This window comes from Salvelinus sp. IW2-2015, linkage group LG19, assembly GCF_002910315.2.
Source record: "Salvelinus sp. IW2-2015 linkage group LG19, ASM291031v2, whole genome shotgun sequence".
NCBI lineage: Eukaryota > Metazoa > Chordata > Actinopteri > Salmoniformes > Salmonidae > Salvelinus > Salvelinus sp. IW2-2015.
Window position 1 is genome coordinate 5,502,207 of NC_036859.1, and position 67,870 is coordinate 5,570,076.

A 67,870-nucleotide genomic window follows, 5' to 3' on the forward strand; every position below is an offset into this window, starting at 1 on the left:
GTTGTTTCCTGTTTAGTGTTTGTTTCACCTTTCAGGACTGTTCGTTTGTCGTTTTGTCAAGTGTTTCATATTTTAATTAAATAATATGAACACTTACCACGCTGCACCTTGGTCCTCTTCTCCTTCTCTCGACGACGTTCGTTGCAGCCAGTCTACACATCACATGAGGGACAGAGTTTTACTGTGTGTGTTTTACAAATGTATTTCTTGCAGTTGATGCATGTGTACTGTGTCTTCTTGTCCTTCTTGGGTCCACACACATCGCAGCGCTTCTTCTTGTGCTACCCAGATGCAATCTAGAATGACGAAAACACTCATATATAGTTACAGCAGACCAAGGTAGGAGAGTCAGACACACACATGCAACAACATCACTCAGACTTACTTCCTGTATTGGAGTTGTTGGTTCTGTGGGTCGGGTGGTTGAGGCACCAGCATCCTCCTCCTTAATCTTCCTCACGATGGCTGCAGAAGCTGGGGTCCTTGGGATATGTTGCCTCCTCTGGAATTGAGGTTTTACCAATGCTCGAGAAAGAGCTGTCTTGTCTGGAGCTTCCCTCTGTTCCAATCTGGGTTCAACGGCATCCAGATGACAAACGTGTTGTACGCCAAGATGTCCAAGATGTTGAAGAATGTCACAAGTGGCCAGTCCTTCTTTTGCAGCTGTAGCCTAAAGGTGTTGACTAAATTGTCCACCCTTCCTTTTGTGGCATTGTAATCCATGATGATTTCTGTTTTTTCATGTTCCTGGTCACAGATTCTCCCATCCCTATGCAGCGTACGCATGAGTACCACATTTTTGTCTTCCTTTGGCACGTAGAACACAATGTAGGTGTCGGCCCTGAACACAAACTCAGGAATTTATAGGCCTGTTCTGTGTATTCAACAGCTAAGGTGGGAGCTCTGGCTTGTTTTTCGTACTGTTCCTACCATCGTCAACTTCCTCTTGAGGGGCTTCTGTCCCAGCTTGTGCGAAGTAAAAACGTTTTTGCATGTGAGTCCCTTTGTCACATCCAGGACAACCCCCATCCCTTGGTTCATCTCAGGGGCTCCTCCATCTGGCTTCCCTGTATACACTTGCAAGTTCCACGCATATGATGAAGCAGCATCACAGGCAGCCCAGATCTTGATTTCATATTTTGCTGGTTTAGACGGTGTATACTACCTGAAGGGGCAGCAAATGGCATAAGCTGCTCATCAACAGTAACGTTGGGCCCAGGGTTGTAAAACAGTCCACCCGCTTGTCCCACACATACCTGATTGCAGCTAGCTTATCTCTCCGCCGTCGAGCTGGTCCGGTGTCTCAGTTATCGAAGCGGATAATCCTGGAAATATTGTTGCCAGTTTCTTCTTCCAACTGGGATTCTGTGTATTCCAGTTGACGCTCCTTCCACACTAGCTTCTCTCTCTGAAAAAAATATTTCTAAGGCCCTCTGAGCACAGATTATTTTTGCCATAATGATTGATTGTGATAAGGAGCCACACATGCAAAGTTATTTATACATGCACACACATGCAAAGTTATCCCCCAATTTGCACCTGGCTGAGGTAGAGTGTGGTAAAATACTGCATTTCTTTTTACAATGTATCGAAATAATGTATCGACATATTGTATTGTAATAACATTGTGCAGGTTGAAACAACAGGCGGAGGAATTTTTACTTGTTTTCACCTACACACACACACTTTCCCATGCTTTTTTTTACCCTCGGGCCAGTGGACCCAAACACCACATACTGTATGTAATATAAATGTGTAGTGTGCACTCAATCAAATTGTTTTATTTTTCTTCACAGAAAATGAGCTAAGGCCAATGAGTCTCTTGTTGAAAAAATAATGAATTGTATTATTTTTATTTTAGTAAACATTGAAAATGGGTCCCACAGACCCGAACTATAAGGGCACAAGGCGAGACCCAGATACAGACACAGGAGGCAGATGGTAGAGTCCAAGATGTTTATTAACAATCCAAAAGGGATTGGCAAGAGAATGGTCGTGGACAGGCAAAAGGTCAAAACCAGTTCAGAGTTCCAGAGGTACAGAATGGCAGGCAGGCTCAAGGTCAGGGCAGGCAGAACGATCAGGCAGGCAGGAATGGAGTCCAGAAAAAACAAGCAAAGTTCAAAATCGGGAGGACTAGTAAAAGAGAATAGAAAAGCAGGAGCAGGGGAAAAAACACAGTGGTTGACTTGTACATACAACACGAACTGGCACAGACAGACAGGAAACACATGGATAAATACACCAGGGACACCTGGAGGGGGTGGAGACAATCACAAGGACAGGTGAAACAGATCAGGGCTGACGGGCTGGTCCTGGGGACCAGTGTTGTAGCCGAGCAAGGGAGAGTGTTCCTGGCATATTCCACCCAGACCAGTTGCTGACTCCAGGTGGTGGGGTTACTGGCAACCAGACACCGGAGTGCCGTCTCCATATCTTGATTGGCTCGCGCCGACTGGCCATTAGATTGGGGATGAAACCCAGAGGACAGGCTGGCTGACAACCCAATAAGGGTGCAGAACGCCTTCCAGAATTGGGATGAGAACTGAGGACCCCAGTCCGAGACAACGTCAACCGGGAGTCCATGTATCTGGAAGGACGTGCTGCACCATAAGCTGGGCCGTCTCCTTGGCGGAAGGTAACTTAGGAAGAGGGATGAAATTGGCGGCCTTGGAGAATCTGTCCACCATCGTCAGGATGGTGGTGTTGCCATCTGACGGAGGAAGCCCAGCAACGAAATCCAGAGAAATATGGGACCAGGGGTGATGAGGGACATGAAGTGGCTGTAGGGGGCCAGACAGAGCTTGCTGTGAAATCTTGCTTTGTGCGTATACCATGCATGCGGCGACGAAGGCCGAGACATCAGGAAACATGGTGGGCCACCAGAAGCATTGACGGAGGAAAGCCAGGGTCCGAGTACCAGTATGACAGGTAAGCCTGGAGGAGTGAGCCCATTCCAGGACCTGAGACCGGACCGCATCAGGCACAAACAGACGGTTATATCAGGCACAAACAGGCAGAAACAGACGGCGATAATCTAGCTCTGCCCAGTTGCATAGGTTCCGGAGTATCTGACTCACCCGTCGCTGATGATTCTTGAGGGAGCTCGGGTGGCTTCGGATTCTTTCAGAAAAATATCCTTGAACGAGTGTGACGCAGGCCAGACCTCCTCTCACTCCTGCATTTCCTTAGCCGCCCATCTATTTTAATGGTGAAGGCGATGAGGGAATCGAGGTCCACCAGCAATTCCCGAGCGGCTAGCTCATCCTTTATCTCCTCAGATAGTCGTGAACGAAGGTATCAAAAAGGGACTCCGGATTCCAGGCACTCTCGGCGGCCAGCGTGTGAAAGTCAATAGCGCAGTCTGCCACGCTACGAGAATTTTGAAGTAAATCCAGCAGTTTTTGTGCCGCCGCTCTGCCGGATACCGGAGAATCGAAAACCTTTCTCACCTCTGCCATAAAATCCTCCAGATGATGACAAATGGCTGATTGGTGCTCCCAAACAGCCATCGCCCAGGAGATCCCCCTTCCCGACATTAGCGTAACAATATATGCTATCTTAGATCGGTCCGAAGGAAACAAAGATGGCTGTAGCTCAAAAATAAGGGAGCATTGAGAGAGAAAACCCGGCAGGTAGCAGGATCCCCAGAGTATCGCTCCGGAGGAGGTAAGCGAGGTTCTCGGGGAAAAGGTTCACAGGTTCACAGGGAAAAGGTTTCTGAGTTGTTGGGGGTTCTCAGAGGTGGTAGGCTGCCTATGACCTAACTCCCTGATTTGCTCCATAAGAGCATTAAACCCTTGGTCGTAGCGTTCCGTCAGGGAATGAAGCCCTTCCAGAAGGTCCTGAAGTAGCTCCTCATGCCTCCCAGTGGTGGCTCCCTGCAGGGAGACAGCGTGGCGGAGCTGGTCCAGGTCTGCTGGGTCTGTCATGGCCACTCCGTACTATAAGGGCACAAGGCGAGACCCAGATGCAGATACAGAAGGCAGATGGTCCAAGATGTTTATTAACAGTCCAAAAGGGGTGATTCAGATCAGGGCGTGACATGAACACCACACAAGAGTTAAGAACGATGGAGGCCACTGTGTTCTTGGGGACCTTCAATGCTGCAGAAATGTTTTGGTATTCTTCCCCAGATCTGTGCCCTGACACAATCCTGTCTCGGCGCTCTACGGACAATTCCTTCAACCTCATGGCGTGGCTTTTGCTCTGCCATGCACTGTCAACTGTGGGACCTTACATAGACAGGTGTATGCCTTTCCAAATCATGTCCAATCAATTGAATTTACCACAGGTGGACTCCAATCAAGTTGTAGAAACAAGGGTGATCAATGGAAACAGGATGTATCTGAGCTCAATGTCGAGTCTCATTGCAAAGGGTCTGAATACTTACGTAAATCAGCATTTCTGATTTGTATTTATTTCTAAATCCTAGAAACCAGCCCTAGCCACCACGAGCCAGAATAGTTTTAAAACCTCTCTGGGTATGTGGGACGCTTGCGTCCCACTTGGCCAAAAGCCAGGGAAAATGTAGAGCTCCAAATTCCCAAAAATTATATAAAATCAAACTTTCATTAAATCACAGATATAAGATACCAAATTAAAGCTACACTCGTTGTGAATCCAGCCAACATGTCAGATTTCAAAATGGCTTTTCGGCGAAAGCATAAGATGCTATTATCTGATGATAGCACAACAGTAAACAAAGAGAGTGTAGCATATTTCAACCCTGCAGGCGCAACACAAAACGCAGAAATAAATTGTCCTTTTGTTCGATTAATTCCGTCCATATATGTCCAAAATGTCCATTTATTTGGCGCGTTTGATCCAGAATAAAACAGCTTCCAATTTGCGCAACATCACTACAAAATATCTCAAAAATTACCTCTAAACTTTGACCAAAACATTTCGAACTACTTTTGTAATACAACTTAAGGTAATTGTAAACGTTAATAATCGATCAAATTGAAGACGGGTCTATCTGTTTTCAATACAGGATGACAACAAACTAACGATACTTTTCTAGTCTTGCACAACTCTCAAACAGTACACATAACGTTACACTGATTCCAGATGGCCGTTCTTCTTCATTGCACAAAGGAATAACCTCAACCGATTTCCAAAGACTGGTGACATCCAGTGGAAGCGGTAGGAACTGCAAACAGGTTGATTAGAAATCTAGTATCCCAATGAAACCTCATTGAACAGACGGTGACCTCAAAAAAAAGAAGAAATCTGAATGGTTAGTCCTCTGGGTTTTGCCTGCTACATAAGTTCTGTGGTACTCACAGACATGATTCAAACAGTTTTAGAAACTTCAGAGTGTTTTCTACTAATAATATGCACATCTTATATTCTGGGGATGAGTAGAAGGAAGTTGAAATTGGGCATGCTATTTATCCAAAAGTGAAAATGCTGCCCCCTATCCTAGAGAAGTTAATGTACCTTGGCATAGATTCTACAAGAGTCTGATACTCTATTGGAGGGATGTGACAACATAACTCAGTCAATGTCTCTATACCAGTCAATATAACTCAGCCAATGTCTCTGTACAAAGCTGAGAGTCTCATCTTTTAGATGCACTTGGAACTGATTCGATTTCCCATAGCGTTCCAAAGTTATAGCTAAAAGTGTGACGGCACCGGCTCCCATGTTGTCGTTAACGCCCTTATCGGTGGCTATCTTAGGTTGTACCAGTACGTCAGATTAGCTCAATCGCCAATTTCTCAACCTCTGAGTATCACAGAAACACACCACTTTGATTGAATAACAGAAACATTTTCATGACACGTTTCTATGGATGAAATGTATCTAAATAACTGTTAAAAACATAAAAAAACTGCCCAAATCTTCTATTTCTAATAATAAAATGTGACTATAAATGTGTGAAAATGTTCTAATATATGTTTATTTGGGGGAAATAAAACCAATAACTTGTGTTACAAAAACGTAATTAAAGGAAAAGTCTTACTGCTTGACAGACAGCCTCTCTTTGCAATCATTACCAATTTGGGGTAAAAAATTACTCCTGTGGCGCTTTTAAGACAAAGTACAGTAGGTTGGCACTTTTAGAGTTAAAATACAGGCTCCCAATCCAACACACTCACACACAAACACGCACGCTTCCTTGCACACACACACACACACACACACACACACACACACACACACACACACACAACACAACACACAACAACACACAACACACACTACACACTACATCACACACACACAACACACACACACACACACAAACACAAACACACACAGGCACAGTCGTTTTGGTCCGATAGCTTACAGCCAGCTCTTTGCCCAGCATGGCGAGGGGATAGAGGTACACAGCTTGGCTCTGTCCTTGGATAATAGGAGACATTGCTTGGGTGTTTCAGCGCACTGGGGAGCTGTATAATGAGGTATGGAATATGGATGAGATGATGGCTGTGTTTGTGTGTGAATGTTTTGCGGTTGGGGAGGTGGTGGTGGTCTGGTAATCAAAGCCAGATGCTGAGTAGACTATCGTCCTCCCGGAGAGAGAAGGGCTGTACGTGTTTCTGTGTCTCTGTGTGAGTGTGAGTGTGGAAGTGTGTGTGTGTGTGTCTAAAATCTAATCTAATCTCATATTTTTCCAAACCATAATGGCAGACCAGGGATGTCATGCAAGCTGGAATGAGCTCATGCCTCGTATGGTTTGATCCATAAATCATAAGGATTACATAGAAAAACTCTCCCGACAAGTACAGCTTCGCAAAAAACATACATCTATTGATCAATGACTTGTTATTCAGACCTCATATATGCATTAAATCTATTTAGACATGTTAAGTTAAAAAGTGACCTGGATTTATTTAATCTTTTGGCCCATTTAGATGTAATTTAATTTAGAGCTGTCCATTTAGATTTTTGGAAAGGGATTTTATTTTTGTACAAATGGTTTTGTGTACCTTTCTTTGTTTACAATGCCATCAGTGTTGCATAGACTGACCTGGAAATCCCCATATAATTTTGTTCGGTATTTAAACTACACTGTAAACCCCAAGGCATTTTTAACTCAAATATTTCAAGTAAGTTGAACTCAAAGTCAGTGAAACTGAACTGAAAATAAAAATACAACTACATGAAAAGTCATCATTATTTTTAAAGTAGATATTTTTTTTTTAAATTGTTTTTAATATCTGTGTTTTTGCATGTACATTGAGTGATTGATTGATCATTTTACGCTACACAATGATAAATAACATATATTTATCATATACATACGTATACTAACCATTACTGAAACTGACTTCTCATTTAGTTCTGAATAAATAATGACTTTTCATTGACTTCAAGCTCAACTTACTACTCGTATTTGAGTTAAAAATGCCTTAGGGTTTACACACTGGGGTTTACAGTGTATGATGAATCTGAAAGTTCTGACAAAAAAAAGTGAATACATTACTAAATCTAATCAACCTATAAATTCTATCCGAAGAGGACATTGTGTTGATCTACAAAATGTAACAAAGTCCCTCCTGTGTGTGTGTGTGTGTGTGTGTGTGTGTGTGTGCCTGCCATGAGGCCATCTGACATGGAAAAACCTGAACAGTGTCCCAAATCCAGGCAAAGTGATGTCAGTTCTACTAACACAATCACATTCACAGGTGGGAAAGATTAAATATGAAGTAATCTAAGAAATGGAAAGCATTCCACTGCATGGTGCTACCAAGATCTCTTCAGCTATTAAACAACTAAGACTCTCCCCAACAGTTCTTTAAAACCAGACGCCTCTGGTGTAGCGTACACACACACTTCAGAGAGAGATAGTGAGAGAGAGGGAGGAAGGGAGTGACAGACTGGAGTCTGGGGATATCGCTGACATTCTGGAGCTCACACTAGAACTCCTTTTCATTCGAGACCTCTTGTCAGTCTTTGCTTCTTCCCCCTTGGTTACAACTGGGTGCCTCTGTCTCACCTCACCCCTCTGTAACGATGTCCTCCCCCTCCTCCTGTGCCCCCTCACCACTATACCCTCCTCACCTTCTACCCCAAACCTGAGAGGGTGAGTAGTCATACATACCTGAGAGAAGGACTCTAGAACCACACGAGGGAATGTGTAGGTTGAACTAACAAAAGAGGAGAAGAAAAAGTGAGTGTTGGGTATTGGGACTATATACTGTATAGTGAAATGTTCTTCCATTCCCACACCTATTTCTTTATGAGTTCATACTCCTGGTCTTAATGTGAGACAAGATACAGTAGCTGATTTCATCACAGGGAGCCCACCTGTGACCCGAATTAAGCGTCTTTGTCCCTATATCTCAGGGTGGCTATAGGGGTAGTCTATAGGGGTGATAGGTCCTCTGTGAGTTTGCACACTGTATGACACACTCACACATGCACTTGTGTATGGGGGAAAATACTTTGTGACGTTTTTTAAATGGATCTGTAACAATGTGCTCTACTCATGGGGGACAATGGAAGTTTAGACTTCATCAAGGTGCTTCTCCTCCACCCCATGTGAAAGCCCACTAACCCACCGCTCACCAACCAGCCATTACCATGTATTTCCCCTCTCTCTGTGGAGATCACCAGTGAGCCTCTCCTACCAGTTGTGTGTATATCGGGGGTTCATTTATCGCTGTCCATGGTCAGCGGTTAAAGATGGGGGTCTGATTTTGTATGTGTGTGAGTGTTAACGGCCAGATGTTAACGGCCAGGATTTATAGTATAAGTGAGTGAGGGACCCTTCTTTTCAATTCCAGCCTAAAATGACATACCCAAATCTAACTGCCTGTAGCTCAGGCCCTAAAGCAAGGATATGACTATTCTTGATACTATTTGAAAGGAAACACTTTGTAGCTTGTGGAAATGTGAAATTAATGTAGGAGAATATAACACATTAGATCTGGTAAAATATAAAACAAACCAAAAAACATGCGTTTTCTATTTTCATCTTTGAAATGCAAGAGAAAGGCTATACAGTGACCTAGGATTCTAGGTATAATTTATATGTTGTCCACAAGATGGAAGCAGTGTGTATGCAAAGTGTCAGACGGATCCATTGAAGAATGACATGCCTACATAATATTTTGTGTCAAGTCTCCCAGGTGTCCTTCACGAGTATGCCCACATGTACCCAAGTGGCTGAATTGTTCCATTGATTCATTTTCAAGTACAGACATGCTCAAATTTGTTGGTACCCCTCCACAAAAAACGAAGAATGCACAATCTTCTCTGAAATAACTTGAAACTGACAAAAGTAATTGGCATCCACCATTGTTTATTCCATATTTAATAGAAATCACATTTTGCTTTTGATTTTTTATTCAAAATAATATAGTAAATAATAAAACAAATAAATGGCATGGACAAAAATTATGAGAGCCTTAACCTAATATTTTGTTGCACAACCTTTAGAGGCAATCACTGCAATCAACCGTTTTCTGCAGCTCTTAATGAGACTTTTGCACCTGTTAACAGGTAGTTTGGCCCACTCTTCCTGAGCAAACTGCACCTTCTCCAGACTGCAAGTTTCAGCTCTTTCCATAGATGTTCGATAGGATTCAGATCAGGACTCATAGAAGGCCACCAGAATAGTCCAATGTTTTGTTCTTATCCATTCTTGGGTGCTTTTAGCTGTGTGTATATTGAGTCATTATCCTGCTGGAGGACACATGACCTGCGACTGAGACAGAGCTTTCTGACACTGGACAGTACGTTTTGCTCCAGAATGCCTTGATAGTCTTGAGATTTCATTGTGCCCTGCACAGATTCAAGGCACCCTGTGCCAGGCGCGGCAAAGCAGCCCCAAAACAACTGAGCCTCCTCCATGTTTCACTGTAGGTATGGTGGTCTTTCCTTTGAAAGCTTCCTTTTTTCGTCTGTGAACATAGAGCTGATGTGACTTGCCAAAAAGCTCTAGTTTTGACTCATCTGTCCAAAGGACATTCTCCCAGAAGGATTGTCAATATGCATTTTTGCAAATTCCAGTCTGGCTTTTTTATGTTTTTCTTTCGAAAGTTGTGTCCTCCTGGGTCTTCTTCGTTCGCTCAAAAAGCGACGGATGGTACGATCGGAAACCGACATACCTTCACCTTGGAGTTCAGCTTGTGTCTCTTTGGCAGTTGGTTCTTTTTCTACCATTCACACTATCCTTCTGTTCAATCTGGGGTATATTTTCCTCTTGTGGCCGCGCCCAGGGAGGTTGGCTACAGTTCCATGGACCTTAAACTTCTTAATAATATTTGCAACTGTTGTCACAGGAACATCAAGCTGCTTGGAGGTGGTCTTGTAGCCTTTACCTTTACCACGCTTGTCTATTATTTTCTTTCTGATCTCCTCAGACAAATCTCTCCTTTGCTTTTCTCTGGTCCGTGGTCAGTGTGGTGCACACAATGATACCAAACAGCACAGTGACTACTTTACTCCATTTAAATAGGCTGAATGACTGATTACAAGATTGGAGATGTGTGATACTAATTAAATAAAAAATGTTGTTTGAAATATCACCATAATCCAATTATTTATTATCTTTTCTAAGGGGTACCAACAAATGTGTCCAGGCCATTTTAGAATATCTTTGTAGAATTAGCAATAATTCATTTCTTTTCACAGCTTCTTTGCTTTACTCTATGACATATACAAGGCATACATTATAAAATAGCTTTTAATTTCATCACTTTTCAGGAGGAATGAAGCATTATTTCACTGAGCTGTGAGGGCACCAACCGATTTGAGCACGTCTGTACATAACTATAGAGAACACCATAATTTGCAAATAAATTCATTAAAAATCCTACAATGGGATTTTCTGGATTTTTTTTCTCATTTTATCTGTCATAGTTGAAGTGTACCTATGATGAAAATTACAGGCCTCTCTCATCTTTTTAAGTGGGAGAACATGCACAATTGGTGGCTGACTAAAGTGGCTTTTACTTATACAAAGGACCATCACATACTCATGCAAAGCCCTTTTGGCTATCGAGCTAGCTATGTTTCAAAATGATAGGTGGTCATTGGACCAAGATACAGTCAACAAAGTGAACACCGCCCGTCTCATTGGTGCGTAATGATTTCTGTCCTTCGTGGGCTAAGAAAGGTGTTGTGTAGCCAATACATAATGTAGAATGATGCAGCACATTTTGGTTGCCTTCTAGAGTGTCTAAGGATTGCACAGAAACCAAACTTGACTGGGTGAAACAAGGTTTAAGGTTTATATTACATCGATTGTTTTGTGGCAAGTTGAAAGTGATGGAATTCAAGAGAAATGCTGTATACAACATGGATCATGTTAGGATATAAAAATTGATTTTATTAAACAAATCTATGCTACATTTTATCTCTGGGACCTTCTGGATGACAAATCAGAGCAAGATTACTGAATATAAGCAAATTATTTACCTTCAGAGGTGAATGTATCATACCAGTTGCCATGATAAAAATGTTTTGTTGTTGTGCACTATCCTCAAACAATAGCATGGCATTTTTCCGCTGTAATACCTACTGTAAATTCGACACTGCAATTAGATGAACAATAATTTAAACTTTCTGCCCATATAAGACATGTCTATGTCCCGGAAAGTTGGCTTTTGTTTCCAACGTCATTCTAGTCACATTATCGCATATTGAGCAACAACTGTCCTGATTTCAGGACACCGATCCTTAATGCATTTATTGTGGTCGTTGATACAAGATTAATGAAAACTAACTTTAGGCTACATGAAAACTAACAATCACATGTGCACACACACGCATACAGTATGAACGCAAGAGCAAACACCCTCCTTCTCCTCCCTTACACACCATGAGGCGTCAATGGCCCATATCCATTGGCAAAAGCATGGCGAAGGTAACTCAACATACTGTGTCTCCCTCTAATAGAGCTGATTGTGTACACACGTAACCCAGGCCAATTGCTTTCCTCTGGCAGCAGCTGCTAAACTGGAAAGAAATCCACATGCATATGAAATCCACAATAAGTGAAAGAAATACTTCCTTTTCCATCTCCCTCTCTTTATAGAGAGCGGGTAATTTCCCAGGTCACTACTTTGAGAATGGATCAGGTGTCTTAACTCTGGGATAAGTGGCTGATGTCACAACCCAGGAATCTAAACTCTCTCTCTCTCTCTCGCTCTCTCTAGTAGCTTTATGGCTGCATCTAATAAGATAATGTCCAGTTAAAGTGCCTTAGAAAGAGGGTTCAAGTAATGAAACTAACTGAGTGGTATGCTGTTTTGCTAAAGTGCTTTCATTAAGTCAGTCTCTGGTGGCTCTATCAGCAAAGGACTGCAGTGTGGGTCACATAGCCTACTGTATTGTGGGACCATAGCTGACAGTTGGGCTCAGGGAGTTCTCTAGGCTGAGAAGTCTTAAGTCTGGAATGCATTTCACATCTTCACATTAACAATACAGTAGAAGGCAATACATGGATACAATCGTTTTGTTTTTTTCTCTCCCCAGTTCTCTTGGATGTACAGTATGAAAACTATTTGGCGAGATAGATAAGCTGTAAAACTGGATAAAGAGTTACCTGTCTAACAGAACACAGAGGGTGTTTAATGGAAGCCTCTCCAACATGATTCAGGAATTCCCCAGGACAGCTGTCTTGGCCACTTATTTTTTCCAAACTTTACTAATGACATGAAACTGGCTTTGAGTAAAGCCAATGTGTCAAATCAAATCAATTCAAATTGTATTAGTCACATGCGCCGAATACAAGAGGTGTAGACCTTGCAGTGAAATGCTTACTTTCGACCCCCTAACCGACGGTGCAGTTAAAAAAAATACAGATAAGAATAAGAGATAAAAGTAACAAGTAATTAAAGAGCAGCAGTAAAAATAACAATATATACAGGGAGATGACGGTACAGAGTCAATGTGCGGGGGCAGCGGTTAGTTGAGGTAGTATGTACATGTAGGTAGGTAATTAAAGTGACTGCATAGATGACAACAGAGAGTTGCAGTGGTGTGGAGGAGGGGGGGGGATGCGAAGAGTCTGGGTAGCCATTTGACTAGATGTTCAGGAGTCTTATGGCTTGGGAGTAGAAGCTGTTTAGAAGCCTCTTGGACCAAGACTTGGCGCTCCGGTACCGCTTGCCATGTGTTAGCAGGGAGAACAGTCTATGACTAGGGTGGCTGGAGTCTTTGACCATTTTTAGGGCTTTCCTCTGACACCGCCTGGTATAGAGGTCCTGGATGGCAGGAGGCTTGGCCCCAGTAATGTACTGGGCCGTTCTCACCAACCTCTGAAGTGCCTTGTGGTCAGAGGCCGAGCAGTTGCCATACCAGGCAGTGATGCAACCAGTCAGCATGCTATCAATGGTGCAGCTGTAGAACCTTTTGAGGATCTGAGGACCCATGCCAAATCTTTTCAGTCTCTTGAGGGGGGAATAGGTTTTGTTGTGCCCGCTTCATGACTGTCATGGTGTGCTTGGACCATGTTAGTTTGTTGGTGATGTGGACACCAAGGAACTTGAAGCTCTCAACCTGCTCCACTGCAGCCCCAGTCGATGAGAATGGGGGCATGCTCGGGCATCTTTTTCCTGTAGTCCACAATCATCTCCTTTGTCTTGATCACGTTGAGGGAGAAGTTGTTGTCCTGGCACCACACGGCCAGGTCTCTGACCTCCTCCCTATAGGCTGTCTTGTTTTTGTCAATGATCAGGCATTTTCCGATGACACCAATGTTGTGTCATCGGAAAATGTAATAATGGTGTTGGAGTTGTGCCTGGCCGTGCAGTCATGAGTGAACAGGGAGTACAGGAGGGAGCTGAGCACGCACCCCTGAGGGGCCCCTGTGTTGGGGATCAGCGTTACCTACCCTCACCACCTGGGGGCGCCCCGTCAGGAAGTTCAGGAACACCTTGAAGAGGGAGGTGTTTAGTCCTAGGGTCCTTAGCTTATTGATACGCTTTGAGGGCACTATGGTGTTGAACACAGAGATGTAGTCAATGAATAGCATTCTCACATAGGTGTTCCTTTTGTCCAGATGTGAAAGGACAGTGTAGAGTGCAATAGAGACTGCATCATCTGTGGATCTGTTGGGGCAGTATGCAAATTGGAGTGGTTCTAGGGTTTCTGGGATAATAGCGTTAATGTGAGCCATGACCAGCCTTTCAATGCACTTCATGGCTACAGACGTGAATGCTACAGGTCGGTTGACATTTAGGCAGGTTACCTTAGTGTTCTTGGGTACAGGCACGATGGTGGTCTGCTTAAAACATGTTGGTATTACAGACACGGACAGGGAGAGGTTGAAAATGTCTGTGAAGATACTTACTAGTTGGTCAGCGCATGCTCGCAGTACACGTCCTGGTAATCCGTCTGGCTGGTGCTCTCATGCCAGTTTCAGTGTTATTTGCCTCAAAGCGAGCATAGAAGTAGTTAGCTTGTCCAGTAGGCTCGTGTCACTGGGCAGCTCTCGGCTGTTTTTCCCTTTGTAGTCTGTAATGGTTTGCAGGCCCTGCCACATCCGACGAGCATCAGAGCTGGTGTAATATGACTCGATCTTAGTCATGTATTGTTGCTTTGCCTGTTTGATGGTTCATCGGAGGGCATAGCAGGATTTCTTATAAGCTTCCGGGTTAGAGTCCCGCTCCTTGAAAGCGGCAGCTCTAGCCTTTAGCTCATTGCGGATGCTGCCTGTAATCCATGTCTTCTGGTTGGGGTACGTATGTACGGTCACTGTGGGGACGATGTCATTGATGCACTTATTGATGAAGCCAATGACATATGTGGTGTACTCCTCAATTGTATTTCATTTTTTTATTTTACTTTTATTTAACTAGTCACGTCAGTGAATAACAAATTCTTATTGTCAATGACGGCCTAGGAACATTGCCATTGGAGGAATCCCGGAACATATTCCAGTCTGTGCTAGCAAAACAGTCCTGTAGCTTAGCATCTGCTTCATCTGACCACTTTTTTTATCTAGTCACTGGTGCTTCCTGCTTTAATTGTTGCTTGTAAGCAAAAATCAGGAGGATGGAATTATGGTCAGATTTGCCAAATGGAGGTCGAGAGAGAGCTTTGTATGCATCTCTGTGTGTGGAGTAAAGGTGTTCGATAGTTATTTTCCCTCTGGTTGCACATTTAACATGCTAATAGAAATTTGGTAAAACTGACTTAAGTTCCCCTGCATTAAAGTCCCTGGCTACGAGGAGCGCCACCTCTGGGTGAGCGTTTTCTTTTTTGCTTATGGCAGAATACAGCTCATTCAATGCTGTCTTAGTGCCAGCCTCTGACTGTGGTGGTATGTAAACAGCTACAAAGAATATAGATGAAAACTCTCTCGGTAGGTATTGTGGTCTGCAGCATATCATGAGAAACTCTAGTTTGTTTACAAATATACGCAGACTGCCGCCCCTTGTCTTACCAGACGCTGCTGTTCTATCCTGCTGGTACATCATATAACCAGCCAGCTGTATGTTGATATTGTCGCCGTTCAGCCACGACTCGGTGAAACATAAGATGTTACAGTTTTTAATGTCCCGTTGGTAGTTTAATCTTCCCAATAACTCGTCCATTTTATTTTCCAAAGATTGCATGTTTGCTAGCAGAATTGAGGGGAGTGGGGGTTTACTCGATCGCCTCCGACTCCTCAGAAGGCAGCCCGCCGTCCAGCCTCTCTTTCTCCACCTCCTCATCACGCAGATCACTGGGATCGGGGCCTGATCCCGCGTAAGCGGTATGTCCTCAGCCTCGGGGTCGTCAGAGTTGTGAAAGAAGAAAAATACTTCTGCTAGTCCGTGGTGAGTAATCGTAGTCCCGATGTCTAAAAGTTATTTTCTTCATAAGAGACGGTAGCGTCAACATTATGTACAAAAATAGTATAAAAATAAGTTCCAAACAACGCAGATAAACAAACAAAAAAAACTATCGGTTGGGGCCACGTAAAAACGTCTGCCTTCTGCTCCGACGCCATCTTGCGTCTACCTATGTATGTGGATGACTCAACACTATACTTGTCACTATACTTACAGTGAGTGAAATAACTGCTGCAGTTAGTTTCAGTATGGGTGACAAGGAATAAGTTATTTCTAAATATTGACAGAACTTAAAGCATTGTATTTGGGACAAATCATTCACTAAACCCTAAACCTTAACTAAATCTTATAATGAATCATGTGGAAATTGAGCAAGTTAAGGTGAATAAACTGCTTGGAATAACCCTGGATTTTTAACTGTCATGGTCAAAACATGTTGATACAACAGTATGGAGAAGTCCATAATAAAGCGCTGCTCTGCCTTCTTAACAACACTATCAACAAGGCAGGTCCTACAGGCCCTGGTTTTGTCGCTCCTGGACTACTGTTCAGTCGTGTGGTCAGGTGCCACACAGAGACCTCAATTACAATAGGCTCAGAACAGGGCAGCACGGCTGGCCCTTAAATGTACACGGAGTGCTAACATTAACAATATGCATGTAAATATCTCATGGCTCAGAGTGAAGGAGAGATTGGTTTTATCACTACAAGTGTTGACATACTGAATGCACCGAGGTGTCTGTTAAAACTACTAGCAGACAGCTCGGACACCCATGCTACACTATTCCACATCAGGTAACCCATGCATACCATACACCCATGCATACCCTACAAGATATGCCACCAGAGGTCTCTTCACAGTCCCCAAGTCAAGAACAGACTATGGGAGGCGCACAGTACTACATAGAGCCATGACTACATGGAACTCTATTCTACATCAGGTAACTGATGCAAGCAATAGAATCAGATTTAAAAATACAGCTTATGGAACAGCAGGGACTGTGAAGCAACACAAACATAGGCTCAGACACATTCATGCATACACACATGATAACATACGCACTATACACACACGTACACATGGATTTTGTGTTGTAGATATGTGGTAGTGGAGTAGGGCACACACTTAGTGTGTGCTGAAATCTGTTATGCATGTATTGTAATGTTTTTTAAATTGTATAACTGCCTTAATTTTGACAGACCACAGGAATAGTAGCTGCTGCCAAGGGGATCCATAATAAAAACAAAATGATCACGTTTCAGGTAAGACCCAGATGTAGACAACATCGAATTAACAAGTTTATTAAAAGGCTAGGCATCCCGCTAGCGGGACAACTTCCGTGAAACTGGAGGGTGCGCAATTTAAATAAATAATCATAAAAATGTGGGATATTAAACATTTATGAACGTACAAGTGTCTTATATCGATTAAAATATTAAATTCTTGTTAATCTAACTGCACTGTCCGATTTACAGCAAGCTTTACAGTGAAAGCATGCCATGCGGTTGTTTGAGGACGGCGCCCCACATCAAAATATTTTTACTTCAGCACAGGTTTCATAAATTCACAAATAGCGATTAAATATTAACTTACTTTTTGAAAATCATCCTCTGATTTTTCATCCAAAGGGTCCCAGCTATAACATGTAGTGTCGTTTTGTTAGATAAAATCCTTCTTTATATCCCAAAAAGTCAGTTTAGTTGGCGCAATCGATTTGAGTAATACACTCTTTCAACATGCCAAGATAGGAATCCGAAAATCTTCCCCTAAACTTTGTTTCAACAAGTCAAAATATGTTTCTATTAAATCCTCAGATACCCTAAAATGTTTTTAAACTAAAATATTTCATACGGAAAGAAGTATGTTCAATAGGAAAACGATATTAGCAGGTGCGTGTCCTCTTCCTAGCGCTCACATACAGAAATTTCCAAGTCTGTGTCTCTGTGGTAAAACTCATTATTCTTACCCGTTTTGGAAGAAACAAGCCTGAAACCTTGAATTTTGAGTGCTGACACCCAGTGGAAGCCATAGGGATTGCATCCTGAGAGCTAGATTTCAGAATGTCCGTCTACTTTCCATTGTAAAACCTCATTCAGGTTGGATTTTCTTTGGATTTTTTCCTACTTTATCTATTGTGTTATAGTCTCCTACATTATTTTAACATTCATACAAACTTCAAAGTGTTGTCTTTCCAATGGTACCAATTACATGCATATCCTGGCTTTAATTTGGGCACGTCAGTCAGGCGGAAATTGAGAAAAAAGCACCCTAGCCCTATTAATCCAACAGGGGAAGGCATATATATTATGTCCCCCACTTCTACAACCAAAGTTGCACATCAAGGAATACATCAAATAACATACACTTATCCACACACACCCTTATGCACACGCGCACACTCACGCACACTACTGACAAATGCATGCATTCCATATATAATATCGTTGTATCTCATTGAACCTATTTAATGTTGTTACACAATGATCTCACTGTACCAATATACGTCTTCATTTTTATGTTTTGTTTACTTATCAAAATGCTTTTTAGATCATCACATTATTATAAATAATAGAACATTTAAATTATTTTATTTATATTCATAAAAATATATACAGTACCAGTCAACAGTTTGGACACCCACTCAATCAAGTGTTTTTCTTTATTTGTACTGTTTTCTTCATTGTAGAATAATAGTGAAGACATCAAAACTATGAAATACCACTTATGGAATCAGGTAGTAAGCAAAAAAGGGTTAAACAAATCAAAATATATTTCATATTTCATATTCTTCAAAGTAGCCACCCTTTGCCTTGATGACAGCTTTGCACGCTCTTGGCATTCTCTCAACCAGCTTCATGAGGTTGTCACCTGGAATGCATTTCAATTAACAGGTGTGGCATGTTAAAAGTGAATTTCTTGAAATTCTCTACTTCCTCATTTGCTTGAGCCAATCAGTTGTGTTGTGACAAGGTAGGGATGGTATACAGAAATACTAAATAGGGCTATCTTCTGTATACCATCCCTACCTTGTCACAACACAACTGATTGGCTCAAGCAAATGAGGGGGTAAAGAATTTCAAGAAATTCACTTTTAACATGCCACACCTGTTAATTGAAACAAATTGAAAAATAAAGAAAAACCCTTGAATGAGCAGGTGGGTCGAAAATTTGGACTGGTACTGTATATTGTATTATTTATACGTGTGTATATATCTATATATATATTCCCCTTTCTCTAATCACCAATTTTATTATTCATTTTTTACTGTTATTGTTGATGTCATATAGCTTTAGCAACAGTGGCCTTGTCATTCATGCTAATAAAGCTTATCTGAATCTGAGAGAAAGTATGGGGTTGTTCCCCTGTGTCTGGGCTGGGTAGCATTTCAGGGCAGGGCTAAGGGTAGGGGTAGTGGCTGGGGCTGGGGTTGGGGGGCAGGCCTGTCAGCCTGCCCCCTCATAGTCAGTAGTACAGCACGCTGCTCCACACACACACCCTCACACACACACAGAGCACAGAAGACGGAGGAAGCTGAATCAGAAAAGTCGCCCCTTTCACACACACACTCGCATGTGTATATGGATATGTGGCATTCCTAGACACCCTCTCTATCTCTATCTCTCTCTCTCTCTTTTACTTTACCTTTGGTTGTGCTCTCTCCCTCCCTCTTTCCCTCTTCCCTTCTCCTTCTCTAGTTTTCCTTCTGCTCTGCCTGTCGCTGGCAGTTGTCTGAGAGAGTGTGTGTTGAAGAAAACAGAAGAGAAGAGGTGCAGGACGGGTCAGGATGCTGTGCACTCTGCAGATGTACGCGTCTACAGGTTTCCCTCAGGGCTGACTGAAGACAAGACAAAAACCCTCGAGGCACCAGGATCCTAACACACAGCTTGTCTATTTTTTTTGTCTTTGGTTCTCAATCTGTCCATCAGTTGTTCATCTTTGTCCTCCTTTTTGGTGCTTTTCCACGGGTGCTATTTTGGAAGCCACCGAGAAGAGAATATGAGGTCCAGGTTACCTCAAGCCGCTTTGCCGCCCTTTCTTCTAGGACTGTTGCTGTCACTGGTAGACGCCAAAGGAACCTTCTATGGAACAGGCCATGGGAACCCGTTCTATGGAGGAGGCCATGGCAACAGATACAACCTGTACAAGTCTGGAGTCAACTCACACTACACCCCGGGCAAACCCATGGGCCGCCACAAGTAAGTGCACCTCCTGAAACGGTCTCTAGCCTCACCTGTACAGGGAATACTTTGTAATGACTTGGATTAATACAGCATCTCTCCAAGTGCTCAGTCGCTCTGGATAAGAGCGTCTGCTAAATGACTTAAATGTAAATGTAAATGTAATGCTCAAAGTGATTTACATGGCAATAGGGATTTCCATTGCAAATAGAAATATGGACTTATAGATCTTATCCAAAACAATTTACAATACTACAGGGGAACCCACCTTCAGCTGTATTTTCACTTGAGCAACACATTGCGAATGGGTAATATTAGTATGGTTAGTGTATCGCTTCAATAACACTGTCTGAATTGACTATCATACACTGTCAGCCTCTCTATCATACACTGTCAGCCTTTCTCTACGGTTCACATTTAAAAGCGTCTGTGACTGAGGATAAACATCATGGAGAAACAATGACACGCTGCATTATGGAGACAAAGAGCTCATTATAAGGTTTATGGTACGGTGGAGGGGAGAGCTGAGCTGATGACAGGGGTATCGATCTTCTGAGCTCTGTGTGTGCCAGTGTGTGCGTGTGCGTGCATGCCTTTTTGTGTGTGTATGCGTATATAGAGGGGGGGGGGGTGCTCAATTAGAGGCAGAACTAGGAAGGCTAAACTAGTCCCAGGGCTTGTTGCTTTACGATCCTGTTTTAGTCGGGTAGTAATTATCAATTCAATCAAACCCATATTTTTTGGTCATCAATTGTTTTTATTGATAATGTTTAGACAAGTACACGTGAACAAAGAAACATGCATGGTCTGAGAGTCTTTAGGTGCCTTTTGGCAAACTCCAAGTGTGCTGTCATGTGCCTTTTACTGAGGAGTGGCTTCCGTCTGTCCTCTCTACCATAATGGACAGATTGGTGGACTGCTGCAGAGATGGTTGTCCTTCTGGAAGGTTCTCCCATCTCCACAGTGATACTCTGGTGCTCTGTCAGAGTGACCAACGTCTTCGTGGTCAACTCCCTGCCCAAGGCCCTTCTCCCCCGATTGCTCAGTGTGGTCTTCTTCCACTTAAGAATAATGGAGTCCACTGTGTTCTTGGGGACCTTCAGTGATGCAGACATTTTTGGTACCCTTCCCCAGATCTGTGCCTCGACACAGACCTGTCTCGGAGCTCTACGGACAATTGCTTCAAGCTCATGGCTTGGTTTTTGCTCTGACATGCATTCTGACACGCAGTCTCATAGCAAAGGGTCTGAATACTTATGTAAATAAGGTATTTCTGTTATTTTTATTTCATTTGCAAAAAAATCTAAAAACCTGTTTTCACTTTGTCATTATGGGTTATTGTGTGTAGATTGATGAGGAAAACAATATATTTAATCAATTTTAGAATAAGGCTGTAACGTAACAAAACGTCAAGGGGTCTGAACATTTTCTGAATGCACTGTAAAGCAGGCAGACAGGCATCGAGGGGTTCAGTTACTGTTAATGTCAGAATGGGCAAAACGAGTGACCTTAAGCGACTGTGAGCTTGGTATGATCGTCGGTGCCTGGTGCACCGGTTTCAGTATCTCAGAAACGTCCGGACTCTTGGGCTTTTCACGCCGATCAGTGTATACGGTTTACAGAGAATGCTGCGACAAACAAAAAACATCCATTCAGCGGCAGTCCTGTGGGTCGAAAACACCTCGTTGATGAGAGGTCAAAGGAGAATGGCAAGAATCGTGCGAACTAACAGGCAGACCACCAACAGGCATATAACGGCGCAGTACGACAGTGGTGTGCAGAACAGCATCTCGGAATGCATAACTCGTCGGTCCTTGTCACGGATGGGCTACTGCAGCAGACGACCACACCGGGTTCCACTTATATCAGCTAAAAACAACAAGAAGCGGCTCCAGTGGGCACGCCATCACCAACACTGATACATTTTGGAGTGGAAAAACATTGGCGGTTCCTGTTACGTCATGCAGAGTCAGGATTTGGCGTAAGCAACATAAGTCAATGGTGCTGTCTGGTGTCAACAGTATAGGCTGGTGGCAGTGGCGTAGTGGTGTGGGGTATGATTTCCTGGCACACGTTAGGTCCCTTGATACCAATTGAGCGACGTTTCCATGCCCAGAAGAATTTACGCTGTTCTGGAGGCAAAGAGGGGTCTGACCAGGTACTAGATGGGTGTAACTAATAAACTGACCACTGATTGTATTTTGGGTACGTTAAAACCTTCCCACTACCAGGCAGGATCTCCTCAATGTCAGGCGTGAGGCTTGTGACAAAATGACAACCCACTGGGCAAACTGTGTCATTTCAAATGTGGATAATTGGGTAATATTTGGTTGAGACATTGATCGATGAGATTACAACATGGGAGACCAAAGGGTAGCTGTAGATAAATCAATTCTCCACTAGGCATTGCTGCCCAGCCTATTGTATTTTTTTCTAATAGTGGATATAAGGCTGAAGATCTGACCTGATCTGTCTTAATTTGTCGGGGCATGGACTCTACAAGGTGTCGAAAGCGTTCCACAGGGATGCTGGCCCATGTTGACTCCATTCCTTCCTACAGTTGTGTCAAGTTGGCTGGATGTCCATTGGGTGGTGGACCAAAGGACACACATGGGAAACTACTGAGTGTTAAAAACCCAGCAGCACTGCAGTTCTTTTCACAAACCGGTTTACGTGGCCCCTACTACCATACCCCGTTCAAAGGATTTTATATCGTATTTTCTTGCCTATTGACCCTCTGAATGGCACAGATACACACACACACATGTCTCAATTGTCTCAAGGCTTTAGAAATCCTTCTTTATTCTGTCTCCTCCCCTTCATCTGCACTGATTGAAGTGGAATTAAGAGGTGACGTCAATAACGGACCATAGCTTTCACCTGGATTCACCTGGTCAGTCTATGTCATGGAAAGAGCAGGTGTCCTTAATGTTTTGTATTTTCAGTGTATTTTATAGGCTTGTCTATGTTGACATTTGGTTACCATGATGACATAATCCTGTGGTTGAAATGTCACCCTCAAAACAGCACATTATGTTGATTCCACGTCACAATACGTTGAACATTACGTTGAAACGAGTTTGTGCCCAGTGGGAAGTGTGTGTGTGACTTAAGTTTGTCAATGAAGACATGACTATGGTCAACTTGACTGGAATTCCAGCCTCAGAGTAATTCAACAGTGCAGTAGATCTACGGCAAGGGGCCAGAATGTGGCTACATTCTTTGTGCTCTAATGCTAGTAACGCTTTTAATATTTTCTTGTCACCACCAAATACTTACTCAAGTGATAACATACAGTAGCTGGATCTGGGTTTTTTTCTCCCTTTTCCTCATTTGATCATAAAACTTAAAAGGATTGTCATTGCAAATCAATTATTACATACAAGAAGAACATAGGAATTGTTAGGAGTGACCCATGCTGAAAGATGAAAGGACTGTGAAGAACATCCCGATGTTCTGCATTGAGAGAAAGAGAGTTCCACATGGCAGGTTGTTGTTTGGCCCTGGGGGTTTTCAGTTCGGTCATTTTCCCCGTTCTGTTGCTTGGCTTCCCCTGAGAGCTGTACCACTCTGGACAGCAGCCCAGCTACCTGCTGCTTTCCTCTACCAGCCCCAGCAGACAGACCTTGACCTGGCCCTACTTAGTCTTTACCCTCCCCCTCCCTCCCCACCCCTCATCACCCTAATTCTCCAGGGAGACAAACCTGACCCGGCCCAACGTAGCCTTTACCCCGTTTTACCCGCCTCACCCTTACTTCTCCTCATCTTAATTCACTCAGAGAGAGGGTCTGATTTAACAGTTTTCATCCCGACCCTCACCTACACTATATACTCACCATACCATTGCTCACTATATCTCACGCACCCAATCTCCCCTTCCTCAGTCACTCTCTCCCCTCAACCTCTCCTTCCCCCATCACTCGATCTCACCCTCAACCTCCCCCTTCCTCCATATCCCTCCGTCTCAACCTCCCCCTTCCTCTCTATCCCTTCATCTCACCCTCAACCTCCCCCTTCATCTCACCCTTAAGTCTCCACTACTCCATCTCACCCTCAACCGCCCCCTTCCTCTCTATCCTCCATCTCACCTCAACCTCCCCTTCATCCACCTTAAGCTCCCCACTACCTCCATCTCACCCTCAACCTCCCTTCCTCTCTATCCCTCCATCTCAACCTCAACCTCCCCCTTCATCTACCCATAAGCTCCCCACCTCCTCCATCTCACCCTCAACCTCCCCCTTATCTCACCTTAAGCTCCCCCGCCCCTCCATCTCACCCTCATCTCCTCCTCCTTCCCTATCTCCGTCCACCCTCAACCTCTCCCCCTCCATCTCACCCTTAAGCTCCCCCCTCTCCCATCTCCCCCTCCCCCTTCCTGCATATCCTCCTTCTCACCCTCAACCTCCCCCTTCATCTCACCCTTAAGTTTCTCCATCCCCTCATCTCACCTCAAACACGCCCTTCCTCCCTATCCCTCTGTCTCAACCTCCCCTTCCTCCTATCCCTCCATCTCACTCTCATCCTCCCCCTTCATCTCACCCTTGCTCCCCACCCCCTCATCTCACCCTCAACCTCGCCCTTCCTCCATATCCCTCGTCTCACCTCAACCTCCCCTCCATCTCACCTCAACCTCCCCCTTCCTCCTATCCTCCATCTCACACTCAACCTCCCCTTTATCTCACCTTTGCTCCCCCACTACCTCCATCTCACCCTTAACCTCCCCCTTCATCTCAGTTTAATAACAAAAAAACACCAGAACAACAGAACAATCAAATAATGGATACATAACCCGACGCACACCAGGACAGACATGCACAAGCACTTATAATAAACAATCACCGACAAGGACATGAGGGGGAACAGAGGGTTAAATACACAACATGGGATTGGAACCAGATGTGATGGAAGACAAGACAAAACCAAAGGAAAATGAAAAGAGGATCAGCGATGGCTATAAGGTCAGTGACTTCAACCGCCGAACGCCGCCCGAACAAGGAGAGTGACCAACTTGGGCGGAAGTTGTGATAGTACCCCCCCCKCCCCCCCCACCTGACGCGCGGCTCCAGCAGGGACAACCCGGGGGGAGAGGCGCAGAGCGATCCGGATGAAGACGGTGGAACTCCTGCAGCATCGATGGGTCCAACACGTCCTCGACCGGAACCCAGCACCTCTCCTCCGGGCCGTACCCCTCCCACTCTACGAGATACGGAAGGCCCCACGCCCGACGCCTCGAATCCAGTATTGAGCGAACGGAGTACGCCGGGGCCCCCACGATGTCCAGAGGGGGCGGAGGTACCTCCCGCACCTCAGACTCCTGGAGCGGGCCAGCCACCACCGGCCTGAGGAGAGACACATGGAACGAGGGGTTAATACGGTAATTGGGTGGAAGCTGTAACCTATAACAAACCTTGTTCACTCTCCTCAGGACTTTAAATGGCCCCACAAACCACGGACCCAGCTTCCGGCAGGGCAGGCAGAGGGGCAGGTTTCGGGTCGAGAGCCAGACCCGGTGACTCACTGCAGTGGCGATCTGTATTCCAGTCGCCCAGCGCAGGAACCTCGGTCTGACCCTGATGCCAAGGCGCCAGAACCGGCTGGTACCCCAGTACGCACTGGAAGGGAGATAGGTTAGTGGAGGAGCAAGTTCTGTGCCATCTCGGCCCAGGGCACGAACGCCGCCCACTCCCGCAGCCGGTCCTGGCAATAGGACCGCAGAAACCTACCCACATCCTGGTTTACTCTCTCCACCTGCCCATTACTCTCAGGGTGAAACCCTGAAGTAAGACTGATCGAGACCCCCAGACGTTCCATGAACGCCTTCCAGACCCTAGATGTGAACTGGGGACCCCGATCAGACACTATATCCTCAGGCACCCCGTAGTGCCGGAAGACGTGTGTAAACAAGGCCTCCACAGTCTGTAGGGCCATAGGGAGACTGGGCAGAGGGAGGAGATGACAGGACTTAGAGAAACGATCCACAACGACCAGGATCGCGGTAATACCCTGTGAGAGTGGAAGATCAGTCAGAAAATCCACCGACAGGTGCGACCAAGGCCGCTGTGGAACGGGTAAGGGGTGTAGCTTACCTCTGGGTAGGTGCCTCGGAACCTTACACTGGGCGCACACCGAGCAGGAGGAAACATAAACCCTCACGTCCTTAGCCATGGTAGGCCACCAGTACCTCCCGCTCAAACAGCGCACTGTCCGATCGATCCCAGGATGACCCGAGGAGGGTGATGTGTGGGCCCAATAGATCAACCGTTCACGAACAGCAGACAGGACATACAGATGCCCAGCGGGACACTGGACGGGAGCGGGCTTTGCACGTAACGCCTGCTCAATGTCCGTATCCAGCTCCCACACTACCGGCGCCACCAGGCAGGAGGCGGGGAGTATGGGAGTGGGATCCATGGACCGCTCCTCTGTGTCATACAGCCGGGACAATGATTATGCCTTAACGTTCTGGGAGCCTGGTCTGTAGGAAAGGGTAAACACAAAACGGGTGAAAAACATGGCCCACCTTCCCTGGCGAGGGTTCAGTCTCCTCGCTGCCCGGATGTACTCCAGGTTGCGGTTGTCAGTCCAGATGAGAAAAGGGTGTCTAGCCCCCTCAAACCAATGTCTCCACGCCTTCAACGCCTTGACGACAGCCAACAGCCAACAGCCTCCGGTCCCCCACATCATAGTTCCGCTCCTGAGAGAGCACAGCTCCTTTCCCAGCCTCGGACGCATCCACCTCCACTTTGAACTTCAAAGAGGGATCCGGATGGGCCAACACGGGAGCCGAGGTAAACAGAGCCCTCAGGTGACTAAAGGCCCTGTCCGCCTCAGCTGACCACTGCAAGCGTACCGGGCCCTCCTTCAGCAGTGAGGTAATGGGAGCCGCTACCTGACCAAAACCCCGGATAAACCTCCGGTAGTAGATGGCAAACCCTAAGAACCGCTGCACCTCATTTACCGTGGTGGGAGTCGGCAAATTACGCACGGCTGAAATGCGGTCACTCTACATCTCCACCCCTGAGGTGGAAATGCGATACCCTAGGAAGGAGACGGACTGTTGGAAGAACAGGCACTTCTCAGCCTTGACGTACAGGTCATGCTCCAACAGGCGACCAAGCACCCTGCGCACCAGGGACACATGCTCGGCGCATGTAGCACCACACCCTGCCCGTACAGGTCCCTGAAAATCTTGTCTACAAAGGCTTGGAAGACCGATGGCGCATTCATCAACCCGTACGGTATGACGAGGTACTCATAGTGCCCTGAGGTGGTACTGAAAGCCATCTTCCACTCGTCTCCCTCCCGGATACGCACCAGGTTGGTAGCGCTCCTGAGATCTAGTTTGGTGAAGAAGCGCACCCCGTGCATTGACACAATCACTGTGGCTATGAGCGGTAGCAGGTAACTATACCTCACAGTGATCTGATTCAGACCCCGATAGTCAATACACGGGTGCAGACCTTCCTCCTTCTTCTTAACAAAAAATAAACTCGAGGAGGCGGGTGAAGTGGAGGACCGAATGTACCCCTGACGCAGGGATTCGGTTTCCATAGCCTCCGTCTCCGCCTGTGAGAGGGGATACACGTGAATCCTGGGAAGTGCAGCGTCTACCATATTCAGGGGGAATGCGCACGGTGGAGACCTGGTCTGGACTCTGCAATGTAGTAGCACCAACGGAAACCCCTAAACACCTACCTGAGCACTCTCGCAGTTTGTGAGTGTTTTCGGTGACAAGCCAAATTTCTTCAGCCTTCTAAGGTTGAAGAGGCGCTGGTGCGCCTTCTTCACCACGCTGTCTGTGTGGGTGGACCATTTCAGTTTGTCCGTGATGTGTACGCCAAGGAACTTAAAACTTTCCACCATCTCCACTACTGTCCCGTCGATGTGGATAAGGGGGTGCTCCCTCTGCTGTTTCCTATAGTCCACGATCATCTCCTTTGTTTTGTTGACATTGAGTGTGAGGTTATTTTCCTGACACCACACTCAGAGGGCCCTCACCTCCTCCCTGTAGGCCGTCTCGTCGTTCTTTGGTAATCAAGCGTACCATTGTAGTGTCGTCTGCAAACTTGATGATTGAGTTGGAGGCGTGCATGGCCACACAGTCATGGGTGAACAGGGAGTACAGGAGAGGGCTGAAAACGCACCCTTGTGGGGCCCCAGTGTTGAGGATCAGCGGGGTGGCCCGTCACCTGGGGGCGGGCCATCAGAAAGTCCAGGACTCAGTTGCACAGGGAGGGGTCCCTTTGTATCTCTGTTCTTTACTGACCAGATCAGTCACTTAATACAGTCTTCGTTCACAGTCGCTGCTGTCCTTGTTTGTTCCTAAGGCAAGAACTGAGATGGGGAAACAATATTTTTCCCATAATGCCCCTTCATTCTGGAACATGCTTAAAAAAAATTCAGTTAGGAGAGTTAGTGTCCTTGCCTGTTTTTAAGACTCTGATCGACAACACTGTTTGTGACAGCTGCAGTTGTTTCTAATCTTCAGTTATATCTATCTATAACTTGTGACACTTTGTCTTTTGTGTGTATTTTGTATTTTTTGGTAATATTTTATGGACACGCTGCTATTTCCCTGTTTGGCCTTCTTGCCAGGTTGCCCTCGCAAAATAGGTTTTTAACCTCAATGGGTTTTACCTTTTTAAAAACTCCTCAACCTCCCACTTCCTCCACATCCCTCCATCTCACCCTCAACCTCCCACTTCCTCCATATCCCTCCGTCTCACCCTCAACCTCCCACTTCCTCCATATCCCTCCGTCTCACCCTCAACCTCCCCCTTCCTCCATATCCCTCTGTCTCAAACTCCCACTTCCTCCATATCCCGTCGTCTCACCCTCAACCTCCATATCCCTCCATCTCAAACTCCCACTTCCTCCATATCCCTCCGTCTCACCCTCAACCTCCATATCCCTCCATCTCAAACTCCCACTTCCTCCATATCCCCCCGTCTCACCCTCAACCTACCCCTTCCTCCATATCCATCCGTCTCACCCTCAACCTCCCCCTTCCTCCCTATCCCTTTTAACCTACTTCACCTATATACTCACCACACCTCACTATTTCTCACTCACTCTCTCTCCCCTTCCTCAGTCACGCTCTCCGCTCACCCCCCTCCCCCTTCCACCCTATCCATCCATTTCACCCTCAACCTCCCCCTTTCTCCCTATCCCTCCATTCCAACCRCAACCTCCCCCTTCKTCTCACCCTRAKTCTCCCCCTCCKTCTCKWCCTRCCCCTTCCTCCCTATCCCTCCATTTCACCCTCAACCWCCCCCTTCCTCCCTATCCCTCCATTTCACCCTCTACCTCCCTCTTCATTCCTAGCCCTTGCTCTCACCCTTGCCTTACATCTCCATAGAGATAGTAGGATTTATTGTGAATGGCTTACTACACTGTCATGAGACTGGGCTTACCAACACACTGCCTAGTGCCCATTTATAGTGCCAGATTGTTTGGTTTATTACAGTGGCACTGACACCATTTTGTTTATACACACACACACAGTTCATGGTGGCATAGAAGTATAAAAGGCACGTGAACCCCTGCATCCAATGAGTCTATACAGAGTTGAGCATGGCAATCTTTAATTCTACTATGCCTTTAGCAGCAGTGGAGCCTGACAGAGTTCAAGGTACGCAGACAGAGACATCTATTCTCCAGGTAATAACAGGCCTCCTAACTTACCCAGGTCACACAGGACCCTGGGGATATGTCACAGGCAGACCACCACAGCAGATATATGACTTGTGTTAGCTGTTTCCAGGGCAGTGGAAATATAGGGGGGGGGGGGTTCTTCTATCCTTTTGGGGACTTAAAATCCCCTAATGTCCCCACAAAGATAGTAAAACAAGGAAAACCATAACCCCTAAGCTTATGGGACATGGGAAAGGTCCCCACGAGGACAAAGGCTATAAGCTAAGGGGTTAGGGTTAGAATTAGTGTTAGGTTACAATTAGGGTTAGGGTAAAGGGTTAGTGGTTAGGTTTAGGGTTAGGAGTTAGGGGTAGGGTTAGGATTATGGTTAGGTATGGTTAGGATTTTGAATGGAAATCAATTTTAGGTCCACACAAGGATAGAACAAAACATGTGTGTATGTGTGTGATTATCTGGAATTTCTAACACATACAAACACAACCAAGAACACAACACACATGTACAAAGCTAGGTAACAAAATATGTAGCCGAATAATCACCACATAGAATTAACAGATCACAGCATTCTCTGTCAAGTCTTCAGCTGTGGGTCTGTTGGTGTTATTTTCTCATTTGCTTTTTTCATTATCGTTGCAATGGAACATGTGATTCAACAGACGTTCAGCCCCATTCATGCAGACTATTTCGTGGTGGGAGGGAATGTGCCCGCTCCTCATTGTTAGTGACAAGGCAGACAATGATCACATTGGCTACAACTCAACTGCATGTGACTTGCACGAACCACAGAGGGCTACAGGGGGGAGTATTGGTGAAAGGTTGTGTTTTTCACTACGACCCTGCTCATTTGGATGTTGTCGGAGTCAAACAGACAGGCCTGGGTGAGATCTTTAAAGATCTCACAAAATAATTTTAGATCCAAGCCACCCCCTGTACTCACTTTGAACTACTCCCCTCTGGGCGCAGATTTTAGGCACCCCTCGGCAGGAAAAACAGAACTAGACATTAATTTGTGCCAGGTGTGATATCCCTCCTAAAAAGCTCAGGCTATTGTTCCTATCAACCCAGTAAGGCCAGCAGGCTAGTCTCTTTTTATTGGTATTTGCAGTTGAAGTCGGAAGTTTACATACACCTCAGACAAATACATTTGAACTCAGTTTTTCACAATTCCTGACATTTAATCCTAGTAAAAATTAACTGACCCCTGTCGTAGGTCAGTTAGGATCACCACTTTATTTTAAGAATGTGAAATGTCAGAATAATAGTAGAGAGAATTATTTATTTCAGATTTTATTTCTATCATTCCATTCCCAGTGGGTCAGAAGTTTACATACACTCAATTAGTATTTGGTAGCATTGCCTTTAAATTGTTTAACATGGGTCAAACGTTTCGGGTAGCCTTACACAAGCTTCCCACAATAAGTTGGGTGAATTTTGTCCCATTCCTCCTGACAGAGCTGGTGTAACTGAGTCAGGTTTGTAGGCCTCCTTGCTCGCCTACGCTTTTTCAGTTCTGCCCACAAATTTTCTAAAGGATTGAGGTCAGGGCTTTGTGATGGCCACTCCAATACCTTGACTTTGTTGTCCTTAAGCCATTTTGCAACAACTTTGGAAGTACGCTTGGGGTCATTGTCCATTTGGATGACCATTTTGCGACCAAGCTTTAACTTCTAGACTGATACCTTGAGATGTTGCTTCAATATATCCACATAATATTCCTCCCTCATGATGCCATCTATTTTGTGAAGTGCACCAGTCCCTCCTGCAGCAAAGCACACACAACATGATGCAGCCACGCCCGTGCTTCACGGTTGGGATGGTGTTCTTTTGGCTTGCAAGCCTCCCCCATTTCCTCCAAACATAACGATGGTCATTATGACCAAACAGTTCTACATTTCTTTAAAAAGTACGATTTTTGTCCCCATGTGCAGTTGCAAACCGTAGTCTGGCTTTTTTATGGCGGTTTTGGAGCGGCTTCTTCCTTCCTGATTGGCCGTTCAGGTTATGTCGATATAGGACTCGTTTTACTGTGGATATATATACTTTTGTAGCTGTTTCCTCCAGCATCTTCATAAGGCGATTTGCTGTTGTTCTGGGACTGATTTGCACTTTCTGCACCAAAGTACTTTCTTCTCCAGGAGACAGAACGCGTCTCCTTCCTGAGTGGTATGACGGCTGCGTGATCCCATGGTGTTCATACTTGCGTACTATTGTTTGTACAGATGAACGTGGTACCTTCAGGCGTTTGGAAATTGCTCCCAAGGATGAACCAGACTGTGGAGGACTACAATTGTTTTGCTGAGGTCTTTGCTGATTTCTTTTGATTTTCCCATGATGTCAAGCAAAGAGGCACTGAGTTTGAAGGTAGGCTTTGAAATACATCCACAGGTACACCTCCAATTGACTCAAATGATGTCAATTAGCCTATCAGAAGCTTCTAAAGTCATGACATCATTTTCTGGAATTTTCCAAGCTGTTTTAACCTCTAACGAGCCTCTACCCCGGGTCCGGGAGCACCCCCCATCCCCCCACACACTGATTAGCATAGCTAGCATAGCTTCACAAGTAGATAGTAGCATCTAAATATCATTAACTCAAAGTCCAAGACACCAGATGAAAGATACAGATCTTGTGAATAAAGCCACCATTTCAGATTTTTAAAATGTTTTACAGGGAAGACAAAATATGTAAATCTATTAGCTAACACGTTAGCAAAATACACCACTATTCTAACTCCATCAGTTTCTTACTCCTTCAGGTGCTATCACAATTCGGCTCAACTAAGATATTGATATCCACTAACCAAGAAAAAACCTCTTCAGATGACAGTCTGATAACATATTCATGGTATAGGATAGTTTTTGTTAGAAAAAAGTGCATATTTCAGGTAGAAATCACAGTTTACAATTGCACCGACCATCGAAATCGACTAGAATTACTAGATAGAGCAACGTGTATGACCAATTTACTCATCATAAAACATTTCATAAAAATAGACAAAGCATAGCAATGGAAAGACCCAGTTCTTGTGATTTCAGACCATATTTTCAGATTTTCTAAGCGTTTTTAGCGAAAACACAATAAATCGATAGTTAGCATACCACATGTGCAAACGTTACCAGAGCATCGATTCCAGCCAAAGAGCGTATAACGTAATCACCGCCAAATATATAATTTTTTCACTAACCTTCTCAGAATTCTTCCGATGACACTCCTGTAACATCATTTTACAATATACATATTGTATTTGTTCGAAAAGGTGCATATTTAGCCATACAAAACCGTGGTTACACAATAAAAATACTAGGAAATCAAGCCTCAATATGTCTGACGTCATCTATCAGAGTGATCTAGTTTATTGAAAGCTAATCATATACTTGACTAAAAAATACAGGGTTGACAGCAATCGAAAGACAAATTAGTTCTTAATGCAACCGCTGATTTACATTTTTAAAATTATCCTTACTTTTCAATACAGGGTGGCCAAGTGAAGCTATACAAACAAAATGGCGAAATATGCGTTTAAAATATTTCGACAGAAACACGATTATCATATTAAATATTGCTTACTTTGAGCTGTTCTTCCATCAGATTCTTGGGCAATGTATCCTTTTATGTTATAAACGTCTTTTGGTCGATAGATGTCCTTGTCCTTCGAAATGTCCACCACCAACGACCGACACCCCAAAACGTGTCCAAAGTTTCAGAGTGCACAACAAAATAAATTCCTCAAAATCGCACTAAACGGATATAAATTGCTATAAAACGGTTCAAATTACTACATTATGATGTTTTTTAACAACTATAACGACTGAAAACATGACCGGAGAAATATTGCTGGTTAGACAACGATTTGGAACGAGGCAAGTCCGATGGCCTTCACGCTTCAGGCGCACGACGAGAAAGGACGGTCTCTATACATTTTGGTCTTTTATAATGGCTGTGAATGTCCCATCGATTCATTGAAAACGTGATGACGTACAGACACCCAGAGGAAGACGTAGGCAGTGTCGGTTTCTTCATAGCATTCACTGTCGCCTTAAAAACAGACTCCAGATCAGAGGTAAAAATTTCTGAAATCTGAACCCTGTCATGAAAGTGCTGTAGAAATTGTTCTGTACCACTCAGAGACAAAATTCCAACTTCTATAGAACTAGAAGGTGTTTTCTATCCAATAATAACAATAATATGCATATTGTACGATCAAGAATTTAGCACGAGGCAGTTTAATTTGGAGACACAAATATGCTAATGCGGAACAGCACCCCCTATAGTTCCAAGAAGTTAAAGACAGTTTTGCACACTCTTGGCGTTCTCTCAACCAGCTTCATGAGGTAGTCACATGCATTTCAATTAACAGGTATGCCTTCTTAAAAGTTAATTTTGTCACACCCTGATATATTTCACCTGTCTTTGTGCTTGTCTCCACCCCCTCCAGGTGTTGCCCATCTTCCCATTATCCCCTGTATATTTATTCCTGTGTTCTCTATTTGTCTCTTGCCAGTTCGTCTTGTGTTGTCAGGTCTTACCAGCATGCTTTCCTGTCTTCCTTTTTCTCAAGTCTGTTTTCCTAGTTTTCCCGGGTTCTGAGTATTCTGCCTGCCCTGACCCCGAGCCTGTCTGCCGTCCTGTACCTGTCTGACTCTGACCTGATCACGAACCCCTGACTGTCCTTGACCTGCCCTTTGCCTGCCCCGTGTTTTAAATAAATCATCTGAGAACTGTACTATCCGCCTACTTTGTCTGCATCTGGGTCATATCCTGAGTTGTGTTAAATTTGTGGAATTTCTATCCTTCTTAATACATTTGAGCCAATCAGTTGCGTTGTGACAAGGTGGGGGGGGGTATACAGAAGACAGTCCTGTCTGGTTTGCTGTTATGTAAAATACCAAGTCCATATGAAGGCAAGAATCACTCAAATAAGCAAAGAGAAATGGCAGTCCATCATTACTTTAAGACATGAAGGTCAGTCAATATTGAACATTTCAAGAACTTTCTAAGTTTCTTCAGGTGCAGTCGCAAATACCATCAAGCTCTGTGATGAAACTGGCTCTCATGAGGAACGCCACAGGAATGGAAGACCCCTCTGCTGCAGAGGATTAGTTCATTGGAGTTACCAGCCTCAGAAATTGCAGCCCAAATAAATGCTTCACAGAGTTCAAATAACAGACACATCTCAAAATCAACTGTTCAAAGGAGACTGTTTGAATCAGGCCTTCATGGTCAAATTGCTGCAAAGAAATGGACATTAGACCGGTGGAAATTTGTCCTTTGGTCTCGAGTCCAAATTGGAAATTTTTGGTTCCAACCGCCGTGTCTTTGTGAGACACAGAGTAGGTGAACGGATGATCTCCACATGTGTATTTCCCACCGTAAAGCATGGAGGAGGAGATGCTATGGTGTGGAGGCGCTTGCTGGTGACACTGTCAGTGATTATTTAGAATTCAAGGCACACTTAACCAGCACGGCTACCGAAGCATTCTGCAGCAATACGCCATCCCATCTGGTTTGCGCTTAGTGGGACTAGCATTTGTTTTTCAACAGGACAATGACACAAAACATCTACAGGCTGTGTAAGAGCTATTTTACCAAGGAGGGCGATGGAGTGCTGCATCAGATGACCTGGCCTCCACAATCCCCCGACCTCAACCAAATTGAGATGGTTTGTAATGAGTCGGAAGGAAAGGAAGGAAATGAGTGAAGGAAAAGCAGCCAACAAGTGCTCATCGTATGTGGGAACTCCTTCAAAAGCATTCCAGGTGAAGCTGGTTGAGAGAATGCCAAGAGTGTGCAAAGTTGTCATCAAGGCAAAAGGTGGCTATTTGAAGAATCTCAAATTTAAAATATAATTTGATTTGTTTTACACTTTTCTGGTTACTATATGATTCCATATGTGTTATTTCATAGTTTTGATGTCTTCACTATTATCATGCAATGAAGAAAATTGTAAAAATAAAGAAAAACTCTTGAATGAGTAGTTGTGTCCAAACTTTTGACTGGTACTGAATATTAGCAGTAGTACATTTACCATTAATTCCTGTAATTTCTACAAAATAAATAATCTACAATGCTTGTTTGGTTAAGGTCATTTCTGTTAATGCATTCAATGTGTTATTGTTGTTCTCTTTGTCGGAGTGGACACGTTGTTTGCAGACCGCACAACCTATGTTACGCTTGTGAGAAACACGTTTTGGCTTATTTTATTCTATTTGCAGTTTTTTCACATTTTGTCAATTTATTCATTGTCTTTTGTTTGCAGCGCTCCTGTCAATGTTGATTACGCTCACCTGATTTCGCATAGAAGTAGGCCTATTGGCCCATTCGGGGATCTGATAGAATTTCTGATTGGCTTAACGCACCACCACTAATGAGCTGTGGAGCTTCTCAAATAGCAAGCAAACAAAGTCTATTTTACATCCATTGAGAATGACAATCGTTCCTCAATGTGTTTGAAAAATCTTTCCAGCTCTCTCCCTGTCGATAACCACTCAGCGTGAAAGGGGAAAATGTCATGCTCTGATCCAGTGGAAACGTCATAAAATAGGTCTACCTGATTTCTTCTTATCCCTTGCGCAAATAGCCTACAGCTGTCTGTCCCGAACTCACTGGCAAGGGAAACTCTGAGGGCCCAGATTATTTTATACAATGTTGCAAGTTTGCAGGAGCAAGCTTCAGGCCAGACCCAAATTAAATCAAGTTCGTTGCAGACAGGCCATGCATAGCCAATGTGATTTATAGGGCATTTATTTTTATCAGGATATTTTCTACCTGCAGGCTGAAATGTTTTTATTTGAAGGCTTTATGTAGGCTATTTTTACATAGTTGGTAATAACAATAGAAGTTACTTTTTAGGTTTGTACATTACATGACCAAAGTATGTGGACACATGCTCGTCGAACATCTCATTCAGAAATCATGGGCATTAATATGGAGTTGGTTCCCCCTTTGCTGCTATAACAGCCTCCACTCATATAGGAAGGCTTTCCACGAGATGTTGGAACATTGCAGCGGGGACTTGCTTCCATTCAGTCACAAGAGCATTAGTGAGGTCAGGCACGGATGTTGGGTGATTAGGCCTGGCTCGGAGTCGCCGTTCCAATTCATCACAAAGGTGTTCGATGGCGTTGAGGTCAGGGCTCTGTGCATGCCAGTCAAGTTCTTCCACACCAATCTCGACAAACCATTTTTGTACGAACCTCGCTTTGTGCACTAGGGCATTGTTATGCAAAAACAGGAAAGGGCCTTCCCCAAACTGTTGCTACAAAGTTGGAAGCACAGATTCATCTAAAATGTAATTGAATGTACTATGCATTCGGGCAGGTAGCGTTCTCATGGCATCCGCCAAATCCAGATTTGTCCGTCGTACTGCCAGATGGTGAAGCGTGATTCAACACTCAAGAGAACGCATTTCCACTGCTCCAGAGTCCAATGGCGGCGAGCTTTACACCAGTCCAGCTGACGCTTGGCATTGCATATGGTGATCTTAAGCTTGTATGTGGCTACTCGGCCATGTAAACCCATTTCATGAAGCTCCCGACGAACAGTTATTGTGCTGATGTTGCTTCCAGAGGCTGTTTGGAACTTGTTAGTGAGTGTTGCAACCGAATACAGATGACTTTTACACACTAAGCGGTTCAGCACTCGGCGGTCCCGTTCTGTAAGCTTGTGTGGCCAACCACTTCGCAGCTGAGCCGTTGTTTCTCCAAGACTTTCCACTTCAGAATAAAAGCACTTACAGTTGACCAAGGCAGCTCTAGCATGGCAGAAATTTGATGACCTGACTTGTTGGACGGTGCCATGTTGAAAGTCACTGAGGTCTTCAGTAAGGCCATTCTACTGCCCATGTTTGTCTATGGAGATTGCATGGCTGTATGCTCAATTTTGTACACCTTTCAGCAACGAGTGTGGCTGAAATAGACGAATCCACAAATTTGAAGGGGTGCCCAAATACTATGTATAGTGTATGTACATATAGGTAGGTGTAAAGTGACAAGGTAAGAGGATAGATAATAAACAGTATTAGCACGTATATGATGACTCAAAAGAGTTAGTGCAAAAAGGGTCAATGCCGATGTCTAGATGCTGCCTAGAAGGCCAGCATCCCGGAGTCGCCTCTTCACTGTTGACGTTGAGACTGGTGTTTTGCGAGTACTATTTAATGAAGCTGCCAGTTGAGGACTTGTGAGGCGTCTGTTTCTCAAACTAGACACTCTAATGTACTTGTCCTCTTGCTCAGTTGTGCTCCGGGGCCTCTCACTCCTCTTTCTATTTTGGTTAGAGCCAGTTTGCGCTGTTCTGTGAAGGGAGTAGTACTCAGCGTTGTACGAGATCTTCCGTTTCTTGGCAATTTCTCACATGGAATAGCCTTCATTTCTCAGAACAAGAATAGACTGATGAGTTTCAGAAGGAAGGTCTTTGTTTCTGGCCATTTTGAGCCTGTAATCAAACCCACAAATGCTGATGCTTAAAAAAACTAAACTAGTCTAAAGAAGGCCAGTTTAATTGCTTCTTTAATCAGTACAACAGTTTTCAGTTGTGCTAACATAATTGCAGAAGGGTTTTCTAATGATCAATTAGCCTTTTAAAATGATAAGCTTGGATTAGCTAACACAACGTTGCTGATAATGGGCCTCTGTACGCCTATGTAGATATTCCATTAAAAAATCTGCTATTTCCAGCTACAATAGTAATTTACAACATCAACAATGTCTACACCGTATTTCTGATCAATTCGATCTTATTTAATGGACCAAAAAATTACTTTTCTTTCAAAAACAAGGACATTTCTATGTGGCCCCAAACTTTTGAATGGTAGTGCACTTTGCAATTATTTTGAATGAGCGTCAGTTCATGTGCAAAGTACTAGCATTTCCATGAGCATAGTTATCAACTGTATGTAGTGGGTCCATTCTGTCTTTCCCGCTCTTTATCTGTCCCCACCCGTTTCCATTGTGTTTCAAGCCGTCATAACGGGTTTAGTCCACTAGGGACTTTTCATTGCATTATGTAGTAATCAAGGTGTACGCTATTCTGTTCGTGTGTTTATGTAATTCTATGTGATTATTTAGTTAGTTAGTAAATAAATAAATAAGTAAATTTGTATATCGCTGATTCATCATTTATGCTAGGGTTCGTGCAGATAATCAAGGATTTTGTGCCATTCAGAATGAGACTGAAGGTAAATAATAATTAATGAATTGACTGTGATTGATGTAAGAGATATTTATGTCTTTATAGTTTAGTTGGGAGATAGTAACTCGTTAAATAACTTTTTCTGTGGTGCCCCAGATTACTACTTAATTAATTGTTACATGAGTAATTTAATTGAATAATAATTTTACATGGTATGTAATTATTTTATAAAATAACAGTCAATCACATTAATGATAGTCAAGACACGACAATGGCTACCGACGTGAGCGCTACGGGGTGGTAATCATTTAGGCAGGTTACGTTCGCTTCCTTTGGCACAGGGACTAAGGTGGTCTGCTTGAAACATGTATTACAGACTCGGTCAGGGAGAGGTTGAAAATGTCAGTGACGACACATGCCAATCGGTACGCACATGCTTTGAGTACACATCCTGGTACTCAAAATATACAACGAACTGTATTCAGGAAGTACACAGAAATTCCAATTCTAATTCCCATAGAATGTCAAAGAGGATTTTGGTTTACTTTCTGAATTGACTGGAACGTAAATGGAACTGACCTCAACATTGGTTAGCACACTTGGACGCAACCACACCTGGGATTTGAACTCATAACCTCTAGGATGCCATTAAGAGGAATTTCCTGCATTGCCAGCAGGTATGTGGCCATGACAGAGATCAACCACAGATTTATTGGCAAGAATACTTTTCCTCATTTTGCAAGTTGCCCGGAATCAAGTCAATAATTGTGTGATTGTCACGTGAAGTTTCATGTTATCAGAAGTTGAGATTTTGCATCCCCATGTTGTCACATTTATTTCACATGAGATCATGTTCTCACACGTGCTAACATGTTGTCACGTGTATAGTTTTATGTTAACATATTAACTTCACATTAAATCACTCGATTAGTATGTTTTATTTTCATAAGGGAAATCTCAATGACACATACATGTCTCACATTTGATTTTGGCCTAAAGTATAGTGCACTGAATGTGGGAATCAAGTGTCATTGGACATTTCATCACTATACTTTCAGAAAGTGTGGTACGAAATGATTGAATTTCGACTTTGGTCGTTATGAAAAGCAGCTGTGTGTGTGTTGGATTAGCAACGGTCTCTAACGTTGTTATAGACAGCTTTAGTAGACAAAGTCCCACAGGAGACACAACGTCGGATTGAGGACTTGATGGTGTTGTATTTTGTTGTTGTTCTCTTCTCTCGTTCTATCTCTAACAGAAACCACTGTGCACATGTGGTCCAGAAGAACATCACGTGTACGATTGAGGACGGCATGGCCACCTACGTGAAGGCAGAGTACACCACCAAGTGCATCTGGGGGCAGAAGTGTCCTGTCGTCATGTAAGTCTACACTCGTTGAAAAGATATTCAATTCCAATTTAATTCAATTCCAAAGATGTTTTGTTTTTACAATTCAATTCCCATTCAAAAAGTCCAAACAGTTTAATTCCAATTCAATTCCATGAGTTTAAGATTTTTAATTAGAATGTAATGCTATGTAAATTCTTCACTTCATGAGTGAATTCAATCATTTAATTGGAATTTCAAATTCAATTGGAATTGACCCCAACCCTGATAGTTACTGTAGCTAGGCTAGTCTAGATGATGATATTATGGATAAGAGCCAGAATGTTTTTATTTGTAAAAACAGGAGCCAAGCATCGATCCTCATGTCACTTGAATAAGACCCTCAATATTTATTGGAAAGGAGCATCAAGCTCATCACCTTGCACTTTCACCACCCTGTGAAGTTCATCATAACCTATTTCATCTGTAGCCTAATAAACTGCATGTTAGGCCAATCCCTAGTCGTAGTAGGAGGACCACACACCATGACTCCAGATTTACTTCGATATGATAATTATTATATCAATATTTGTGCATAATATGAGACTCACCCCACTGCTGTACACTTTCCATATAGTTTTGACAGGCACAACAAAGTAGGTAGTGTACTAAGCATTGGGACTCATGTATATGTGCTGCCCTCTGGTGGTGTCAGTTTGTATTACAAGTTAACTCCACACTGTCCCTCCAGCTGCACTTCCAGCTGTGTTTGTGGTCAGTGGCTCTGTGACTCTGCTCAGGCCTCAAAGGTTGGAAAGTGTTAATGGTCTGCTAGTTTTCATAATAATTGGATTCTTATCAAATTTGACAATTTATTTCCATCTCAGTGGATTATAAACAAACTCATATTATGGTTATTACAGAGGCTACCTTTTCAGTATAAGTTTACAGTAATCTGTCAGTGAAATTGTGCTGTGTCCGTTTGTGTGCATGCATGAGTGCGTGTGTTTGTGTGTCTATAGCTCATCTCTGTAATGAGTGTGCAAGCTGGGATGTCGGATTCTCTCTGATGTGACCGGAGCCTCTCAAAGGTCCTCTGTAGTGATATTACAGAGAGAAAGGACTTATACTTTTAACAAATGTAGGGAAAGAGATAGAAGAGAGAGAGGCAAGAGATAGAAGAGATCACTATTCTTCAGAAGAGTAGACACCTTAAGACATAACAGTCTCAGTGAGGTCAATGACCCTTGTAACAATCCTTCATCTGAGCATGCATCATCATCACACTAAAGCGTCTCTTTATCTCATAATCTACTGTTCATACCCTCCCCAATCTCATTATACAAACAGTGATCCTTTGATCTATCCTTTTCTCTCCTCCCATCTGACTTTCTAAGATAGTAACTGACCTCGTGTTATCTTCTCTCTCCTCTCCATCCACTCCAGGTACCGGACCTTCTACAAGCCTAAGTATAAGGTGGGCTATAAGAGAATTACTGAGCTGCAGTGGAGGTGCTGTCCTGGCTACTCTGGGGAGAACTGCTACGATGGACCCACCTCTCTGCCCCCCTTCAAAGGGGGTGCCCCACACCGACCAGGGATCAAGTACCCCTATGGGCACCCCCAACCTCCCCTGATCCACAAACCTGTCCCTGGTGGGGCTAATCTGGAGCCAGGGAGCCCCTTCCCAAATCAGCCGGATAGCAGACCCATCCCCACTGGACAACTGCCCACCGGGAACGGCAAACCCAACTATGGTGAGTCCAGACAGTGGGTGAAATATTTGCCAATTTATATTTTCAAACTGTGATTCACTTTTCCCCTCTCCCTCCCTTGCCCTATGTAATAAAGTTTTCTCTTTCTCTCTAGGTAATAATGTTGGTGGAGACCGTCTAGATCGTATGGAGGAGGAGCTGCGTCGTCTGACCCAGGATCTGGACATCCTGAACGGGGTGATGGTCAGCCTAGAAGACCGCCTGCGCCTCTCTCTCCAGGAGGACACAAAGAATATGCTGGGCTCCCTGCTCTCCACCATCCCCCGTCTTTCAGACTCCTCTGTTGGCTTTGGGGTGATCCCAGACGGCACCCCAGATGGCCTGGAGGGAGGAGAGGGACTCCCTGGGTTTGGAGACCTGGCTGGGAGGGTGACAGAGGTGAAGGATGAGCTCAAAGCCAAAGGACATGTGCTTGAGGAGATACAGGTGGGTGCTACGGTTTTCTTAATGATATTAGACTGGTTTATGCTAGCTTATGGAAATGTAGAGAAACAAGCAGATGTCTAAATCAATAATATAACTTTTGCTGATTGGTAACATTCTGAATCTCACACTGAGATTCTGTATATCTATAGCTGAAAGAATTTGAGGTGTTCCTGAAGCCAAACCATTGTCTTTCCTCAGGGCATGGTTCTGGGTCATGAAGGGCAGCTGAAAAAGCTGTTGGAAGCTGCGACTGGCAGGCCCATCACTGGGTCAGTCTCTCCCTCCATCCTGGAGGAGCTGCTGGATGCTAAACTAGCAGGTGTCCGCGCTGACATCCTGGACGGCTTCGAGAGGCGTCTGTCTGGCCTGGAGAGCCGCTGTGAGGAGAGAATAGGAGAGGTCCAGAGGCAGTGCCATAATGAACACATGAACGGCCAGGAGCACATACAGCAGTCTCTGGACGGCAGAGAAACTGGACTGAGAGAGGAGCTGGGTACTCTGCAGGCACAGATACAGGGACTCACCCTCACTGAGAGCTGCTGTGGACAGGTAGCAATGAACTTTGGTGTTTCTCAATGCTACTGGACATGTTTTTATTGAGGCAACAGAAATTCATCAATATTTCAAAAACTAGCTACCACATCAAATGTTATGGGCATACACACCTTGAAAAATGCAGTATGAAAATTGGGTTACAGTTATTCAATGTAAATATGAAATATTCAGGTAAATATGATCTGCTAAATGGCTAAAACGTGTGTATTACTAAAAATATTTGCAAAATGTCTTGTTGCTACACTATATGCCTGACATGTGACTGTCCCAGCAGGTGAACAGCCTGTCGCAGAGAATGTTGATGCTGGAGGAGTCAGTGAAGGGCTTAACAGAGTCCCAGCGGGAGCTTCAGGCTGCTCTCACTGACCAGACCATCCACATTGAGACCCTGATAGAGGCCCGTCTGGAAGACATAGATGCCAGGCTCAATGTCACCGAGTCTGGGGACGTAGGGGTTGGCAAGGTGCCTGGGGGTCTGGACGGCTTCAAGACCCTGCTGAAGGACAAGCTGAAGTCCCTGGAGGAGAGGGCGTTTGTGGCTTTGGAGGAGCTGAGTAACGCCACCGCCCCAGCTCTGCTGGAGGGTCAGGTGATGCCCGCCCTGGAGACAGTCAGGAGGAGGGTGGAAGGAGACCTGGACTGCATCCAGAGGAAACTCACAGACCTGGAGCTCCTCTGCACCTCCTCCTGCTCCCACGCCACTCCCACTGGAGGAGGCGCACGGACAGGCCTAGTGGAGGAGTGTGAGGCGGTGGAGAAGAAGGTGTCAGGCCGTCTGGACTCCCATGCTGACCAGCTGGACCGTCTCAATACCACCCTGCAGACCCTACTGAACCGCATTGCCCAGGAGGACGAGGAAGGCTCTGTCCAGGGAGAGATCACCCTCCTCAAGATCAAAGTCAACTCAGTCAACCGCACCCTGAAGGGCCTGAGGAACTCTGTTAGCCTGTTCACTAAGGAAGTGGGCCATGCTAACGCCACATGGACACACAAGGAGAATCAGCTAGCCACCCAGGTCCAGGGTATCACCCAGCTGGTGGGGCGCCAGGCCTACCTCCTGGGGGCCGGGGAGCACAGACTAGCCCAGCTGAAGGGGGAGCTGGTGAGCCTGAGGAGGAGACTGGCTGGGGAGCTGCAGGGCTGCCGGAGTACGGCCCTGGGGGTGCAGAGGGAGGTGGAGGAGGTGGATAGTCGAGTGGCCCAGGTGGAGGGACAGTGTGGTAGCCTGGGGGAGCTGGCGGACAACCTAGAGAGGATCAGGACAGAGCTGGAGAGACACTCAGACTTGCACCTGTCACAGGTCAAAGGAAGGATGGCCAGTCACACTACACAGCTGGCCGAACTGAAGGGAGAAATTAAAGACTGTGTCGGAAAGGGCTCAGCCAATCAGAGGGGAGACGAGTAACACTTGTGCTACGGAGAAAGACGTGTCTATGTCCTCTCATCTTCTGCTCTCCTTCATCTGCTCAAATGGGAAACTTGAGAACAGATTTACTTCACCTATCCTGCATTTTCAGATCAGTGAAGGAGAGGAGATGAGTAGAATAGGCCATTTGAAGCTATTGAAATGCACCCTTGGTTGTATAGTTGGGCAATATTTTCCCTCAAGTTTTTCTTCTAAAGGGGCATTTAGTTTTTTTCTTATAGTTTTGTTTTCACATTTTATATTGATATTAACTGACTTTTTAACTTATATGAAGAAAAGATATCTGCATTGATGTACTGTATTAGAAATATTTGTGAAAAATGAATAACAAAAACAAAGCACAGACGTCTATTCCACATTTGTTCAACGTAATTTGATTGAAGTGACGTGGAAACGACGTCACTTCAGGCCAGATTCTCCTTTCTCTAATATCTCTGGACAGGCATAACCAAGGATGTACTTCCGGCTTTATGCAACGTCACATAAAGCAAGAAGTGTAAAACATCAACGGTAGCGTCTTATCATATTAACATATTATAACGTGCGCCTACGCCTTGATTTTGTTAACAAACCATAAGCTAGTATCTAGCTCAAACAGAACGTACGACCACAGATAGTGATAACCTTTCATCTGTTGTGTGACTGTTAGCTAGCAAGCTACTTACTAGCATGTCGGCAAACCATAAGCTAGTATCTAGCTCAAACAGAACGTACGACCACAGATAGTGATAACCTTTCAMCTGTTGTGTGACTGTTAGCTAGCAAGCTACTTACTAGCATGTCGGCAAACCATAAGCTAGTATCTAGCMCAAACAGAACGTACGACCYCAGATAGTGATAACCTTTCATCTGTTGTGTGAKTGTTAGCTAGCAAGCTACTTACTAGCACGTCGGCAAAAGCACACTATGTTTTGACTGGATGCCATAGTGTACAATGAACCTTCCGCTATTTTCCCGAAGAATGAAGACATCAAGATAGCAGTGGCTGCTTTTCATTTCGGGTGGACAGGCTGCAGCTTTATCAATTGAAGAGAACAGTCGATGAGTCGTGCCACGAAGCTAGTCCTGAATACGGATGCTGTACCATCATTGCAAGCGCTGACCGTAATGTAAGTATCAGAGTTTGATGTGTCTGACACGGTAGCCAACATTTTTGGGGATCGTAGGGCTAACGTCAAATAATGCAACTGTGGCTGTTTTGACTTGCAAACAGTATATTTTCCATAACACAGCTGAGTCACTACAGTATATGGTTTTTATCTTTCATCCCTAAGCCCCCTACATTTAGTCTTAGAACACACAGCTGCCCCGAAGGAATGTTGTCCACAAAAGGAATTTAATATTTTGCCATTTCATTGTGCGGTTGTTGTTTTACAGTTGATGTATCTTGTCATTGGGGCTAGTCATGATGATTTGGGGGGGGGGGTATCAAATCTGCCTCAATTGAGGAATTCACAATACAAACATTGAAAAGTTTCACAAAAACTGCACAACCAAATATTGCATATTTCAAATAAAAAAACACCAGAAAACACATTGTAGAATGAGTAGATTGCTACATTAAAGAATTGATAGAATCATAAAATACAATTAAATTCACTACCCATTTAACAAACATTTCCCTTTTCAAAAACATGACAGGCTGCGTAGACGGGCTCCTGGGTCACCTCTTCAATGAGATCACCTTTGACCCAGCTCCATAGGTGAGGAAGCTGTGCGAGCTGTCCATCGCAGGACACCTGTCTGCCCGGTGTGAGCTGTTGTCTCCCGCTTCAATCTTAAGGGTGACTGAAGACACGTGGGTGACTGAAGCCTGCTTGATTGAAGTGGGGTATATGGGTTCCTCTCGCCTCCCCATCAATCTCTGTAGTTGTATTTCCTGAATCATAAGTAATTAACTTTCACGTGATATGATATCACATTTTGTTATAAAAACAACAACAAAAAGCATTCGGACAAGAGATGAGTGTTACAAATTACACAAATCAATGGGTCGTGCACACTGTAGGGTGGCCGGGTGCCTATATCAGGCACTTATCTAATGATGTATCTTATGTCAAATTATGTCTCACCATTATTTCTCACCTTTATTTCTCATGAGTGTTCTTGTTGATCTTTTTGCTATGCTGGCCTATCATAGAATATAAAATAAATGTCTGATCATTACATACAATCCTGACCATATTGTCATTTATAATGCTAATGCAGAGGCACCAATAAATTGTACAGTCCAGTTATTGTATGCTGTTCTCATGTACATTCCCTTGTGTCTATGGGTTGAGGCATACTATTTAGGCTTGGAATGACTTGTCCCATTGTTTACCTTGTTACCTGGCAGTGACCACAAGGGCATTTCAAAGAGCTGTCAATCAAGGAGAGGTCATATGAGTATATAGAATCTCTCTGCCTGTTCTTTCAGGCTTCCTGATAGTTAGAGATGAGAGAAAATGGATGTCATTTCTTCAATTCTGAGATTTTAATAGCGTGAAAATATTCTGGGTGATGTTTTGGTCGTTCAAAGGCTATTTTTACTTTTAAAGTGTTGTGGTTTATTTTCTGGTCATTCTGATGTCTAAGACATAATATTAGTATGCTGAAGGGTTTTGGTAGTAGCCTGGTCCAGATCTGTTTGTGCTCTTACCAGGGAGTTGACATAATAGCATAACTTGTAAAAGAAAGGAAAAAAATTGAAAAAAAACGAATTTCTCATGTTCTGATGCAGTTCTAAGATTAACCAGCAGGAGGCATCAAATCCTCTGATAACAGAGATTTTATGGTTTGTTCTTTTGTATTTCAGTGGTATTTCCAACACAAAGGGACAGTCAGAAACTAATCTCCCCCACTTCACAGAAGAAGACCATTTTTCCATGTCGGGTGGACTAGAGAGTAAACAGAGGGATAGGATTTGACTCAGCGCACGAGAGCTGCACTGTCAGCAGGTTTACTGCATCAGCACGTATCACAGACCACTGGTTAGAAGTCGCCAAAGATGAACTGTCAATCCTTGTTTTAAAGAATGGTTGGAAGTTGCCAAGATATTACAATGAGAACCAAAGATTAACTGTGAGTCCTTATTTTGGTGGGGTGAGAGAATTTACATTTTTTTGTGACCTTTATTTAAGGATGCAGTCAGAGAAAGGATGGGCAGGCTACAGCTCTGAACACTCTCTTTTCCTCTTCTCCTTCCTCCTCCCCTCTTTCTAGCGCTTTTCTGAACCAATGCCCCCCCCCCAAACTACACTCTTAGAAAAAAAAATCCTAGTGTATAATCTAGAACCTAAAATAATTCTTCAGCTGTTCCCATAGAAGAACCCTTTTGGTTCCATGTAGAACCCTTTCCACAGAGAGCTCTACAAGGAACCAAAAAGGGTTCTACCCGGAACCAAAAGGATTATGCTATGGGAACAGCCTAGCGAACCTTTTTTTCTACGTGTGTACAATAATTTCAGGGCAACATGGATTAATTGTATTAGCTTACTTTGACAATAACAACGATGGTAAAAAATAATCAAAAGATACGTTAATCTGTTTGTGTATCTGCATTAGTGAGGCTGACATGAAGTTGGCTTCAATTCAAGGAGAAATAAACGCCATACAATGATTTATTTTTTCTTCTATTATTTAAAAAAAACTTTATTTAACTAGACAAGTTATCCCCTAACCCGGACCACGCTGATCCAATTGTCAGAGAAAGACATCTTTATAATGTAGTTGTGTATTCATCTTTTAATTTGCTTTAATAGAAACACCTTTTGGGGATGTGGGATCTGGAGTTGGTCGTGTTTTAAGCTGATGTAGTACCGACTTTAAGCTACACCTTAATAACCCTTTAGCCTGCTGAGTTGACCCACTTATTTAGATTCCATGCAATATCTTCTACTGCATGACAAGGGGAAAGCATTTGTAATACCAAACTATTCAAGAATTCTGATAGGCTCTAAAGCTGATGGACTAACCCTTCACATTAGTCCTTATTTAAAATGAGTGAGGAACTAATCATGTGAAAGTGCCTACAGTAGGTAGCTGGATGAGGTTTAGTAGTTCCATGACACCAGATACTCCTCAGCGAAACCATTCTAAACTCTTGTTCGTTAAGGTAGCATCTTTTGTGATTTAAGACCTTTTTGTTTATCTTTTCTAAAACACAAGACACAATAATATTGGACAATACAATTGGCCATTTATATGATATGAATTTTTTTGTATTTAATTTAAATAGATTCGCTTTATGAACCATTTAAACTTGTTTGAAAACACAGAAATAAATGAAAGAGGTTTTTAAGGCTTGCCAGTTAGTCAGTGCTGACCTCTGCAACAGGTCACCTACCAGATTATCCAATATATCACATGTGTAATAACAGAGGTTAGCTATACCAAGGCTGAGCAGCACTGGGCCCTTCGTTTGGACTGGCACAGAATGGATACGAATGGGTCAGATGAGTCAGATCATGGCTCTGCTAGGACAGAGTGGAGCCTGACAAGACAGGGGCCTTAGAGCACAGCTACTCACCTGGCTAAGCTCTGGGTTTAGAAGATACTAACACAAGATCAGTAAGAACAACAACCTAAACCCAGGTGTCCCCCGTTCTCGTCCTCGAGGGCTGCAGCACTGTAAAGACCAACCAATGTCACTGACAGGCCAGAGAATACTGCATGTTCACTTTGTTTCCCAGGTCTAAGTCACTCTCTGGTTCAAGGCAAAGGAAGAGAACCAGTGGCTACAGGCCTCAAGAGCTGGGGTGGGGTTTACCTAGAGCTGACACCAGGGGGATTCAAACCCAGGCCTTCAGGTCAGTACCACTGCTGCGTTTTATTCTACCTCTTCCATCAGGCTTGTAAACCTTTCGACTTGTATTGGAACATTCTGGCCTACAAACTCAGTCTAAGCCATTCTGAGCAGGTCTCATATCAGTGCTTGAAAACAAACCATATTTTCATGCAAAAACAACAGTCTCTTGTGGATGGCCCCTGGCATTGACAGGCTCCGCCATTTCAATCAAACACACTCAGAGAGGAAGACTTTAGAAACTAGCACCTCCAAATTGGCTACAATAGGTAAACACGTGCTTCAGGTTGGGTGATGTTAAAAAGAGGAAGGTTTGATGAACCAATAAGAGGGGTACTTCCTGTAGCTATCTAAGTGCAGATTGGTTTCCATGTCGCACGTAATTAGTGACTCCCCCAATCAGAGGTCGAGCAGATCAGCACCACTGATTACAGATCAGGAACTTGAAGGTGCTTGGTGGGATGAAGTGACATCCAGCACTTTCTGATTAGGCATCTCCTTCCACAATGTCTGTTCAGCAGATTAATAAACCTGTCAAATCCCAAATCCACCCATAGACCCTAATCTCTATGGACTTTCGTAGATCTGACAGGATTGGAAAGGTTTAAGCAATATGGCAGACAATCCAACTATAAAATTAAAAGTCATGGTGGAGCTGTTACCATTTTGGTTCTACTTATACAATTCTTTAAGATCTAAGTGTATAGAGTTTAGGTGCTAGCAGTTGATTTGGAACATCCTTCCACACAGTCTGGACTCTCACAGTCTCACACTAACACTACGTTTCAGTGCTTCTAACACAGCCTGTCATACGGCAAGTCTCCTCCTCATCACAATATCAACCACAACAAAATCCATCACAGGAAGTAATCCATAAAATAGTAAATAAATAAAAGGAGCTCCCGCCTCAGTCATATTACCATGGGAACTGAAAATGAACAGTTATTTCAACTGTTGTCTTTTTCCCCAAACGATACATCTGAAGAAAGTCAATGTTTCCACATGGTGATGTGTGTGAAATGTAGTAGCTGTATATGGAGGCTAAGGGAACACAGAGAGACATGGTGATGTGTGTGACATGTAGTTGCTGTATATGGAGGCTAAGGGAACACAGAGAGACATGGTGATGTGTGTGAGATGTAGTAGCTGTATATGGAGGCTAAGGGAACACAGAGAGACATGGTGATGTGTGTGAGATGTAGTGGCTGTATATGGAGGCTAAGGGAACACAGAGAGACATGGTGATGTGTGTGACATGAAGTAGCTGTATATGGAAGCTAAGGGAACACAGAGAGACATGGTGATGTGTGTGACATGAAGTAGCTGTATATGGAACCTAAGGGAACACAGAGAGACATGGTGATGTGTGTGAGATGTAGTGGCTGTATATGGAGGCTAAGGGAACACAGAGACATGGTGGGTTGGAATATAGGGCTTTTAAGAGACAACACTAAGACTACATCTGATATTACTACAGTACTGTGTTACAGAACAAACCACTCAAATTAACACTGCCAAACACACACAGGCACAAAAACAAATGTGCACGAGCACACACGCATCTGAGAAGACGACGAGGAGCTTGAATTGCTCAAGATATTTTGTGCGGTGAATGCACTTTCAAGCTTATGTTAGTGTGTGAGGTATTATGTAGCAGCATACCACCCAAAAACAAAAGCCAGTATTCAGACTGTTCCCACACACAGACATACACACAAAGGCTAAAAATGTGCCACTCGCTAATGACTTAATCTGTGGCCGCAATCCTTATATTTACCACTACCAGCTAAACCAGTGGTTCCCAAACCTTTTATAGTCCCGTACCCCTTCAAACATTCAACCTCCAGCTGCATACCCCCTCTAGCACCAGGGTCAGTGCACTCTCAAATGTTGTTTTTTTGTTGCCATCATTGTAAGCCTGCCACACACACTATATGATACATTTATTAAACATAAGAATGAGTGTGAGTTTGTCAGAAACCGGCTCGTGGGAAGTGACAAAGAGCTCTTATAGGACCAGGGCACAAATAATAATCATCAATAATTTTGCTCTTTATTTAGCCATCTTACATATAAAACATTATTTGTTCATCAAACATTATGAATAGCTCACCACAGGTTAATGAGAAGGGTGTGCTTGAAAGGATGCACATAACTCTGCATTGTTGGGTTGTATTGGAGAGAGTCTCAGTCTTAAATCATTTTCCACACACACCGTGCCTGTATTTAAATGTCATGCTAGTGAGGGCTGAGAATCCACTCTCACATAGGTACGTGGTTGCAAAAGGCATCAGTGTCTTAACAGCGCGATTTGCCAAGGCTGGAAACTCTGAGTGCAGCACTATCCAAAAATCTGGCAGTGGCTTCTGATAAAATACAATTTTCACAGAACCGCTTATTTCGATGAGGCTCTCTGTTCAGATATCGGTAAGTGGACTGGAGGCAGGGCATGAAAGGGATAACGAATACAGTTGTTTGTGTCGTCCGTTTCGTGAAAGTACCTGTGTAATTGAGCACCCAGCTCACTCAGCTGCTTCGCTAAATCACATTTGACATTGCCTGTAAACTTGAGTTCATTTGCACACAAAAAATCATACAATGATGGAAACACCTGTGTGTTGTCCTTAAAGCAGACAGAAAAGAGATACAACTTCTTGGTCTTAGCCTCAGCTTGTTCCGCACATTGAAAATAGTTGCGGAGAGTCAATGTAATCCTAGATTCAGATCATTCAGGAGAGAAAAAACATCACCCAGATAGGCCAGTCGTGTGAGAAACTCGTCATCATGCAAGTGGTCAGACAAGTGAAAATGATGGTCAGTAAAGAAAACTTTAACTTTAAAATGTGTCAATACTTTGTCCCTCGATAACCAGCGCACTTCTGTATGTTGTAAAAGCGTTACATGGTCGCTGCCCATATCACTGCATAATGCAGAAAATACACAAGAGTTCAGGGGCCTTGCTTTAACAAAGTTAGCCATTTTCACTGTAGTGTCCAAAACGTCTTTCAAGCTGTCAGGCATTCCCTTGGCAGCAAGAGCCTCTCCGTGGATGCTGCAGTGTACCCAAGTGGTGTCGGGAGCAACGGCTTTCACGCGAGTTGCCACTCCACTATGTCTCCCTGTCATGGCTTTTGCGCCATCAGTACAGATACCAACACATTTTTATTTTACTAGGCAAGTCAGTTAAGAACAAATTCTTATTTTCAATGACGGCCTAGGAACAGTGGTTAACTGCCTTGTTCAGGGGCAGAACGGCAGATTTGTACCTTGTCAGCTCAGGGATTCGCTCTTGCAACCTTTCGGTTACTAGTCCAACGCTCTAACCACTAGGCTACGCTGCCGCCCCGTCTTGACCACCAAAGTCCATTTGATGTCACAAAGCTGTCCAGTACTTTAAAATATCCTCTCATGTCCTGCTTTCCAGTGGTTTGCCAGATGTCTTCCTTAATTGACCCCCCATAAACGTAACAGACTTATACCAGGAGCTGTGCCAGGCCCGCCACGTCTGTTGACTCATCCAGCTGTAACGCATATAATTCACTGGCTTGTATGCGAAGTAGTAATTGTTTCAAAACATCTCCTGCCATGTCACTGATGCGTTGTGAAACCGTGTTGTTTGATGAAGACATTGTTTGTATAGTTTTTTTGACCTTTTCCCCCAGCATTGTCCCAGCCATGTCCGTGGCAGCCGGAAGAATTAAGTCCTCCACATAAGTGACCCTATGACTAGGGTGGCTGCGGTCTTTGCAATTTTTAGGGCCTTCCTCTGACACCGCCTGGTATAGAAGTCCTGGATGGCAGGAAGCTTGGCCCCAGTGATGTACTGGGCCGTTCGCACTACCCTCAAGGTCTGAGGCCGAGCAGTAGCCATACCAGGCAGTGATGCAACCAGTCAGAATGCTCTCGATGGTGCAGCTGTAGAACCTTTTGAGATCTGGATACCCATGCCAAATCTTTTCAGTCTCTTGGGGGGGAATAGGCTTTCCCGTGCTCTCTTCATGACTGTCTTGGTGTGTTTGGACCATGATAGTTTGTTGGAGATGTGGACACCAAGGAACTTAAGCTCTCACTACAGCCCCGTCAATGAGAATGGGGGTGTGCTCGGTCCTCCTTTTCCTGAAAGGGAGAGGTTGTTGTCCTGGCACCACACGGCCAGATCTCTGACCTCCTCCCTATAGGCTGTCTCATCGTTGTCGGTGATCATGCCTACCACTGTTGTGTCATTGGCAAACTTAATGATGTTGTTGGAGTTGTGCCTGACCATGCAGTCATGAGTGAACAGGGAGTACAGGAGGGGACTGAGCACTCACCCCAGAGGGGCCCCCGTGTTGAGGATCAGTGTGGCGGATGTGTTGTTACCTACCCTTACCACCTGGGGGTGGCCCTTCAAGGAAGTCCAGAATACAGTTGCAGAGGGAGGTGTTTTGTCCCGGGGTTCTTAGCTTAGTGATGAGCTTTGAGGGCACTGTGTTGTTGAACGCCCTCGCTGTAGCCAATGAATAGCATTCTAACATAGGGCTTCATTTTGTCCAGGTGGGAAAGGGCAGTGTGGAGTAAAATAGAGATTGCATCATTTATGGATCTGTTGGGGCGGTATGCAAATTGGAGTGGGTCTTGGGTTTCTGGGATAATGGTGTTGATGTGAGCCATGACCAGCCTTTCAAAGCACATCATGGCTACATATGTGTGTGCTATGGGTCGGTTGTCAGTCTGGCAGGTTACCTTAGTGGTCTTGGGCACAGGGACTGTGGTGGTCTGCTTGAAACATGTTGGTATTACAGACTCAGTCAGGGAGAGGTTGAAAATGTCAGTGAAGTCACTTGCCAGTGTTACTTGCCTCGAAGTGAGCATAGAAGTAAATTAGCTCGTCTGGTAGACTATTGTCACTGAGCAGCTCGTGGCTGTGCTTCCCTTTGTAGTCTGTAATAGTTTGCAAGCCCTGCCACATCCGACAAGCGTCAGAGCCGGTGTAGTACGATTCAATCTTAGTCCTGTATTGATGCTTTGCCTGTTTGATGGTTCGTCAGAGGGCATATTTTAAGCTTCCGGGTTAGAGTCCCGCTCCTTGAAAGCGGCAGCTCTAGCCCTTATCTCAGTGCGGATGTTGCCTGTAATCCATGGCTTCTGGTTGGGGTATGTCTGTGGGATATCACTGTGGGGACGACGTCATCGATGCACTTATTGATGAAGCCAGTGACTGATGTGGTGTACATCGGAAGAATCCCGGAACATATTTTAGTCTGTGCTAGCAAAACAGTCCTGTAGTTTAGCATCTGCTTCATCTGGCCACTTTTTTATTGACCGAGTCACTGGTGCTTCCTGCTTTATTTTTGCTTGTAAGCAGGAATCAGGAGGATATAATTATGTTCAGATTTGTCAAATGGAGGGAGAGCGTTGTACACGTCTCTGTGTGTGGAGTAAAGGTGGTCCAGGTGGTCCAGTTTTTTTTCCCTCTGGTTGCACATTTAATATGCTGATAGAAATGCGGTAAAACGATTTTCAGTTTCCCTGCATTAAAGTCCCCAGCCACTAGGAGCGCCGCCTCTGGATGAGCGTTTTCCTGTTTCCTTATAGCCGTATACAGCTCATTGAATATGGCCCTACAGCCAGCGTCGGTTTGTGGTGGTAAATAGACAGCTACGAAGAATATAGATAAACTCTCTTGGTAAATAGTGTGGTCTACAGCTTATCATGAGATACTCTACCTCAGGTGATTAAAACCTCAAGACTTCCTTAGATTTCGTGCACCAGCTGTTGTTACACAGACCGCCACCCCTTGTCTTTCCAGAGGCAGCCGTTCTATCCTGCCAAAAAAGCATAAAACCCGCCAGCTCTATGTTATTCCTGTCGTCGTTCAGCCACGACTCGGTGAAACAGTTTTTAAAGAGATGGGTGAGGCCAAAGCTTAAGAGGGTGTTAACGATGCTAAATGGTTGTAGAGAAGGAAGAGCTCTCCAATAGGTGTACCAAAACATTCACAGGCCATTTTCTCAAAAGTGGGGTTTACAAGTTGATCAACTTTCAAAGCAAAATTACTTTGACATTGTTCCTCAATTGCAGGGTATTATATACAATTTCTAGCCCTGAGTCTTTACTTTTATCCAATGTAAAAAAAAAAAATGTAAAAAAAAGACCGAATCGAGGCAGTCGGTCACATATGGTGTTTAATTTAGGCTGCTATGGTGTTCACTTTGAACCAGGTCCAAATTTAGCATGCCATGGGTCTAGCTGTTATCCCAGTCTAAATATAGCCCAGAATGTCCTGGTGATGCTGGGTGATGAGGGGTGCTGTGAGTCCACTGTCTCTGAGGGAAACCAACGGCACGAGGTGCAGCACGCATCACCGGCACATACACATACTGCACGGACACACACACTGCACAGGCACACACACATGCTGCAAAGGCACACACTGCTGCAAAGGCACACATACACACACCACAAATGCATACACACGCTGCAAAGGCACACACCCATTGCACACACACACCCATTTGCTGCACACAAAACACTCTGCACACAGAGCAGTCACCTAGCTGCACTTCTTAAATTACAAAACAATTAATTGGTGTAATTAATAGGATGAAAGCTCCACCTAGCCCTACGGTAGAGTAATGTTCCATCCCAAATCTACCCCTAAAGGTTACATCAATTTATACTCAACTGCTGTATTGTATGCCTGTGTATTGTTATGGCAACCCTGTATCAATGCACATCCATGTGTCAATAACCAACCAGACTGCTGTATTGTATGCCTGTGTATTGTTATGGCAACCCTGTATCATCCATGTCTCAATAACCAACCAGACTGCTGTACTTTATTGTTCAGACTAAATCCGATCATATTATGACAAATTATTTGATTTATCAAATATTTTGTTGCCATGCTGACAATACTGTATGTATATTATGTATTAGTCACTCATACGCCACTATAATGTAAAATGTAATATTATTTAAAGACAAATAGGATGCCTTATATTTAGTACTTAAATAAATATATTTAGTATTTTGTCAGAGGTTAAGTCCAACAAGCTGTGGTCTGTAGGTACCTACCACCCTCTGCTGGTCACAAGGACAGATTGCAGTTCCATTCAAGGTGAGCGTAGATATCACAGGTAGGCTACATAGCCGTAGCACTATGGCCTACTCGTCTGAAATTAGAAAAACTAAAAAAGTAAATGTATTCCTACTTGCCATAAATTAGGGAAAAACTACAATGTGATGATTAAGTMTTGCGCCAGCACAGAATTGTGAAAACATTTAATTAACTTAATTCACAATCCCCCTTTTTCTCCCACCAAAGCATTCATTTGATGGGGTGACTATCCTACCCTTATGGTAAACTTTACACCACTCCAGCCGACGCTTGGCATTGTGCACTCGGCCATGGAAACACATTTCATGAAACTCCCGATGAACAGTTACTGTGCTACTGAGTTTTACACGCTTCAGCACTCAGCGGTCCCGTTCTGTGAGCTTGTGTGGCCTACCACTTCACAGCTGAGCCATTGTTGCTCCTAGACATTTCCACTTCACAATAACAGCACTTACAGTTGACCGGGGCAGCACTAGCAAGGCAAACATTTGACGAACTGTTGGAATGGTGGAATTCTATGACGGTACCACGTTAAGTCACTGAGCTCTTCAGTAAGGCCATTGCACTGCCAATGTTACCTATGGAGATTGCATGGCTGTGTGCTCAATTTTATACACCTGTCAGCAACGGGTGTGGCTGAAATAGCCTAATCRACTAATTTGAAGGGGTGTCCACACATTGTGTTATATATATATATATATACACACACTACCGTTCAAAAGTTTTGGGTCACTTACAAATGTACTTGTTTTTTTGTCCATTAAAATAACATCAAAATGATCAGAAATACAGTAGACATTGTTAATGTTGTAAATGACTATTGTAGCTGGAAACGGCAGATTTTTCATGGAATAGCTACATTGGCGTACAGAGGCCCATTATCAGCAACCATCACTCCTGTGTTCCAATGGCACGTTGTGTTAGCTAATCTAAGTTTATCATTTCAAAAGGCTAATTGATCATTAGAAAACCCTTTTGCAATTATGTTAGCACAGCTGAAAACTGTTGTTCTGATAAAAGAAGCAATAAAACTGGCCTTCTTTAGACTAGTTGAGTATCTGGCGCATCAGCATTTGTGGGTTCGATTACAGGCTCAAAATGGCCAGAAACAAATACCTATCTTCTGAAACTTGTCAGTCTATTCTAGTTCTGAGAAATGAAGTTTATTCCATGTGAGAAATTGCCAAGAAACTGAAGATCTCATACAACGCTGTGTACTACTCCCTTCACAGAACAGCGCAAACTAGCTCTAACCAGAATAGAAAGAGGAGTGGGAGGCCCCGGTGCACAAATGAGCAAGAGGACAAGTACATTAGAGTGTCTAGTTTGAGAAACAGATTCCTCACAAGTGCTCAACTTGCAGCTTCCTTAAATAGTACCCACAAAACACCAGTCTCAACGTCAACAGTGAAGAGGCGACTCCGGGATGCTGGCCATCCACAAGTAACTTCCAGTTACCCCGGTACTTGGGAAAAACGCCACTTTTCTGAAAACATTTCATTAAATAACAAAAAAAGTTAAAAACTAGCCACTTATTTGCCTTCATAGTTTGTTTTCCTTAAGGATAACCATCATCCACATTTCAACCAAACTTAGCTTTTTTGCATCAGCATTTGTACATATTTCTTAGGGGGTCTAGTTACACTACGTTACCCTACCTGCTGCCAAATTTATAAACGTGAGCGAAATTATTTTGAGGTGATGAATTATAATGGGTAATTTCCTCTATTCTAATTAATTTAGGAATATGATGCCATTTATTACTGTGATTTAGTTTAGAGAGATAAGGTCGCCTTTCTGGCTAATTGAGCTGGTATGACCCAATCCAGGTAGGAGAGTTACCAAAAGGGGTATTCATCCCCCTTGGCATTTTTCCTAATTTGTTGCATTACAACCTGGAATTAAAATAAATMTTTTGTCCGTTTGTTTTAATTTGATTTACACAACATGCCTACCACTTTGAAGATGCAAAATATTTTTTATTGTGAAACAAACAAGAAATAAGACAAAATAACATAAAACTTGAGCGTGAACAACTATTCATCCCCCCAAAGTCAATACTATGTAGAGCCACCTTTTGCAGCAATTACAGCTGCAAGTCTCTTGGGGTATGTCTCTAAAAGCTTGGCACATCTAGCCACTGGGATTTTTTCCCATTCTTCAAGGCAAAACTGCTCCAGCTCCTTCAAGTGGGATGGGTTCCGCTGGTGTACAGCAATCTTTAAGTTATAKAACAGATTCTCAATTGGATTGAGCTCTGAGCTTTGACTAGGCCATTCCAAGACATTTACATGTTTCCCCTTAAACCACTGCAGTGTTGCTTTAGCAGTATGCTTAGGGTCATTGTCCTGCTGGAAGGTGAACCTCCGTCCCAGTCTCAAATCTCTGGAAGACTGAAACAGGTTTCCCTCAAGAATTTCCCTGTATTTAGCGCCATCCACCATTCCTTCAATTCTGACTAGTTTCCAAGTCTCTGCCGATGAAAAACATCCCTGGATGGTGTTCTCGGGAAGACTCCAATCTCCGCTGTGGAACTTTTCAGCTCCTTCAGGGTTATCTTTGGTCTCTTTGTTGCCTCTCTAAATAATGCCCTCCTTACCTGGTCCGGGAGTTTGTGGGCGGCCCTCTCTTGGCAGGTTTGTTGTGTTGCCATATTCTTTCCATTTTTTAATGGTGCTCCGTGGGATGTTCAAAGTTTCTGATATTTTTTTATAACCCATCCCTGATCTGTACTTCTCCACAACTTTGRRCCTGACCTGTTTGGAGAGATCCTTGGTCTTCATGGTGCCACTTGTTTGGTGGTGCCCCTTGCTTAGTGGTGTTGCAGACTCTGGGGCCTGTCAGAACAGGTGTATATATACTGAGATCATGTGACAGATCATGTGACACTTAAATAAAGTCCACCTGTGTGCAATCTAACTAATTATGTGACTTCTGAAGGTAATTGGTTGCACCAGATCTTATTTAGGGGATTCATAGCAAAGGGGTTGAATACATATGCAACTGAATACAACTTTTCCACATATATATATATATATATATCTTTTTAAAACAAGTCATTTTTTTCATTTCATTTCACCAATTTGGACTACTTTGTGTATTTCCATTACATGAAATCCCCCCCAAAAATCAATTTAAATTAGAGGTAGTAATGCAACATAATAGGAAAAATGCCAAGGGGGGATGAATACTTTTGCAAGGCACTGTATGTATTAGTGCAAACTGTAGCAAAATGTTATGCACCACAAAACTTTTAGCAATGAAGGCTGTGAGACACGTTACTTCACAGTGCAGTATGAACAAAAAGTACACAACATTGGGACACAAGTGTTATTTATTTTTATTAAGTTATTTTATCAAATCCAATTTCTTTTACGTTTTCATATATATATATATACACACACAGTGCCTTCAGAAAGTATTCAGACCCCTTGACTTTGTCCACATTTTGTGCTACAGCCTGAATTTAAAATGTATTACATTTAGATTTCTTTGTCACAGGCCTACATGCAATTTCTACAAATGTATAAAAAATGTAAAGCTGTAATGTCTTCAGTAAGTATTCAACCCCGTTGTTATGGCAAAACTAAATAAATTCAGGAGTAAACATTTGCATAACAAGTCACTTAACATGTTGTTAACACTCTCTCTTAACACTCTGTGTCCAATAATTGTGTTTAACATGATCATCTCTGTACCCCACACATACATGTAAGGTCCCTCAGTTGAGCAGTGAATTTCAAACACAGATTCAACCACAAAGACCAGGGAGGTTTTCCCAATGCCTCACAAAGAAGGGCACCTATTGGTGGATGGGTACAAATTAGAAAAGCAGACAGAATATCCCTTTGWGCATGGTGAAGTTATTAATTACACTTTGGAGGATGCATCAATACACCCAGTCACTACAAAGACACAGGCGTCCTTCCTAACTCATTAGTTGGAAGGCAACCACTAAGGGATTTCACCACGAGACCAACTGAATTTAAAGCAGTTTGAGTTTAATGGCTGTGATAGGAGACAACTGAGGATGGGTCAACAACATTGCAGTTAACTCCACAATACTGACCTAACTGACAGAGTTAAAAGATGGAAGACTTTACATTATAAAAAACAGTCTAAAACATGCATCCTGTTTGCAACAAGGCACTAAAGTAATACTGCGAGAAAAAAGAAATGTTTTGACCTGAACACAAAGTGTTATGTTTGGGGCAAATCCATTTTTTTTTTTTATTCTCAGTGATTTTTAACAATTCTGTGTATTTTCAAGCATAGTGGTGGCTGCATCATGTTGTGGGTATGCTTGTAATTCTTAAGGACTGGGGAGTTTAAGGATGAAAAATAAATAGAATGGAGCTAAGCACTGGTAAAATCCTAAAGGAAAACCTGGTTCAGTCTGCTTTCCACCAGACACTGGGAGATTAATTCACCTTTTAGCAGGACAATAACCTAAAACACAAGTCCAAATCTACACGAGTTTCTTAACGAGAAGAAAGCTAATGTCCCTGAGTGGCTGAGTTACAGTTTTGACTTAAATCTGCTTGAAAATATATGGCAAGGCCATAAAATGGTTGCCTAGCAATAATCAACAACCAAATTGACAGAGTTTGAAGATTTRTTTWAATAATAAAAATGGGCAAATGTTGCACATTCCAGGTCTGGAAAGCGCTTGCAGGATTTACCCATAAAAACTCACAGCTGTAATCATTTCCAAATGTCATTCTAACATGTATTGACTCAGTGGGTTGAATACTTACGTAATCAAGATATATTAGTGTTGTATTTTTCATTATTCTTAGAAATTTTACCATCTCAATTGGGTTGAGGTCAAGGGATTGTGGAGGCCAGGTCATCTGATGCAGCACTCCATCACTCTTCTTCTTGGTCAAATAGCCCTAACACAGCCTGGAGGTGTGTTTTGGGTCATTGTCCTGTTGAAAACAAATGATAGTACCACTAAGCGAAAACCAGATGGGAGTGCGTATCGCTGCAAAATGCTGTGGTAGTCATGCTGGTTAAGTGTGCCTTCAATTCTAAATAAATTACAGACGGTGTCACCAGCAAAGCACCCCACACCATCACACGTCCTCCATGCTTCACGGTGGGAACAACACATGCAGAGATCATCTGTTCACCTATTTTGCGTCTCACAAAGACACAGCGGTTGGAACCAAAAATCAAAAAATTTACCTCATCAGACCAAAGGACAGATTTCCACCAGTCTYATGTCCATTGCTCATGTTTCTTGGCCCAAGCAAGTCTCTTCTTCTAATTGGTGTCCTTTAGTAGTGGTTTCTTTGCAGCAATTCGACCATGAAGYCCTGATTCACAGTCTCCTCTGAACAGTTGATGTTGAGATGTGTCTGTTACTTGAACTCTGTGAGCATTTAAATTGGGCTGCAATTTCTGAGGCTGGTAACTCTAATGAACTTATCCTCTGCACCAGAGGTAACTATGGGTCTCCCTTTCCTGTGGCGGTCCTCATGAGAGCCAGTTTCATCATATCGCTTCATGGTATTTGCGACTGCACTTGAAGAAACTTTAAAAGTTCTTGAAATTCTCCGGATTGACTGAACTTCATGTCTTAAAGTAATGGACTGTCGTTTCATTTTGCTTATTTGAGCGGTTTTTGACATAATATGGACTTGGTATTTTACCAAATAGGGCTATCTTCTGTAAACCACCCTACCTTGTCACAACACAACTGATTGCCTCAAACACATTAAGGAAAGAAATTCCACAAATTAACTTTTAACAAGGCACACCTGTTCATTGAAATGCATTCCAGGTGACTACCTCATGAAGCTGGTTGAGAGAATGCCAAGTGTGCAAAGATGTCAAAGGCAAAGGGTGGCTATTCTGAAGAATCTCAAATATAAGATATATTTTGATTTGTTTAAAACGATTTTGGTTACTTCATGATTCTATGTGTAATTTCATAGTTTTGTTGTCTTCACTATTATTCTACAATGTAGAAAATAGTAAAAATAAAGAAAAACCCTTGAATGAGTAGGTGTGTCCAACATTTTTACTGGTACTGTGTGCGCGTATATATACACACACACACACGCTACCGTTCAAAAGTTTGGAGCCACTTAGAAATGTACTTTTCCATAAAAACATACAGTTGAAGTCGGAAGTTTACATACACTTAGGTTGGAGTAATTAAAATTAATTTTTCAAACACTCCACAAATTTCTTGTTAACAAACTAAAGTTTTGGCAAGTCGGTTAGGACATCTACTTTGTGCATGACAAGTAATTTTACCAACAATTATTTATAGACAGAATTTTTCACTGTATCACAACTCCAGTGGGTCAGAAGTTAACATGCACTAAGTTGACTGTGCCTTTGAACAGCTTTTAAAATTCCAGAAAATGATGTCATGGCTTTAGAAGCTTCTGATAGGCTAATTGACACTATTTGAGTCAATTGGAGGTGTACCTGTGGATGTATTTCAAGGCCTACCTTCAAATCTCAGTGCCTTTTTGCTTAGCATCATGGGAAAATCAAAAGAAATTAGCCAAGACCTCAGAAAAAAAAATTGTAGACCTCCACAAGTCTGGTTCATTCTTGGGAGCAATTTCCAAACGCCTGAAGGTACCACATTCATCTGTACAAACAATAGTACGCAACTATAAACACCATGGGACCACGCAGCCGTCATACCGCTCAGGAAGGAGACCCATTCTGTCTCCTAGAGATGAACGGAATTTGGTGCGAAAAGTGCAAATCAGTCCCAGAACAACAGCAAATGGCCTTTTGAAGATGCTGGAGGAAACAGGTACAAAAGTATCTATATCCACAGTAAAACGAGTCCTATAATCGACATAACCTGAAAGGCCAAWCGGGAAGGAAGAAGCCACTGCTCCAAAACCGCCATCAAAAAACCATACTACGGTTTGCAATTGCACATGGGGACAAAGATTGTACTTTTTGGATAAATGTTCTCTGGTCTGATGAAACAAAGATAGAACTATTTGGCCATAATGACCATAGTTATGTTTGGAGGAAAAAGGGGGAGGCTTGCAAGCCGAAAAACACCATCCAAACCGTGAAGCACGGGGGTGGCAGCCTCATGTTGTGGCGGTGCTTTGCTGCAGGAGGGACTGGTGCACTTCACAAAATAGATGGCATCACGAGGAAGGACAATTATGTGGATATATTGAAGCAACATCAGTCAGGAAGTTAAAGCTTGGTCGCAAATGGGTCTTCCAAATGGACAATGACCCCAAGCATACTTCCAAAGTTGCGGAAAAATGGCTTAAGGACAACAAAGTCAAGGTATTGGAGTGGCCATCACAAAGCCCTGACCTCAATCCCATAGAAAAGTTCTGGGCAGAACTGAAAAAGTGTGTGCGAGCAAGGAGGCCTACAAACCTGACTCAGTTACACTAGCTCTGTCAGGAGGATTGGGCCAAAATTCACCCAACTTATTCTGGGAAGGTTGTGGAAGGCTACCGAAAATGTTTGACACAAGTAAAACAATTTAAAGGCAATGCAACCAAATACTAATTGAGTGTATGTAAACTTCTGACCCACTGGGAATGTGTTGAAAGAAATAAAAGCTCAAATAAATCACTCTACAGTCGTGGCCAAAAGTTGAGAATGACAAATATACATTTTCACAAAGTTTTCTGCTTCAGTGTCTTTAGATATTTTTGTCAGATGTTACTATGGAATACTGAAGTATAATTATAAGCATTTCATAAGTGTCAAAGGCTTTAATTGACAATTACATGAAGTTGATGCAAAGAGTCACTATTTGCAGTGTTGACCCTTCTTTTTCAAGACCTCTGRAATCCGCCCTGGCATGCTGTCAATTAACTTCTGGGACACATCCTGACTGATGGCTGCCCATTCTTGCATAATCAATGCTTGGAGTTTGTCAGAATGTTTTTTTTTGTCCACCCGCCTCTTGAGGATTGACCACAAGTTCTCAATGGGATTCAATTCTGGGGAGTTTCCTGGCCATGGACCCAAAATATTGAAGTTTTGTTCCCTAAGCCACTTATTTATCACTTTTGCCTTAAGGCAAGGTGCTCCATCATGCTGGAAAAGGCATTGTTCATCACCAAACTGTTTCTGGATGGTTGTGAGTAGTTGCTCTCGGAGGATGTGTTGGTACCATTCTTTATTCATGGCTGTGTTCTTAGGCAAAGTTGTGAGTGAGCCCACTCCCTTGGCTGAGAAGCAACCCCACACATGAATGGTTTCAGGATGCTTTACTGTTGGCATGACACAGGACTGATGGTAGCGCTCACCTTGTCTTCTCCGGACAAGCTTTTTTCCGGATACCCCAAACAATCGGAAAGGGGATTCATCAGAGAAAATMACTTTACCCCAGTCCTCAGCAGTCCGATCTCTGTACCTTTTGCAGAATATCAGTCTGTCCCTGATGTTTTTCCTGGAGAGGTGGCTTCTTTGCTGCTCTTCTTGACACCAGACCATCCTCTAAAAGTCTTTGCCTCACTGTGCGTACAGATGCACTCACACCTGCCTGCTGCCATTCCTGAGCAAGCTCTGTACTGGTGGTGCCCCGATCCCGCAGCCAAATCAATTTTAGGAGACGGTCCTGGCGCTTGCTGGACTTTCTTGGGCACCCTGAAGCCTTCTTCACAACAATTGAAACGCTCTCCTTGAAGTTCTTGATGATCCGATAAATGGTTTATTTAGGTGCAATCTTACTGGCAGCAATATCCTTGCTTGTGAAGCCCTTTTTGTGCAAAGCAATGATGACGGCATGTTTCCTTGCAGGTAACCATGATTGACAGAGGAAGAACAATGATTTCAAGCACCACCCTCCTTTTGAAGCTTCTAGTCTGTTATTCGAACTCAATCAGCATGACAGAGTGATCTCCAGCCTTGTCCTCGTCAACACTCACACCTGTGTTAACGAGAGAATCACTGACATGTCAGCTAGTCCTTTTGTGGCAGGGCTGAAATGCAGTGGAAATGTTTTTTGGGGATTCAGATCATTTGCATGGCAAAGAGGGACTTTGCAGTGAATTGCAATTCATCTGATCACTCTTCATAACATTCTGCAAATTGCCATCAAACAAACTGAGGCAGCAGACTTTGAAAATTAATATTTGTGTCATTCTCAAAACTTTTGGCCACGACTGTACTATTATTCTGACATTTCACATTCTTAAAATAAAGTTGTGATCCTAACCGACCTAAGACAGGGAATTTTTACGAGGATTAAATGTCAGGAATGGTGAAAAACTGAGTTTAAATGTATTGGGCTAAGGTTTATGTAAACTTCCGACTTCAACTGTACATACTTTTCACCAATTTACAATGTTGGCTATTTTCCCCCTCTCCCCCTGTATGGCCGTGTAGTGATAGTGGGAGTTGAACCCCTCTACACAGACATTCTGCAATGCTCCTCAGTGTCAACGGGTGGAGGGGGAGGAGAGGGGGTAAAGATAAGGTTCCGGGCTGGATCTACATAACATGCCAYGTGAGGAGAGGGTTTGTGGGTCGGGGAAACACCACCACTTTTCATACTGGTAAGATAACCACAAAGAGAGAAGAGGGATGATTGATTTCTCTGTTACATAGGAAGTTTCATGTGTGAAAGAATATATACAAATGGCAGCGAATCAGATTGGCGGCATCAAAGCAGCTCAATGACATTTTGTCATGGGCTCACTGTGACTACTAGTTCGTCATTCGTTTCTATTTCTCTACTGGCTAGAATATAGAGTAGGTTATGCCCAATGGCCTCTTCTCTCTATGTTCCTTTCGGTCTGTGAAGACAATGGGTGTTTTTTTCATGCATATTCAGTACGGATTCTGCAGAGATTTTAATTGTGTCCTATTGGTTCCTGAGATGTTAACATGTTTCTAGCCAGACATTGTAAAGATATGATACTCTGCACAGAAGCTGTGTCTGACAGAAACACACTCAGCGGGAGGTGAGAGCCAAATGAACATCACCTCACCTGGCCTTCTCAGAGCACTGGTGCTCCTGGAAAGAAGAAGAATGATAAGTATTGGAACATATCCATTAGGCCATCTCTTTGGCCCTTTCGGAAACGTCACTAGATGAACGAGGAGAAGAGGTCAAAAGTGAATTGCACTGCTCCTTAAGGCCACTCTGGAAAGAGATTTCGAACCAAGTTTTAAAACATGATGTAGCACCCTTCCTTGAGGTAATGACGAATGTAATGCATTCCTCTATATAGCCTTCACCAAGTAATAGAACAAGCAATTACAGTACAACAATGAGGAAAGGATTTCAGTTGGCCTTTTTAAAACGGACTCCATTGGGGATCCGTAGAGCTGACATTTTTTGTATACAGGATGTCATACTCATTTCTTCTTTTTATCTAGTAGAATTCGCTGCGCGCGAGGAAGAGAATCGTCTTTTGAGATCCACCTGTCTTACGGAAGCTGATAATCATCTGATAATCATCACTTCACCAAAATGAACGGATGGCGGCCAATAACACAATTGCACATTAGATGACGCATTCACAGTAGGATGAGCCTAGTATCCTGATATGTTGCTTACTGCATTTGTTTTTACAACACAGTACATTATTAATAGTATGTAGTACAATTAGTGCACAGTATGCAGTTTAAGTAAGTAGTAGACAAGCCAGATTTTCTAAACACAGCCAATGTCTTATTTCCAACTTCTCTGACTTTCGTTATGCGTATGGCATGGCAATGATATTCATTCGACATCCCTAAAGCAGAGAGCTGAGACAAGGCTAAGCACCTAGAGGTTGACTTGGAATTTCACCTTTATTTAACTAATCCTTATTTACGATGACGGCCTGGGAACAGTGGGTTAACTGCCTTGTTCAGGYGCAGAACGACAGACTTTTACCTTGTCAGCTCTGGGATTCAATCTAGCAACCTTTCGGGTTACTGGCCCAACGCTCTAACCACTAGGCTACCTGCCGCCCCAATAGTGCATAGACGCTGACAAAAATCACGCTTCTCTAGCTAGAGCTGTTGTTGAAAGTGGCCAATTGGGTTCATCAGTCAGAAACAAAACACTTCCCTTTTCGTGCTGTGTTGTGTATTTTTCTAACCCATAACCTTATCCACAAGTCTCTTTATTAAACTGTGAATTTTACAGTCCTGTGTTCCTTGCAAAGACTTTGTGACTTCATCACTCGCCACATAAGGATTTCAGCATGGCCAGAACGTTTAACTTTGTAAGTGTGAAGTGCCATTGCCCAGAGGTAGATCTATGTTTAGCAGAGTCTAAATCACCCCTGCAGCTACTGCTTGCCCATATTAAGTAAATGGACTGAACTGTGGGTCAGGTTATACAGTGGGGTAAAAAAAAATGTACAACCTTTATAAATATTAGCAAAAATGACTGTATTAAATAAATTGAAATACTGAGCTATATTGTATGCTACAAAAAAATTGGGGAAATTATATATTATACTAATAACTGTTTAGAGAAATAAACATCCCAAAAATGTTTCATGAGTCGGAGAACACGTTCAAAGGGATGATAGACCATTCCTCTATACAGAACCCTTCGAGATCCTTGAAATCCTTTGTCTCTGCTTATGGACTGTCCTCTTCAATTCAAACCACAGGTTTTCATTAGGATTCAAGTCCTGAGACAGATTGTTAATTGACAAAAATCAACATTTAGCATTGGCAATTTCTTTGTGAATTTTGATGTGTACTTGGGATTATTGTCTTGCTGAAAGAGTCACGTTCAGAAAATGTTGGGGCTAAAAATGTCCTGAGTTCATGATGCTGTTGACCTTTTTAGTTAACCTTCATTTAA

At 43.5% G+C, this 67,870-nt stretch overlaps 1 protein-coding gene across 4 annotated transcripts; it reads left to right on the forward strand.

The window, feature by feature from the left end:
- The first annotated feature begins 6,309 nt into the window (after window positions 1-6,309).
- On the forward strand, window positions 6,310-47,816 carry LOC111979686 (EMILIN-3-like). Of its 4 annotated transcripts, none has more exons than XM_070448767.1 (9): window positions 6,310-6,413; window positions 19,441-19,941; window positions 39,965-40,087; window positions 41,480-41,790; window positions 41,903-42,234; window positions 42,433-42,783; window positions 43,061-45,324; window positions 45,857-45,918; window positions 47,013-47,816. In XM_070448767.1, the coding sequence occupies exons 2-7, from the start codon at window positions 19,742-19,744 to the stop codon at window positions 44,192-44,194; spliced, it is 2,451 nt and encodes an 816-aa protein (XP_070304868.1). In that variant the 5' UTR covers window positions 6,310-6,413; window positions 19,441-19,741; the 3' UTR covers window positions 44,195-45,324; window positions 45,857-45,918; window positions 47,013-47,816. The 4 variants fall into 4 exon arrangements, with proteins under 4 accessions (XP_070304868.1, XP_023866088.1, XP_023866086.1 ...); XM_024010320.2 differs by lacking the exon at window positions 47,013-47,816 and having other exon boundaries at window positions 43,061-44,725; window positions 45,176-45,324; window positions 45,857-46,388; XM_024010318.2 differs by lacking the exon at window positions 47,013-47,816 and having other exon boundaries at window positions 45,857-46,388.
- Window positions 47,817-67,870: the final 20,054 nt, after the last annotated feature.

What these genes read in the sequence shown, in the direction of transcription:
- LOC111979686 (XM_070448767.1), top strand. Translation starts at nt 19,742, where the DNA reads ATGAGGTCCAGGTTACCTCAAGCCGCTTTGCCGCCCTTTCTTCTAGGA. An exon ending in AAACCCATGGGCCGCCACAA is followed by an intron (nt 19,942 to 39,964) that starts GTAAGTGCACCT and finishes TATCTCTAACAG; the next exon opens with AAACCACTGTGCACATGTGG. An exon ending in ATGTGCTTGAGGAGATACAG is followed by an intron (nt 42,235 to 42,432) that starts GTGGGTGCTACG and finishes GTCTTTCCTCAG; the next exon opens with GGCATGGTTCTGGGTCATGA.